Raw genomic sequence first — 62099 nt, 5'->3', positions numbered from 1 at the left:
AGCAGCGACTGACTGATGCCGCTGACGCCGATAGTGAGTCAAACCCAGCTGCGGAGTTGGTTTCAGGGACAACGCCGCCGATGCCGACACAAACAATATGATACCCTCGCTTCCGCAGCGCTAAGAACCAGGTCTAGCCGTGGGAAGGTGGTCACGTATTCGTCGACGTGCCGGGGCCTACATGAAATAACCGGCGCGTCGACAACTGAAGAGCACCCTATCCGCCACACAAGAACAGCGGGGGGGGGGGGGGGACCCTTTCCTCCTCTTTCTGCATGGCGACGACGGTGTTCTATGCAGTCACGTTATCTTGACTCTCTAGCGGCGTCAGCGGCATCCAGCGGTATCAGTCGGTCGCTGCTAGCGCTGGGGGGATGAAAGGGGGGCGGAGCTGGTTACGAGGCCGACATCAACGCCGACGACGACGCGAAACCCAGGAACGGATGACAAAGAGCTGCGCTCTAAAACGGCACAGCGCCTACAAAGGAGTACACACAAGAGGGCCATTTCTGAGCGTGATGTGGGAGGAGTGACGGCTGCCGGTGCGACAAATTCCCCGTAGACGTGCCCCGCTCTCACGGGCGAGGCTACAGGGGAGAGAGATCAGTTTTGGCAGACTACTGGGGCGGGTTCTTCTCTCGACAGCACTCTTCCTTTCTTCTATACACTTTGTTGCACGCTTCATATGTAGTGTCCCAAAGGGACGGAGAATATTATACCAGCAGCCCCCCCACAAAAAGAAAAAAATCTGAAGGGCGTCGTCACTTACCTTAACCGTCGTCCTGGCACCCGTACAACCTTTGCATTTGTGACGGGACCACCAACCTCATCAAGGAAGTGTTTCTGATACCGTTGCCACCCTATAGAGCAGCCAACTTGGTGAATGATTTCTTACAACAGCACAAAATTCGGCTTCCTCCCCCGCCAAGCGTGGATCGCTTGTTCCGTCCGGACAGAAGTTCTCCTCTCCCCAAGGGTACACGGTGGCGGCACCACATATCCTAAAGCTGTGACGTCGATGTAACGTAACGCGCACCTCCCGCGCCGAAAGCCGGAATGTCTAGCCCATGTTAGCACCCCTCAAAGGTTTCCTCAGCACGCCTCGTAGCAAATTTCAATTGTAGGCAGGAATATGTCAGATGCCCTTTAGGGAGTGTTCTACAGCAAGAATTGTCCAGATTGGTTATCTAATATTAAGATACAAATATTTAATTGCCGCGAACCCGTGATTTCGGGAGCCGAGTTTCGGCGCCAATACAGACACCCGTCACTTGCCCCTTCTAGCCTCGCAGCAAGATGGACGAGTTCCTAAAGGCTGAGTCTCACCGTTGACATCAGGAGGTCGCCCAACCATTTGCAATCATTTGCGAAAAAGAACTGAAAGGCGACCAATCATAGAGAAACGAATATGGACCAATGCTCCCACCGGCAAGCCCGGGCGAGCGCGACATCCAAGTCGCGATTCCGCAACTTATCGTTCACAGCGACAACTCTAGGGATCTACGCAGTTCGCGCGCACTTCGCTGGTTCAGGCAACAGCCACAGATTCTGATTCGAGCGAGGAATAAGACGTCGTCGCCGTGCTGATGTGCTCTGCCGTGCGTGGTTGCAGCGCGGAAACCTCCGACGCAAAAGCGACAATAGTTTGTGCGCGCCCGCGCCTCCGTTCGCTATGGGTGGCCGAATACGCATGCCGCCTCCTGCCCGAACTTCGCGAGCTTGACGTCCTGAGGAGTAATATCTAAAATAAGTAGTAATTTCTAGTTCCCGTTGCACGGGAGTCAAAGCATAATTTTTTAGCTTTCTCTTGCTGCTGCTCAGTTTCCTGCGAGGGCTACCACGTACATTTGAAACGTTGCTGGAAATGCCGCACCCCAGCATCACGAGGCAAGACACGAACTGCATTCCTGTAATCTGCCATGGTGGCGCGGAGTTTGTATTTGATGCGATGCGGTAGGACGCCGAATAAAACACTTGCTAAGGTAACTTTTGGCGCGCCGCTGATTGGTTTAGCAGTCTTTCGACCAGGGTCGAGCGACTGAAAAATTTGAAAAATTGATCAGCGAGAGACTGACCCAGAATAGTAACTTTTTGAGAAAAGCGAACGTGTGCGGCCTTTTGCGACTAATCGGAATGCGGCGTGTTGGTCACGCGACCACTGTCAGCTGCCGGTGTGAATGCGCCTTTATTGAACATGTTCCTTGGTGTGGACACAGTAAGCAGATAATTTGGACCATGTGGGGTTCTTTAACGCGCATCTAAACTTAAGTACACGGGTGTTTTCCCCCCACCGAAATTCGGCCGCCATGGCCGGGACTCGATCCGGCGACCTCGCGCTTAGCAGCCCAACCCCATTAAGCAACCACGGCGGGTGTGGGGACAAGCAGACAAAACGGAAGTGCTTCTCTCTTGCTACGGTACAAAGTAAAGCAAATACACACAGACATTCAGTTTGTATACGTTATTATTTCTCTAAACTATCATACGTCTCTTAGAGTAACAGAATTAACAAACTGATGTTGCCTTGAATAAATTTTGAAGTGACGTGCTGCTACGAGTGATGTCACACCACAGACATATACGTAGACGCACTTGCGTATATACGTCACCTCTTCGGCTATGAGCGCGGCGCCTTGTCGGGAAGTAGACGTTCAAAGAAAATAATACTCTGCCCTGGCATATAGAAAACACGTTCCCTCCAACAGTTATTTCTTCTCAGCATTGAATCGCTCTTTGACGATAAGTTATTTTTAACAATTTTACTAGACATTGTTACGTTGTATGTTATAAGCCCAAAGTATACGTAGCACATCCTTTTATTTCAGGCTGTTGTTGCAATTTCTGTAACGCACGTACCTCCCAGTCAGTGTGCTCAAGGGCCCACTCGTGAAGTACGAGTGCTGCTGTTATTCACATGTTTGATTCATCATTCCTCCGAAGTAGAACGTTTATGCTCATAGTGCGTATCATTAGTCGTCATTATTGCAACACCTGCACATTTGACTTACTTTACAGCTACTCATCTTTAAGCCTCTGTACAGCCAAGTTGCATCTCCCGTTTGCTATTCCGGTTCACTGCACCGACGTTTGCCATGTTTCATCATCGCAGATCCATTCAATGTCGTTTGCATGACGCTCTCGGCAATACCTCCCACTTGCGCCAATAAAATGCGTAAATATTCATCTAACTTCATGCCGTCGGCATTGCATCATCGTCATCACAAAGCCGTTGCGATGTGATTGTCGCCCCGACGTCGTTGTCGCGCTGTCTTTTTACTACCATTAACATGTCAGAAACGTCATACCATTGTCATCATGCCTTCTTCGTTCTAAAGCACTTGTCATTCCATCGATGACGTGGCTTCTTCGCGACTCTACGACAATTATGTTGTCGTCAGTCAATCGTCCTAATGTCCCTGTTGTCATGCCATCATTGTCATTAAGTCATTGTCACAGAGTCACTGTCTTGCATCCATCTCATACAGTCATCATGCCGTTGTGGTCAAGAAATGTCATACACTCGTCGCGTTCCCATTGTTCTCAAGCCGTCATCGTGATGATGTAGTTATTGCATCGTCATAATTTGAAAATCGCTATACCGTTGTCGTCATACTTAATTGTCACACCAGGTTTGTAGTTCTATATTGGTCACTGTGTTCTATTCATGCCCATGGGTGACCTTAGCTAAAGCCCCTGCATCCACGCACCCCCGTCGCTTTCTTAAGTAGCGACTGCATTTGTTTTGCGCCGCCTTTTCCTCTCACACCAAATCTGGTTCCGGCATTTCCGGTTTAAAAATTTCCGGTTCCGGCGTTTCCGTTTCCTAGAGTTGCGCTGCGTGAATGTCCGCTTTGACTACTGTTAGGCGATGGTGAGACACCCGCGTGTGCTTAGCAGAGCTATGGCAGTCGCCATAATAAGAATGCAAGGGCGCAAAGCTGTTGTATTCCGCTGCTGTATTCCGTAGTCCGCGGTCGCTGTTTTCCAAATGCACGAAAAACCGCAGTGGTCTCCAAGCGCCCTGGCACTACATTCCACTGTACGTTGTCGCTCGTGGCACAACCCGTCGTAGGTTGACGCGAAGCAGCGAATACGAGCAGATCGCTGATTACAATATTACGATAGGCGGTGGTTCTTGGATGGAATCGCATTCACAGTGTAAACCGCAGCTGGTACATTTAAAGCCTCTCCATCGACGCGGAAGTAAACAACACTAAAAAAACCTAGCGTCACTTCCACTCGGAACAGGAAGCTGCAGCTACGTAAGTTCCGCTTGACGCCGGAAGCTAAGGCGGTGAGGGGGAGAGGAACGTGGAGGAGGAGGGCAGGTTGGCGGTACTTAACCTGGTCGGCGGAAACATGTATGGAAGGGCTTTAACCTAAGCAAGCGACTGCGACGTCAAAGGGGGCCGATACCGCTGGCAGTGTCCCTTACATGTAGCCAGGGTAATGGAAGCCTCGGAATATCCAATGTGCGTCACATGTAGCTAAAGCAACGGGCGTCTCGCAAGTCTCTGGAATACCACTACTGATTCAAATAAGCGTGACCTAACGAAACACACTGCTACACTATAATATTCTTATGAAATTCTTACGTGTAGTTCATTCAGTTCTACGGATTGACGTTTACTTCTCTTAGTCGAACCTGATGGAACATGCGTTTAAGTCTAAATTTTCACCTTGTTACCAGAAAGTATGGCGAAGTTTTGCATTCCTTGGGTCACTGCTGCTATAGCTAAATAGATATGCATGTTTCTATTACATCTCCAAATGTGATCCTGTCTACCCAGATGTTTGTCCGGTGTCTTGACGCTTAATGAATGTCCAGAAAACTATGGTAGGATAGCTTTTCTGCACGGTTCTGTGGTGTATCAGTCTACTACAGCGAGCAATATCTACCCATGCACCTGGCCACAGGAGCTTTCCGAAGTAGCCCGGTAAAAACTCTTTATGAAGAATACATTGTGAAGTCACTGCATATGCAAAGCTCGTTGTTAAATTCCGTTTATGTCCCCAAAGCATACTTTAACAGTCAACATCCTTGGAGCAAAACCGTAAAAGATATGACCTGCGCCACACATGTCGATAATCGTCCAACAGCCACAGAACCTTTTTCACTGCCTGTGAGCAACCTCATCGAAGCAGTGACTGTTCCACTTGAAAACCCTCTAATGGCTCCCGTCATGGCAGTAGGAACGTGGATGTGGGAGCTGATAATTTGTGACTCGTCTTTCGAAAAATGTACAAAGAAGCCCTAAAGAAATACACATAAAAATGCACGTCCCAGAACTTCAGTAAATGTACTCGTGCCCAGAATTTTACACTGATGCTTCAAGAATGCATGCCGGCGTTTTTTATACTGTAGTCGGTCCATTCTTCTCGGTATCTAGCTACTCGCAACTGGAAACAAGCATGTTTATGGTGGAAGACACATGAAGGAAATAAAGCTGCAGAAGTGAATAATATCTACTGGTGCAGTAAGCATCGTCAAAAGTTGAATTCTGTTGGTAAATAACTTTATTCAGTGCTCTGCGCTTTGCACGTATCTCAACAAAATAATATAATATTGCTACGGCACAATGTGTGCGATCACGAAAGGCCAGCAGTGTGAAGACGACGACGACGATTAGATGCTAGATTAGATTAGATTAGATGTGCACCTGGGCACAAGGCATCGCGGGTAATAAGCATGCCGAATATGAAGCCAAATCAGTAAATAGAAAACAAGGTTATTCTTCTGTAAGTGTTCATGTCATGGATTTAAAACCTTTCCTTCACATAAAACTGAGGGGCCATGGAAACGTACGCGGGTCACTGTGTAATTTTTAAACTCTAGTTTAAGCCAAGCATCGTAAACTGGCTCCCAATAATGCAATTGACCAACTAAGGATATTTTCTGCCATCTTAGGATAGGCCACACCTACGACACTCACTCCTACCGTGTCACGGGTAATTATCCTCTTGTCTGAGATAAGTGTGGGGAGACGCTAATGGCCGTTCACAATTCGGGAGAGTGTCGCGTAGTCGAAGCTCAAAAAAAGTTATTTGCCTTGGCATATAGAAAACCCATTCCCCTCCACCAAGTAAGGTTTTTCCACTTGGACATTAGGTTAGTTTTAACATTTTTACGACAAGTTGGCACACTGCATGTTATCAGCCGAAGGTGTACGTTGCACATCCTCTCAATTGAGTGGCTGCTAATGCTGCATTTGTGTAAAGAACGTGCCTCTCAGCCACCATGGTGGATGACTCCCTGTTGAGGTAGGAGCGCTACCTTTACTGGCGCGTTGGATTCTTAGTCCTTTGTAGTGTGACTATTATGGTCATAGTGTACTTCACTAGTCGTCATTAGTTTCTCACGTGTATATTTGACGCACTTTACAGCGACTAAGCTTTAAGTCCCTTTGTAGCCAAGGTACATCTGCCATTCGATATTCAGATTCAGTCTTACAGTCAGAATTCCTTCATTGTCTTTTCAATGGCGCTCTTTGGCCATACCAGGCCCTTGTGCCTATAATATTCATCAATCTTCATCTAAGTTCGCGCCGTCGTCGTCACATCTTCGTGATCGTAAAACCGTTGCCATTTTATTGTCGCCGTGATGTCATCAAGCTGTTGTTTTCATCCGTCATCCTCATACCGCGTTTTTCAGTCCATCGATGACGCTGCTTCTTCTTGATACAAATCAAAATTATGTTGCCGTCATTCAATCTTGATTATGACGCTATGGTGATGCCATCGTCGCGATTGAGTCGTCGTCATACGATCACTGTCATGCATTCATCTCATAGTGTCTCGGTATACCGCCGTCGTCTTGCCATCGCAATCATTCCAGCTTCGTCATCCAGTTATCATCGTCATGAATATTCGTCATACATTTGTCGTCATCCATTTGTTCTGGAGCGGTAATCGTCATGATGTCGGCATACCATCATCATCAGCCGCTACCAGTATGGTATTACGGATCACGCACATTCCGGAGTCACTTACTAGAAGTAACTGGGCCTCTGAATTTATAATAACCTTTCTTGGAGTAAGCGTATTGATTTGGTCTCCGCCAATGCCCTTAGTAAACTGTTGTATTTAAGGCGGGCATTTCGATGTGCCCTCCCTGAAACTCGCCTACTTGCTTATAAAGCTATTGCACAACAATTGTTACAATATGCTGTTATAACTTGGGACCGGTTCGCTAAAACTAACACTCACGAATTGAGAAAGGTTACAAAAGCAATGACAGTTGTCCATAATTCATGTGGTCATACATCCATCACGGTCGTTCTAGGAAGATGCGATTTATTATCAGTTACTCATAGGAATAGTAGTTCTCGCTTCAAATTCTTTTTCCAGTTGGTTAATGGGTTCTACAATACCGACAATTCGCAAATACTCAGTTATTCCAGTGGTTCCGCTGCACGCATGCGACGTTCTCTGTCAGCAGAAGCATTACTAGCAAGGGCGATATGGTACAAATAATCGTATTTTTGTTGAACCATAACGTTCTGCAACAAGCTGACTGTTAGTGTCGTAACACTGAACTCATTGTTATTATTTGAGGTGCATATTCAATAATTGGGGATTTTATATTGTGTGTGGGTGTTCAGCCATATTTGTTGTTTGTAAATCCTGCATTGAAATTGATATTCTGTTACGGTCTTACGCGTGATAGTATTGGTGAACAATTTTCTCCTGTGTATACGCTTTTGAAGCATTTCATTCATTCAAAAATCTTTATTCAGTGCCCTGTCATTTGGTGGGGTGAGCCTGGGCCCCGCCTAGGTTTCAGCCAAAGGTTTTTGGCCATTGGCAGCTTCTTCGGCTGGCTGGAGATTTGCCTGAATGTATTTCATTTATATTGGAATATTTTACTTATTTATTTATTTATTACATACATACTGCAGACCACATTGTGGTCCTTGCAGGATGGGCAGACACTGGCTACCAGACATATACAAGATACGTGCGTATACATTCGTAAAATATATAGACTTTACTATGATATATTGCTCACAGAAACACTTTGTGAAAAATATCAAGACACAATACCTAAATCAATTAATGGTGCAAACAGAACGATGGAAAAAAAGGCAAGGCAATTGCACATCAAAGGCAACGGAGGTTGAGAGTCCAGAACCTGTCCCGTTCATTCAACAGGAAGAACACATACTATGCAGGAAAAAAGACAATAGCAACTTACATAAAACGCAGTCACAACCTGTAAGGGGTGGGCAGCGAATTCCATTCAGAAATAGTCCGGGGAAAGAAGAAGAACTTATAGGTGTCTGTCCTAGCATAGATAGGTGTCAATGTATCCGGACGATGGTGTCGTGTATATATAGTGGAGAGATGACTTACATATAGTGAATATCCAGAGCCAATTTGTGATTAAACAGATTATGTAAGGAATCTAGCCTTTGTTGCTGTCTTCTTTGTTCAAGCGAAGGAATGTCGTTAGCCAACATCAACTCTGACGGGGAATTCGAACTTTTGAACTTAGAATAAATAAAACCAACAAACTTTCTCTGTATTCTTTCATGTTTTTTTTTTAACATTGACTTTAGTATAGGCATCACATGCAACGCAAGCATATTCAAGTTTTGGCCGGATATAGGTTAGGTAAGTGAGTAGCTTAACGTTTGAGGAGGCATTCCTTAGTTTGTGTCGCAGATAGGTCAGCTTCCGACAGGCGGAAGAACATGTGTTGTAAATGTTTTCGTCTCGATTCATCAAGCCTCCCTAACGACTGGCAAATCGGGAAGGTGGTCCCACTTCACAAATCCGGTAATAAGCACTTGCCTCAAAATTATCGTCCCATTTCACTCACTAGCACATGCTGCAAATTACTAGAACATATAATTTTTAAACACATCGCCACCTTTCTTGATGATACCTGTTTTTTTTCTTCTGCGCAACATGGTTTCCGTCAAACATACTCCTGCGAAACGCCGCTACTCTCATTCACTGATAAATTGCGTAGCATTCTTGACCAGTCAACTTGCGCGGATTGCATCTTTTTAGATTTCGCGAAAGCTTTTGAGAAAGTATGCCAGCAATTGTTGCTTTATAAATTAAGTCACCTCAATCTCGATCCACATGTCTTTAGATGGATTCAATCTTTCCTTCTCAACCGCAGACAGTTTGTTTTCACTAATGGCACAACCTCACCGCCCACTAACGTACTGTCTGGTGTACCACAAGGATCCATCCTCGGACCCCTTCTATTTCTAATTTATATTAATGACCTTCCGTCCACCCTATCTTCTACCAGCCACCTTTTTGCTGACGACTGTGTAATTTTCCGCCAAATACGTAACCCCAACGACATTAATATTCTCCAGACCGACCCTAATTTGGTCTCTAACTGGTGTAAAACTTGGAAAATGTAATTAAATATTAACAAATGTAAGTTCATGCGTGTTTCTCGCTGCTCTAACACTCCCCTTTCTTCTTATTGTCTTAAAGGCATTCCTCTTGATTCCGTCACATCATATAAATATCTAGGTGTACATATATCACGAAACTTAACATGGAATGCCCATACTGAATACGTTACCAATAACGCTATAATCGCATGTTAGGGTATTTACGTCGCAACTTCTCTGCTGCTCCTTCGTCCTTAAAACTCCTACTTTATAAATCACTAATAAGACCTAAACTTGAATACGCGTCATCTATATGGGACCCTGGGAGTGAAAATCTTATATATTCTCTTGAACTTATACAAAATAACTCCGTTCGCTTCATTTTTTTCGAATTACAACCGTACTGCAAGTATCACAGCCATGAAAAGTAACCTTTCTCTCCCATCTTTAAAATCCCGTAGGAAAATCAGTCGCCTCACTCTATTCCACAAGGTATATCATCACGTCACGCTACATGACGATCTTATTACACCACCGTAATACATCTCCCATCGCACTGATCATCGGCACGAGGTTGGCCTCCAAAAATGCAAGACTAAAGCTTGTTTTCAGTCATACCTTCCCCAGACATCTGTCGAATGGAACCACCTCCCTCCCGATATTGCAGCCATTGAGGATAATCAACGATTTCGTGATGCACTAACAACCTTTGTTTGTTTTGGAGAATGTTGAAATTATGTCCTAACGAAATTCACTGTAGTGTATTTATTGTCTTTGTAACCTATATTACCCACTCCCCTCTGTAATGCCTTTGGCCCTCAGGGTATAATAAATAAATAAATAAATAAATAAATAAATAAATAAATAAATGTGAAGGCTCCAATAAAATTTATTGGTGAACGTTACGCCAAGGTACTTGTAACTCTCCACTTGTTTTACTGAAACAGATCCCATTTGATACGTGTACGCCAGGGGATTCTTTTTAGGCATAATCCGAAAAACCAGTTTTATCTGTTTGCAGCCATGCCCCATTTCTCGCACCACAGAAATATATTATTCAAGATAGAGTTCAATTCCTTCTGATCATCCACGGACCTATTAGTACGGAATACAACGCAGTCATCTGCAAACAGCCTTATTTGTGCTCCTGGTTTGACGACGGTAACAATGTCATTATTTATATAAGAGAAAGAGCCATGGACCCAGGACCCTGCCTTGGCGAACACCTGAAATGACTGGTAGATATCCCGAGTTGTGATCGTCAACTGAAACACACTGTTGGCGATTATCCAGATAGTCTGTAATCCAGGGAATTATGGTGTCTGGAAGGTTAATGTTCCTTAATATTAAATTTAGCTCTTTGTGAATTACCCTATCGATTGCTTTACTGAAGTCTAAAAACACTACATCAATTTGACCGTTGGCATCCAAAGCTTTGGCAATTGAATCAATTATTGTTACTAATTGTGTGGTAGTGGAACAACTTTTTCTGAAACCATGTAGAGCACTTGTTAGTAAGGAGTGTTCATCTAAAAAGTCATTAATCTGACTTGTGATTATGTCCCCGAAAAGTTTGCAGAAAGATGACGCTAATGATATGGGGCGGTAATTCTCGAGCGATAATCGATCGCCTTTCTTAAAGACCAGAACAACTCGAGCCATCTTCCAATCTTCAGGCACGTTCGCGCATAACAAAAATCCTCTGAATAATACAACTAAGAATTTCGCAACTGTTTCAGCGTATCACCTAAGAAACACATTCGGGAGGTTGTCTGGGCCAGGGGTTGTTTTGGTTTTTAAACTGAGTAACATAGACAAAATGCCATGGTAAGATGGAAAGTTCGCCTCATGCGCTTGAAACACTGCAGAGCTGAAAGGTGGTCCTGACCGTGCACGGGAGAATACGCTATGAAAATAGGTGTTAAAATGTTGTGCGATGACATTCAAGTCGTTAAGAATGGTTCCACTAACTGCAATTTCCGTAATAGCCTTCTTGCTATTGCCAAAGTATCCCAAAAAATTATCCGGTGTTTTTTATATAAAGTTGGGCAATGTTGTTGAAAAATTGACATGTTTTGAATCGCGCATGGCACATGACAGCTTTTTTTTTAGTTCCGTGATAACGACTATGCGTGGATGCTTCTTTTTTATTGGTTTGATTTTGGGGTATGAATGTATCTATGCAATGCCTGCACATTGTAGTAAACACGGTCCAAAGTGCAGACACATCACTACCACTATATTTCCATGTTTAGTTTATTTTATCTCCATGTTAGTTTCCATGTAGTCGACTATGCTGGCGTCATCCGTTCTGGTGTTCTCTTTAAAAGATTTGGTATTGGAAGTTTTAGGAAGAGTAGTTTTGACAATGGACAAGGAAAGTGTAATAAGGTAATGGTCAGAAAAGCCATCTTTGATTGACACGGTATGCTCGGAAAAGGTTCGGTTTAAAAAGTTACACCTAATATAGAACATGATGACCCTTGCACACGCGTGGGTTGATTAACCACTTGAATAAGAACATGTGTTAGCATAATGTCAACAATAATGTTAGCATTTGCATCAGCTTCATTGTTCGCTTGGAGGAGCTCCCAATTGACACCAGGCAAGTTAAGATCGCCGATCAGAAAACATTTCTTATTTTGGTAGAGAGACATGTGCTCTTTCAGTTTATTCAAGTAATCTGGTGTAGCATCAGGTGGTCTATAAAATGCGAACAGCACAAAGAATTGAGCCCAGCACGATAACCTGATGCATAGGTACTCTACTTCGGGAGTATCACCGATAAGCGTGGCTCCGATTTTATCTTTAACTACACTCTTAGGCAAAGTTACACCCTTTGTCTTGCCCCTTCTGCCACACAACAATAATCGTTATCTGCCTTGATGCGTTTCCTTTCTTTAACGCTGCGAGCCCGGTACTTTCCTGTAGCGAACGGCACGCGCGTTATCAGCATAGAACAGTTTACACCCTTTGGAGTGCCCCTTCTGATAACGCGCGTGCCGTTCGTTACTGGAAAGTTCCGGGCTCGCAGCGTTAAAGAAAGGAAACGCATCAAGGTAGATAACGATTATTGTTGTGTGGCAGAAGGGGCAAGCCAAAGGGTGAAACCTTGCCTAAGAGTGTAGAACCGCTATACCTCCGCCTTGCGCAGTCTATCCTTACGAAAATACTTTATAATGGGGTGGAAAAATAAGTTCATTTGTTATATCACTGCGCAACCAGGTTTCTGTTAGGACTGCGATGTGCGGATCGTGTTGTAGCAAGTGAATTTCAAGGGAATCTATCTTGTTCACCCCGCTACGAGCATTAAATTCACGATACGCAAACGTTTATCCTTGGCTGAAACTGAATTTCTGTCGATGGCAGGTTCGTAGATTTCTAAACACGAAAGTTCTCAAACATTGTCTGGATCATCGGCGACTCTCGTGCCTATTTCTGCGCTTGCGCATGACGACGGGTCATGGGGCGTTATGGTTTTTCTGCGTCGTTTTTTATACCAAGAATTCTTTCACTTGTTTCCTCGGTCCAAATGTAAGCTGCCCTATTGATGTAGAATTTGTCAAAAGCTAAGGAAACTTTATCACCCTTCTCGGGGTTTTCTTTCGCACTTGCGCCCAGCTTCCTTCTAACTTCTCTAACTTTTCGCGAATAGTCTTCACTTATTGATATAGTAGTGTTCTTCAGCTTGTGGCATTGTTTAAAAACTAACGCTTTGTCTCTTCTATCGAAAAATCTCAGGATGACAGGTCGTTTCTTATTTGTGGACGGACGACCTAATCTACATATTCGTTCAATAGCTGTTGGGTTCAGTTTGAGAAGTCCTTGGAAGATACCTTTATTTACGGCTGTTTCCAGTGATTCGCCGGTTTCACTCTCTGGTTCTCCTGGGCCAAAAATAACGAAATGAGGTCTTCCACTGTGGGTTCTCCAATTCGTCTATTTTCTTTTCAATGGTCACAACTGCGTTAATATGTGAAAGACGATTTTGGCATAAAGTGACCTTGTCTTCAAGTTTCGATTAGGCGTGTACCTCTTTTTTCAATTTCTACCAGGCGGTTTTCTTTGATATAATTAATATCAGCGGTGATTTCCTTAAATTGTTTGAAGATTTGAGAAACTTCGGGCACCGGGTTAATTTCAATGGCCCCTCCAAAAAGCAGTAACTTCCGGCGGCCCAAAACATCAAGCAAGCAACACAGCCATGGGCACGGCAGCACTAGTAGAAACGTATCTCTTGAACGGTACCACTTGCCGTAATCCTTTCTCACCTGCACAAAGAGCAGCAGAAGTTTTAACCGCATTCTTTCGGTGCCACTGTGCCAATGTGGTTGTGTATTCCAATGGGTGGCCCTTTATACTGGTTCCGCATGGTGTCGCCACTTGCATAAGCTGCGTGGCGCCCTCTGAGCTTGCTGTCGTTGTATGATGAGGTGGTCTGATGGGTGGCAACAGAAGCTGATCAGCAGGTTGATGGCAGATGATATCGCCGTGCTCGTACGTAGCCGCCGTGACCACGTTGTGCTCCAGGCAGTATGTAGTGCGCATGAGTCAGAACTGCACAAAGAACAGCAGAGGGTTTAATCGCATTCGTTCGGCGCCACCGTGCCCAGTTAGTGTACAGATATCCTAGGCCTTGCTTTCAAGACTGCAGTGTCACTAAATAAAAAAAACTTAATTTCAAAATCCTTATGTCATTGTCGTCATGCCTTCGTTGTCACACTGCGTTTGTCGTTCTACATTAGTCAATGCGTCGTAGTCACGCTAACTGGCGACCCTAGCAAGCGACTGCAACATAAAGGGGGCCGCTACCACTGGCAGTATCCCTTACATGTTGCCAGGGCAACGGAAACCTCGGTATATCTATTGTGCTTCACATGTAGCTGAAGCAAGGGAATTCTTTTGAGGACCCCTACTGATTCTAAGAAACGTGACCTAAAGAACACACTGCTACCCCAATATATTCTTACTATATTCTTATCAGTAGTTCATCCAGTTCTAGCGATTGATATCTACTCCTCTTAGTCGTGCCTGAAGGAAAATGATTTCATGTCTAGCTTCTTATTGTGTTCGCCGAAATACAGTGAAGTGATGCATGGCTCAGGTCACTGCCGCTACAGGAATAGAAGTGCAGTTTTTATCACATCGCCAAATGTAATATTGTCTACTCCGTTCCTGACACCTGTCATTTTGTCATCCGCATATTAAACCATTGGCTTTTGTATATGTCTAAAGACAGAGCCTTGTTGACCACCTCCACTGCAGGAAATGAGGTCAATCACCGTGTATATATTGAGCCGGGAGAAGCATAAAAGGGCGTAGTCAATGCTTTGCTGTCGTGAAGCTGTTGCCGTTAGGTACAATCCTCGGCGCCGGCCCAACGTCCCTTTCTTGAAACTGCGGACGAACCCAGTGGTATGTACGCATAACTAAGGGCCCGGTCAGCGTGTGCTGGATAGCGCGCCGCCATCGCGCGCTCATACTTGCACGCAGAGGCTGGATCGCTGTGCAGAAGCAAGTACACTCGCCGCGAAACGATATCAACCACACCTCGGGTCAGCTTGCCATTGACCTAATGAATTTATATGCCGCATTGTTTTTCGCGCTCTTCATCGTGGCATCCGGTACTTTAAGGTGACATCGTTATTCTTCAATGGAAGCGTTTTTTAAAATAATTTGTTGCGCTTAATGAAGCCACATAACTTTTCTGCCTTTGAATCATATACGTATTTCTCGAGAATGCGGCCAAACGAACACTGAGCACGCCGAAGGTTTTAGTATGAGCACCTTGATCTATCACGATCATGTGGTGTACTTTATTGGCTTCGTCAGGTTCTTACGGACAAATTCGATTATTTTTATAAAGCTCCGCTTGCACCTGCCAATAAGTTGTGTGCTCTTACATGGGGAGCTGTTTTATGTAGGAACATTCACAAGTTTCTACAGGAAATGACACTACGTCGTATAGCGAATGTAAAACATGATGCGCAAAAAATTTTGTTTTTTTAACATGGCCTAATTCCTCGAACTTATTTATGACTTGAATGTACTAATAAAATACATGAACAGCTTAAGGAATAGGAAAAGAAATCTTCATTACATTGCGTGTCGTGGCACAATCATCCGACGTTTCTTATACACTTAGAAATTGAAGCACCTGACTGACTCCCGTTTCCGGAATTGGTTGCGGAAGAAAGAGGTTAAAATAGCGCAGAGCTACACCTTTACGTTACCTGGTAAATAAAAACACTGACATGAAATACTTGCCCCCGGAGAAATGGGAGACAATTGCAAAACAGTTGCTGCTCTTAGACATACAAAGGCTGCTAAATATTGAAAAATTATTGCATCGCATTAAAATATTTATGCTATATTTTTTTAGATTTGTTAGTAGACACGTTTATTGTTCCTGTAATGATGTTTTTGAGTATTTGATATGATGTGCTTTGCGTTTTCCCTAGGCTACTGTTCTGTGGGCTAAAGTTCATGGTAGTCTATAGTGGCTTACTATAGCAGAACAGTAGGTTACAGGTTCTTGAGTATTTTACATGTGCCGCGCGTGCCTTTTCTCTGTGACATGACCATCTAAAATATTTAAATATTTCTTTTGCTAGTCACTGAAATTTATTTTTCTATGTCTTTGTTTCTGCATATAATGGAGCAAGAGGCCACTCAAGCACTAGCTCCGGAGCTTTTACTTCCTCCCCTTGCACTACTCCACCGACGCAGCAAATGAGCTAGGCCTCTGATGACCCAGTCGAGGCGTGAAATACGAACAAGGCACCTGCAAGGAAGGGCATCCAGCGCTCCCAGGACGCAATCAATACAACACCGGCGCCACAGGTGACGAAAGAGCAACGCGGTTTTCAGGACCCCGCCAAAATGGAGAAGCAAAGGTCATGCCCGCAGACAAGGGTACATGAATAAAATTTGCATTACCTCTTAACTCACAGAACACACATTCACTACAATGGGCATGCAGAATGGGATACGAGGACAATTATCCGTGGTCCATTGACACAACTGAATTATTATCTTGATATGCGCCAAAGACGTTCTGTTTCCAGGAGAGACATATAAATTCGAGACAAATAAATTTTCCCCGGCAGTGCGCAATATTTAACAAAGTCCACGACAACGCTGCTGCCTCGTCTGGTGGGAGGCCAATTATTGTCAACAGGTCTGTCGCTTGCAAACATATAGCTTTTCAAACGCGTCTTGAGGCTGTGTCCGAGCGAGCAGGATTATTTAGAAAGGTCCTAACAACTTGCTCCATTCCCGTGCCGCCCAATTATGAACTTGCTAAAACAAAATTTCACAGTCTCATTCACCAGCTCCCAGAACAATACGTGATCACCGGCACCGTTAATGCTCATAACACAATATGGGGATACTTTCACTACGACACCAGAGGCCGCCTTATAGAAAATATTCTCGGCTCGTCTGGTATGTGTCTCTAACAAAGAAGAGCACGCGTATTATAATACAGAAGATAATTCTTATTCCTCAATAGATTTAGCACTAAACTCTGCAACCATCTTTCTGTACTTAGAATGGAGTATAAAGAAAAATTTATCTGAAAAAAAAAATCCATTGCGGAGTGATCACTGCCTTATACCGCTGAAGCTGATACAGGAACACGAATGCTCTCCAAATCACCTTTGCTGAAACTCTTCATCGGCCGGCTCGTTTTATATTATAAAAACAGGCTATTGACCACATCATTTTTACTACACTTAATATAGACGACTCGTATAGTATTTTACATCGTTTATAATTGACGCAGCAGGAAAATACATTCCATAGAATAATGGTCACTGATGCAAAAGATTAGTTACTTGGTGGATTGATGACTGTGGACAGGCGTGTAAGAAACAGAAAGCATGGGGAATTTTCCATCGATATCCTAATGCGGAGAACCTTACTGCTTTTAAACGTAATAAATCGCAGGAAAGTGGACGCGAAGGCAAGCTAGGAGAGCAAGGCGTGAAAGGTTTATTTGCGGTAATAATTCTTACACACAGGTAGTGAAAGCCTGGGATACGCTGAGAAGGCTGAACGGGCAGCGAATACATTCGCCGTCCTTGGTAAATAAACAAAAAATAATCTGAAGGGCCAGGCCGACGATCTTCGTGACCACTTTGTATGCATTCCTAGCTATTGCGTTTTCTGAAATTCATAGAAACAAAGGAAGGGAAATCACTCGACCGTAAATGTAGCCCGAACGAACCTTTTAACTATCCTTGCTGCGTTGCCAAAAGACGTCATAGCTCTGGTCTGTGTCCCGACAAAGTTATGCACGAGATGAATAAACACCTTCACCGAGACACAGAAATTACCCTACTCGCACTTTTTAATGCTCTTCGGACAGCTGGACGTCTTCGACCCTCTTTGAAAGAAGCTATTGTGATCCCTGCGTTGAAATAGGCTTACGATCCCGGCTCAGTTACAAACGATCACCCGATAGCGCTAACAAGTTGTCCCTGCAAGTTGTTAAAAAGATGATAAAGCATCGCCTTCTACATCACCTTGAATCAAACAAAATGCTTGATATGCGCCAATTCGGACTTAGAGAAGCTCGGTCAACAACCCAGCACTTCGCGCCTTTCGAGGCTAATATTCGTGATGCATTTGTCAATAAACAGTTCATTTTATATATTCTTTATGGCATGGAAAAGACTTGAGACACCACGTCGCACTACAGAATCTTCGGAGAGCTGTCACGAACGGCCATCAGGGGGGAACATGCTAAATCTTACTGCGAGCTACCTCTCTAAACGTTCTTCTGGCGTAAAAATAGGGAACACAGTCTCGCATTCATTCAAGCCGGAAACTGGGGTATCTCAGAGAGGTGTCATGAGGTGTACGTTTTTATTTGGAAGAGGAACACGATTCTTTATTGGCGACCTCCAGCCGTTTTCTACTAAATTTACGTAGGCGACGTACATATAGGTTTTATATGCTATAGCCTTGCAATCAGCGAGAGGCATGTTTAGCTCGCGCTGAAGAAAGTACCCAAATGGGTCGACGAAAATTGGTTTACTAATTTGTTTATTTATTTATAGTACCCTCCAGGCACACGCAAAGGATTACAGAGGGGAAGGGCTAATAGATAAAGATAACTATATAAAAAACAAAGCTATAACATTATAACAGTGCCTAAACCAATGTGAAAACAACGCAAGTTAGAGCGACACATAAGCATATCATAAAAATACATAGACAATATTATACAGGCAGCTAAAACAGATGAACTATAAATGCTTGGTACACATACTGGTAGAGAATACAAAGTGTACTGTTTTTAGATTAGGTAGGTAGTACAATGGAAATAATTTATAAGCCCTACTGGTCAGAAGAAAACTGAAGCTACTCTACAGGTGTAAATATGTTAAAGTCAAGGTATACTAGATCACGTCAGTAAGTGCCTTACGGAAGTCGTCGGTGTTAGTAATACAGACAGAGTGTATCCGGTAAGTGATTACATTCCTGGCATGTTTTTCGATGAAACGGTTTACCATAGGTCGACGTTCTGTGGGATGGGATGTTCATTTAAGACGATGGTCCAAGCGTGCAGAAGGAAAAGTGATATAGCGTGATTTGAGCGTGGGAATCATATCATATATTTATGGAACGAACAAAGGCGAGCGATTTTTCCGTGTTTTATGAGGGGATATATATTGAGGGCATGTTTCCTGCTAGTTACGCTTGCTGTGCACTGGTAATTAATAAGAATAAAGCGAACAGAACGATTGTGTATAGTTTCTAAGGTGTTAGTGTTAATTGGTGAGGGCCCCATATTGAGAATGCGTATTCTAGGTTAGGTCGATTGTTGGTAACGTATAGCTGTTGTTTCAGAGAAGGAGGTACCAGCGGGAACTTGCGCTTCAGGTAGCCCAACATGCGATGAGCTTTGGTGTAATAATTTCAATATGTCGCATCCATGAAAGGTTATTTTTAATGTGCGCTTCCAGGTACTTATGCCCTAATACTGACTTCAGTAAGATGTTCTTAACGTAGTAATTAGGAGAAGTTACTTGGTTACGCGAGGTTCTCATGATTTACGTTTTGAGGCGTTAAAATTCATGTGCCAGACGGAGTACCAGCTCGCTGCGTTATCTAAATCTGATTGTACTGTAACCATGTCAGAATCATTAGTTATCTTCCGGTAAATTACGCAATCATCGGCAAATAAAAAGACAAAACTGGTGATTTGATTAGGCAGGTAATTAATATAAATGAGGAAAAGTAAGGGTGCCAACACAGTCTTGATGTACACCCGATGGCACTTGAACCTCTGTTGAGTCATTGTCATCAATAGTTACATATTTAATACGACTAGAAAGAAAGCTAGAAATCAATTTGAATATTAAAACGGCAATATTTAGAAGGCTTAGCTTATAGCTAACTAGCTTGATTGACTTTGTCGGAAGCTTTAGAAAAGTCTAAAATGATAGTACGTCGCAAAACCAGAATGCAAAAACCCATCCAAATCATTAGTAAATCTTAATAGTTGTGTTTCACAAGAACTTGATTTCCTCAAACCGCGTTCACGACAGCTGAAAAAATTAACTGGTTGAAGGAAGTTTGCATGGTGGGTGAAAATTATATGTTGAAAGATTTTTCAGCGTACCGATGTTAACGACATTTCTCTGTAATTCAGTAGATTGTTGGTTCCTCGATTTAAAAAGCGCCATGTGCTTACAGGTTTTCCAGTCAATGAGTAGGGCACAGTGGTTAACTGATATACTAAAAATAAGGGTAAGTATGATGGAGGCTTTATTTTGTAGTGCTCTGGAGTAGCTTCAAAGTCAAAGTCAAAGGGTGTATTCAGACAACGTATGGTACAGTTGCATAGGGCGCATACCAGAAGACAAGTGGAGGCCAGACAAGGAGTCTGCGCCCTTCTTGCTCCCATTCGAGAGCGCAAGCCATTCAGCGCGTAAAATAAACATTAAACGAAATGAAAATACAGAGTGGTTGGCTAACATTGAAACTGGAGTTGTTTCATATTGAACATTTATGCACAATTGGAAAAATACTTTAAGAAACAACAGAAAAAGAACAAAAGGTGTGGTCCTGCTTGCACTGACAACAGCTACATAGTGATGCTATTATTGAAAGCTTTGAATGAGTTACTTTCCTGGATAATGTTTACAGCAGGATGTAATCGTTTAAAACACTGGAAATTCTGTAGCTAAGTTTCTGGGAGCCGTAGTTCGTACGTATATTTTCCTTATTATAACATATGTGCCGGGTATTGAAGTTGTGTGTTTTCGTTAGATACTGATGAGTAAAAGCCGTAGGATCAGAATGCATTCGTACGTATCTAGCTAGCACTATCTTTTTGTTCATAACATTCTACAGTTTAAGCATTTGATGTTTTCTAAACAATGGGGCACTGTGGCTAAGGTATGGTGCATTATTTATTAGGCGCAAAAATTTCTTTTGTAATAAATACATGTTTCCTATGCTTGTTTTAGGTGCTGTGCCTCAGACAAGAAGACAATAGTGGAAACGTGAATGTATCAGTGTGTACTATAGTTGTTTCTTTAGCCAGATAAGCAAAAGGTCCTTTGTTTTATACAGGATACCAATGGGCCTAGAGATACCAGTGCGAACTTTTTTAATGTGAGGTGACCAGTCAAGATGTTCGTGAAATATGACACCAAGAAATTTATGTGTTGCTACACGTTCGATAGATTCACCGCGAAATTGGATAAGTATTTCTTGTTTTATACACTTGTTACGAATTCGAAATATAATGTACTTAGTTATTTTAGCATTTAATTCTAGTTCATTACCCTGCAGCCACGTGGACAAACTTTCCAGCCATACATTGGTTTCTATCTGCAGGACTTCCAGATCTTGTCCGCAGATGAATACTTTGCTATCGTCAGCGTACAGTATTATTTGTGGTGTAGTGGGCACACTAATTATATCATCTATACAAAGCAGAAATAACAGCGGCCCGAGGATTGATCCTTGTGGAACTCCATAACGTATCTGAACTAAGCTGGACTTTGCATTCGTAATATTGGAATTGGAATCAACTTGGAATTAGTAACTTGGAATTGATACCATCAATGCCACTTGAATTGACGCCAACTTGGTACTGTTGCCATCAATGCCTCACGACGATGACTGCTTTATCTTCAAAATTCTGGCACGGATGCCTGCTGGGTGGCGGGTAATGGGATCCATCGCCAGAAAGTTTACTGATGGCAAAGGTGGATAGTCAGTGATCTTTGCTGTGCAGAATGATTGGGAAAACGTGCTGTTAAGAAGGGAAGCGCAAAGATGATTCGGAACTTGAGCCCCTGAATTCGTTTCAAGTCAATCTACATAGAAGGTCCTGCGTCCTTTTAAGAAGAGGACTGCTCAATGATCTCACTACCGCACTGCCAGGAGGGCACATCCATCTGAACAAAGAACTCATATTCTTGGGTGTCATTGTGTAGCACACAAATTGGGGTAGTGACAGAAGATGCTTAATGAATCTCTAGAAAACTTTGATAAGATCGCCTTTAGACTCCGGTACTATGGTGTATCAGTTTACTACAATGAGTGAGCTAAAAATGATTGATCTCATTCATCATTCACCCATACGCCTGGCCAAAAGAGCTCTGCGAACTAGCCCGGTACAAAGTGCCTATGTATATTTCAATGAGTCGTCAATCCACCTGCAAAGCTCGTTGGCTAATATTATGTATTTCCTGAAGGCACACTTTAACAGTGAACATCCTTGTAACAAAACCGTAAACTATATGACTTGGGCCCCAATTTTTCACAGCCGTCCCGCAGGCAAAAAACTCACTTCACTGCGTTTGACAAACCTCAGCAAACCAATAACTGTTTCACTTATTGAAAGCCCTCTTATGGCTCCAGCCATGCCAGTACCAACGTGGATGCGGCAGCCGGCAGATTGTGACACGTCGTTTGTAAAAGTCAGATAGAACGCCCTTGAAATGCATATAAATGCACTTCCTAGACATTCAGTCAATGTACTCGTGCCCAGAATTTTACACTGATGCTTCAAGGTCGCATGTCGGTGCTGCTTATAGTGCAGTTAGCCCATCCTCACCGGAAACCGGTCGCTTGCATCCGGAAAGAAGCATATATATGACGGAAGTCTACACGCAATTGTCGGCTGTTAGACACGTCAATGAAATAAAACTAGAGAAGAGAATAACATGTACAAGTTCCTTAAGCATCCTGAAAGCTAAATTTTTATTCTCTGAAGAATAAATATTTCTTCATTACTGAACTTTATTCAATGTCCTCTGGGCTTTGTACGCATCTCAACATATCATAATATGCTGGGTACCTAGACACACGGCATCGATGGTAAAAAGCTCGCCGAATGTATAGCCACATCAGTAAATACAAAAAATTCTTAAATTCTTCTATAACTATTCCTTTCATGGATTTAAATCCCTTCCTTCGAGTGCCATCACGTGCTCATTCGACTTTTCAAAAATTACCGACGATTACGTTACTTCCTAATGCGAAATTTGAGCGCAGCAAATAAGCTGTTTCACCTTTTCGATAGATTGAGGCAAAGAAATCGAGCAACACATGTATGCGCTATCACAGAATTTTTTTTTTATTTTTCAGAAAGAACTGGCAGATAATTTCGCAGTGGCGAACGGCAGCGGCAATTTCGGCTCGGGCGGTGCACATATACAGATCCGCCGCCACCGATCTGGCTCTCTGATTGCCACCGCACAGGGGTTGCATTGGAGGAGGAGCGAGACTCGCAGGAAGAGGGGGGGGGGGTGGCGTGTAGACCCAGCGGCAAACGATGGGGGCAGAAGCGCGCAGCAAGCGTACAACACGATAACGGGAGGAGGGAAGAGATAGCAGCGACTGACTGATGCCGCTGACGCCGATAGTGAGTCAACCCCAGCTGCGGAGTTGGTTTCAGGGACAACGCCGCCGATGCGGAACAGGGGGGGGGGAAGGGCGACGGTGTTCTATGCAGTCACGTTATCTTGACTCTCTAGCGGCGTCAGCGGCATCCAGCGGTATCAGTCGGTCGCTGCTAGCACTGGGGGGATGAAAGGGGGGCGGAGCTGGTTACGAGGCCGACGACGACGCGAAACCCAGGAACGGACGCCAAAGAGCTGCGCTCTAAAAATGCTAGCAGTCATGTTTCGTTGTGTTAATACTTGCTCACCAAAATGTGTGTACCCACCCCTTATGTATTACCTCTCGTGGGTATTTAAGGTAATGAAATGAAATGAAATAAAAGGAACTGAGGGGCCATCAGCAACGTACCTGGGACACTGATAAATTATTAAACTCTGGGTTATTAAGCCAAGCGTCGTAATCTGGCCACCAATAATGTAAACACGAGAAACTATGTTCACAATGTAAGCACGACAAACTATGGTTGTTTTCTGCCGTCTTAGAATAGGCCACACCTACCGCAAGGACTCCTATTTTGTGACCGGTAATGATCCTGCTGAGCTAAATGTGGCGAGACGCTAATGGTTGTTCACGTTTCTTAGAGTGTCGGGAAGTAAAAGATCAAAAAAGCACTTTGCCCTGGCATGTAGAAAACACATTCCCCTCCACCAGTTAAGCTTTCTTCACTCTCTGGCAATAAGCTACTTTTCAGGTTTTTACGAGACATTGGTAGATTGCATGTTATCAGCCCAAGATATACGACGCGCATCCTCTCATTTGAGGCCGCTTTTGCGATCGCATTTCGCTAAATAACGTGCCTCCCAGCACCTGCGTTCAAATGCTCACTGGTAAGGCAGGAATGCTACCGTTACTCACACGTTTGATCATAATTCCTTTGTAATAGATGTTTTAGGCTCATAGTATGCATCACTAGTTGTTCTCAGTATATGAGCTCCTGTACATTTTACGGACTTTTACAGCAACTAAATTTCAAGTCTCTCTAAAGTCAAGTTACATCTGCGATTCGCTATTGAGAATCAGAACTCAGAGATTTATCACGTTTTACTATGGAGAAATAATTCATTGTCTTTTCAATGGCTCACTTTGGCTGCACCTGACGCTTGTGCCAATAAAATACATCCATTTTTGTCTAACTTCGTGCCATCGTCGTCACATCATCGTCGTCACAAAACCGTCGTGACGTGATTGTCGTCATGACGTCATCGTCACGCTGTCCTCGTACCATCATTACCATTTCAGAAATGGGCACCCCATTGTCATCATGCTTTTGTCGTCACACCGCATTTGTCGTTCCGTCGACGACGTTGCATCTTCGTGGCTCTACCGTAATTATGTCGTCATCATTCATTCGGAACAATGCAACTGTTGCAGTGGCATCTCCGATATCGAGTCGTCGTCATACAGCCGCTGTCGTGCATCCATCTCATACAGTCGTTATGCCATCGTTGTCTTGCCATGGCCATCATTCCAGCTTCGTCGTCTGGTTTTCGGCACGCCGTCGTCTTCCTGAATATTCGTCATAGACTTATTGTCATCCCGTTGTTTTGAACCCGTGATCGTCATGATGTCGCTATACCATCATCATCAGCCGTTAACAGCATGGTATTACTGATCACCCACTTTCCAGAGTCATATGCTGCGGGCATCTGGGCCTCTGAATTTCTAATTACGTTTCTTGGAGTAAACGTATTGATATCGCTTCCGCTAATTCTCCTAGTAAAGTGTTATCTTTAAGGCGGCCATTACGGCGTCCTACCCCTGAAGCTCACCTAATTGCTTACAAAGCTGTTGCGCGACCACTCTTAGAATATGCTGCGATAATCTTGGAGCCCTTCTCTAACGCTAACATTTACAAATTAAGACAGGATAAAAAAACAGTGAGATTTATCCGTCTGTCTGTCTAACAAGAAGCGGTCTACTGTTAGTTACTCAGACGAATCGTATTTGTCGCTTGAAATTGTTCTTCATTTAGGTGAACGGGCACTAAAATATTGACACTTCGCAAAGAATTAGTTATTCCAGTAGTTACGCTACACGCATGCGACATTCTTTGTCACTAAAACCATTATTAGTAAGAAATAACTGTTACAAATATTGCTATTTTCCTAGAACCATAACCGACAGGAACAACCTTGCTGATAGTGTAGTAACACAATAAGCAAGTGTTAATTAGTGCTTTTATTTTGTGTGTGCGTGTTGAGCCAGATTTGGTACTTGTAAATCCTTTTGTGAAATTGATATTCTGCTACAATCTTGCGCGCGATAATATTGCTGAACAATTTTCAGCTATGTATATGTGTTGTTGAAGCCTTTGCCTAAATGTATTTCATTTCTGTATCAATTTATTACTGTACAAATATGTACACCCACCTGCACAGACATTTACCTATTTATTTAGTTAGTTAGTTAGTTAGTCAGTTACAAACACTGCAGCCCAGTATAAGGCCATAGCAACAGTGGGAACAATGTGCACTAAATTACGGAGTACCTTACAAAGAAATAATTCGGTATACAATATGAACCGGTACACTTTTTAGTATGGGGATTCAATATTAGGTTTAATACACCATCAAAACCTATTACCATAGCGGCTAATTTATTAGTTCGCGCATCATCACTCACTTTTGGAACTACATGGTTATCGAAGGTGAAAACAGATTGGAAATACTAGTTAAGAGTATTCGAATCTACGGTGGGATCGTTAGTAATATCGTCCTTAATCTTGAAAGAGGTACTGCACATTGGGCTAGGTAAATTTGATGTCCGAAATCTGTGAGGATTAGATTGAAGTAGTATAGGTAGCTGATTTAAGTACTATAGGTAGTTGCACTGAAAAATAGAAATCTTTAGCATTTATGGTACGTGTACAAAAGTCATCCTTGGCTTTTTCAAAAGGAATGCAAAGCGTAGAATTAGAATGCTTTTATTCACGCAGGGTACCTACACGGCGTGACTTGTTCAAGATAACCTGGTTATTCCAAGGAAGTTTATCATTTATCTTTTTTGTTTTAAATAAAACGTAATTACTAGTGCAATATTTCACTAATGTCTCTAAACAATCAACAAGACTGTCAACATGACATCCGGTACTGTGTAAAAAATAATGGTCAAAGTTATCTGCCAGAGTATCAGTCATAGACATATTGTCAGCCTTCTTTAGATTATGAAATGTGCAATGGCTAAAAAGTTTACGTGGAATAGGACAGTTGATGTGTATGAGAACTGCGTTATGATCTGAGAATAATTCCAGGATATCATATTTAAAGCCTAAGGGAACAACACTGTCACTGATAAACACTAAGTGAAGTACGGAGTTCTGCCGCGTATTCTTATCAACTAATTGTATCAGTTTAAGGGACTAAGAAAACGTTATTAAATATCTACAAATAGAGGCACTAGTGACGCAATATGTAAAGGAAGGCCAGTGAATGCCGGGAACGATAACGTCACCATGAGCGATTAACTCAGAACAGTCAAGGCTATGGTCATGTATAAAATGCGAAATGTTATCGAACAAATCACTAGGGCTATCAGGGGAGGGGGGAGCTATAAAGATAACCAATTGTTATATTCTGCTTATACATTAGTAACTTGCACCAAACGTATTATGCATTGGGAGGACTTGGTAGATATTTAGAGGTAGAATTTGAGCGTAAGAGCAGCAGTGTAACCAGGAGGTGAGAATAATGAGCCGTGAATATCTTCATGGCGCCACATTTCTGTGATGCATATAACATGAGAAGACCCGCCGTGGTTGCTCAGTGGCTATGGTGTTGGGCTGCTGAGCACGAGGTCGCGGGATCGAATCCCCGCCACGGCGGCCGCATTTCGATGGGGGCGAAATGCGAAAACGCCCGTGTGCTTAGATTTAGGTGCACGTTAAAGAACCCCAGGTGGTCAAAATTTCCGGAGTCCTCCACTACGGCGTGCCTCATAATCAGAAAGTGGTTTTGGCACGTAAAACCCCAAATATTATTATTAACATGAGAAGAACATGATGAAACCAGCGAAAGAATCTATTTAACTTTTTTAGTTATGCTTCTTGTAGAAGCGGTAATCTGTGGCAGAGTGATCAGATTGTCAACATAGTGAAGATGATACGTTTGAAAATATTGCGCTAGAATCAAAACCAGGAGTTGTTACTAAACTGTTTGAGGCACTGTCCCAGTTGTAACGAACGTTACCTATAAATAAATGATCGAACCTCATTTTATTATCTGAACTGTCGTTCCGCTGTACAACCAAAGCGTGCCTAAGCTTTTTACGTAGTGGATGAAAGATATTATGAAAGATATTAGGATCTGGATGAAAGAAATAGGAAAGTTTAATGCTGCAATTTTGAATCTTAGAAGCGTTTTTCAGCAGCACTAGCTTATCGCTGAAGTAAAACATTTCCAAAATGATAGGCGAGAACTTCCAGGGCGCACTCTGCATAAGCTATCGAAGCGTTCAATAGGTGGACTGTCAAGGAAAAGCTTACTGAAAACGTTCGCAACCTTGGAGAGCAGTGTCTTACGATTCTCGTTGGTATCCTCTGTATGCCTTAAGGATTACGGGATTTCTTCGTGAGCGGTTTTCAAGATCCTCATATTTAGCAGTTAGTTCAGCAACGGTGCGCTTTCGGCAAACTGCCTCATAACTGAAGCTCAGCAGGGTCTTGATCAGACAGTGCCTTCGAACATGAGGTATTGAGAGCAGCCACAAGGAATTCGAAGGCATCGAAACGTGTATTCACAGCATTTTTTTGTTTGAGATAAGTCTTGTGACATATTTTTCTGGCAAGCAACTCAATCGGAAAGAACCTTCAAAGAGAAGGGTTATGGGTTAAGAATACATTGGCAGCTCAGCCGAGTCTCAAGGCCGTTAAAGAGGCTTCCTTGGGATTCGTCAGGTTTGCCAGTTTTAGACGCCGGTCTCCTGGGATCAGCGTTAAGCTCCATGTCACCGCTGAAGATAAGACGAATAAGGTAACCGACGAAGTAGCACAACTTGCTCACGAGTCTGCTACCCAAATAACTGTGTGGTCAACACAGCGTTCAAGACCGCAGTATTCATAAATAAAAAATGCAGAATTTAAAAATTGTCATGTCATTGTCGTCATGCCTTCGCTGTCGCACCGCGTCTCTCGTTCTGTATTAGTTACTGCGTTGTAGTTACCCTCATAGGCGACCTTAGCAAGCGACTGCTTCATCAAAAGGCATGGATACCGCTGATGGCCTACGTTACACGTAGCCAGGGCAACGAATCCTCGGAATATCCACTGTACGTCACATGTAGGTGAAGCTACGGAATTCTCGTTAGGAACACTGGTCAATCTAAGAATCGTGACTTAAAGAACACATTGCTACCCACTATATTCTTAGTATGTTCTTATCAAAACTTTATCCAGTTTTACAGATTGCTATCTACTCTTCTTACTCGAGCGTGATGGCAAAGGATTTTACGTCAAAGTTTTTTTATCGTTTTCACCGAAGTATCGTGAAATAATGCATGCCTCATGTCACAGGCGCTACAGGTGAATAGACGTGCCGTTTTTATTACATCGCCAAATGTAATCCTGTCTACTCCGTTCCTGACACCTGTCATGTCGTTATCCGCATACTAGGCCGTTGACTTTTGTATATGTCTAAAAACAGCGCCTTGTTGACCCCTCCACTCTAGGAAGTGACGTCAATCGTCATTTATACATTGGGCCGCGAGAAGCATAAAAGCGCGTAGTCAACACCTTGCTGTCGTGGAGCTGTTGCCGTTAGGTGCAATCTTCCGTGCCGCCCTGCCGTCCACTTTTTCCAAGCAGCGAACGAAGCCAGTGCTATCTCCGCTGACCTAAGCGCCCGGTCAGCGTCTGCCCAATAGGGCGCCACCTTAGCGCGCTCATACTTGCACACAGAGGCTCAGCAACTTCGCACAAGCAGGTATAGTCTCCGTGAAACGAAATCTACCAGATCTTGGAGCAGCTTTTGATTGACGGAATGAATTTCTATGCCGTAACGTTCCTCGCGCTCTTCAGCGCGGCATCTGGTGATACGAGGTAAGTTGCCTAACTTTCAATTGAAGCTGTCTTCCATATTTTACTGGGTTTCGTGAAACCACAGACCTGTTCTGCTTTTAATCACGTACGCATTTCTCGTGACTGCGGCCAAACAAACGTCAAGCATGCTGAAGGTTCTTGCATGAGCTTCTTGGTCTATCACGTACATGTGGTGTGCTTTATTGGCTTCGTCGTGTTCTGACAGGCAAGATTAAATTAATTCTTCACAAAGCTCTGCTTGCACGTCCCATTAAATAATAGCTATAAATTATAACTGTTTCATGTAGGAACATTTTAAAAAATGCAGCAACATTCAGAAGTTTCTACACAATATGACAGTACGTCATACAACGATTGTTTGGGGGCGAAATGCGAAAATATCCGTGGTATTTAGAATTAGGTGCGCGTTAAAGAACCCCAGGTGGCCGAAATTTCCGAGTCCTCCACCACGGCGTACCTCACGATCAGAAAGTGGTTTCGGCACGTAACGCTTCATAATTTAAGTTTAATATAGCGAATGTGACCTACCTGCCAATATACGGCGATAAGCGCAAACGTCTTATTTCCGAAGCGTTCCACATTCATGTTAGCGGAGAAGCGGGTGTAAGCCTTCCCTCTATCGCTCTTTCCGAAAGAGATTGCCTTCCTTTCGCATTAATTGTATTTTTCTCCACTCTGCATGCTGAATTCTGTTGATTCTGTGCTTCGAGATAGCGATGAAGTATTTATATGCTGACCTAAAGAATAAAGGCACTTGGTTGTTAGTCATCGCTGGTGTCCCTCTCCCCGTCCTGTTGTTTAGCGCTGTTTTACTGGTCGTAATGCGAGACGTCTCATCCATGCTTTTATTGCTTTGTCTTGTGTGACGACATTGTCGCTCTCAGTTATATGAAAGGTCGGGCCGGCACAACACAAGAAGTCTCGAAGAAACTTCTTTAGCAGCTTGTAATGCTGACGGCTGCAGATTTCGAGTATGCCTCTAATCAGACTTAAAATTTCGCTCCCTTCACACTACGTACCATTCGTTATTCCACCTCAGCCACCATTTGGTAACGATGAAATGTTTGCGGAACCAATTATGCCGTTTTGATTCACGACACGGTTGCCGATCGTTCCCAGCAACCGACTGACCTCTTCTTCGTTCTTATCTATTCGCCCAGCCATATGTCCCGTTACACACACACACACACACAGACACAAACACACACACGCAAGCGCGCGCGCGTACGCACGCACACACGCACACATGCGCACGCACACACGTACGCGCACACACACGCACACACGCATACAACACACATACTTTTATATCTAGAAGTTTCTCGTGAGTTAGAGTACCATCCGATCCCAACCCCGTGATACGTACATGCGATTATGTGAGGTGCTCCAAGATGTTCTTCTGGGTGGTTTATCTCTCCTTTGTGGTCATTGGGCCAATTGTCTGCTTTCCTTATGTTTAACCACAAGCTGTCATTCCTCATAAGTTACAATCGAAAACAAACGAAAGAAGTATCTAAATAATGAAACAAATAATAAATAATGACCCCTTGTTATTCCACAGTTCTGCTTGACATCGCCTCCGATAAACTTTGTATTTGACATAACAGCATTTGTATAGTACAGTGAAAGCTCGTTAATTCGAACTTCAATAATTCGAATTTATGGATAATTCGAACTGTACGATTTGGTCCGGCAAAGCTCCACAGAAGTCTATGTATAAAGAAGTCCGTTAATTCGAACACGAGAAGGTTCCCTCACGGATAATTCGAACTACGTTCGCCTGGCACACGGCCAGAGAAACGCGCCTACTGCTTACACACAAGGCTGTATTGCCTCCGAAACGGAGAGAACGGCGAGAGAAGGCAAAATCGGAAAAACATCTGTCGGGGCAGCGCCGTACATGGAGAGGAGGGGGTCTTCTGTGTTTGCCGCAAGATGGCTCTCCGTGTGCGGAAAGCGCAGAAGAAATGCAGCGAAACGCACTTCGCTACTCGTGTAATTGCGACTTCTGTAAGTTATGTTCATAATTACCGATATACACCACAGTATAACTTTCCACGGCTCGTTTCGAAGGCAAGACCGCATTCACTAGAGGCGCGTTTGTACCTTTTGGAAGCATCGAAATCGTGGCTGAGTGGTAGCGTCTCCGCCTCACACTCCGGAGACCCTGGTTCGATTCCCGCCCAGCCCATCTTGGAAGTTGCTTTTTATTTATGGAGAGCCTGCCGTGATTTATCGCTCACGGTCAACGCCGCAAAACGCTGACGCCGACACCGACGCCGACACCCGACGCCGACACCGACACCGACGCCGACGACACCGGCTTTTCTGCGACACGAGCTCCTTAACGTTATCGCGTTAAAATCTAACCGACGCGGGGTCAGCTAGAAGGCAGCAGCGGCTGCCGCCTCTCCGTTCTACGTAACCTCCGAGACTTCTTGCCCGCTGCGAATCTCGGAGGCTTCGCAAATCTTGTACAGCTGCTAATGCTGTGCGGAGATGGCACGGCAAGCGCCAAAACACAGCGAATCAAGTACGTCGCAGCTGCGCTTGCAATCAAGAACCAACGAATCAGGGCCTTCGCCACCTTCACATGTTCAGCGTCTTTGTCTCGGCAGCCTTCATCGGTTGTGCACCTCTGTTTTCAGCTTGGGAGGCATCGGCCGTCGCGATTCATTGTGATGGTGTTACCCTCGGCTAGCATTCGCTTCATTGGACATCGGTGGTGTGGCACAGTCGGACCCAGAGCTTCGACTCGAAGATGGCGTGTGCCCGCGGCACACGCCAGCACTTTCTGACTCGCCAAATTTCTGACATGCCCTACTGCTTCCAAATCGCAGTAAACTGTTGCTCTCCTTCACTTTCGTTAGTTCGAACTTTCGTTAATTAGAACTGAAGCGGCTTCCCCTATCGGTTCGAATTAACGAGCTTTTACTGTATTTGCCTTCGTCCCTAGGCCTCGACAGAGCAACCAAGTAATAATCAGTGGACATAACTACAGCGCGAACCAATGGGACCGTGGTGCCGTCGTGACTATACCTCTGAAAAGGAGCAATGTGAGTATACATAAAGTGCTCTTCACAAACGCGCTACTCAGATTTACTTTGTTTCTTGTGTTGCACGGTTTACATGCACAAAGGCAAATTGATGAAAGGGCCTCACAAGCCAGTCTGAACCCAAGCGAGCACGAGCTTCATCCTTGCGCGCAGCGCCCACAAACTGGGTTCCGCCGCTTTCTTCTCTACACTGGCACACGGGGAAAAGAAGAACCATCCTGTTGGATCAACGCGTAGTTAGTGTAGCTGGGTCGTAGTCTGGTTTAATGCAACTGACGTATCTATTTCCTCGAATAAATAGATCAGGGCTTGGTGTCATAGGCTGGACATTCCATTTCACGGACGAGGAGAGGGTGACTATGCGGTAAGGCTTCAACATCGGCCAAGCAATTTACTAGAAAGCGCACCACTGTTCGGTTAAACCTGAAGCTAACCGAGGGCACAGGTAGAGAAAGCAGGATGAAGCCGGTCACCGTCGTGTCACAGTTCTTGTCGACCATTGTTGTGTGTCGTTAATCAACGGGTGAGATGTACACAGAACTCCGCTTACTTGGAGACACAGCAACAGGTGTGCATATGATGTGGAGCCAGGCCTGTACGAAAGCAAAGTGTTCAGCAGGCACGATTGCTCGCCTTCATACAATGCGAAAAAAGCAAGGAGCGGCTGGTCGCTTGCGTAAGGGGGTTCTACACGTATGCAAGGAAAGGGAGGACGGTTTGTCAGTTCGTCTGGTCATATGCAGTGCACATTGTCAAGTGTGAGGATTGAAGCGTTCCGGTAAACAACTAGCTTGTTGACGGGTGTATGGTCGACGTGCCATGAAATATGTGGTAGACGTACAGTGCTTGCATACGGTATACGTTCAATGCTTGAATACCATAGTACAAGAACGCAGATTCTGTGTAGCTCAAAAGTTTAGGGGGAACATCCTGCCGAAAAACTAAGTTGCATAGCATGAAGAAAGCAACTTCTCTTGCGGTTGATGCGATTAGAGCTGCACTCTCGGCGTGGCGCGTGAGCTGGCTGAGGCTAACGGAGAATCTCCTGCTCTGAGGAGCGGTGGAAGGAAGCCGTCCATAGGGGTCAATAGCGACCTGGTCTGAAGTACGGCAAGTGCAACGTCCACGCAGACATCCGGCGGTAGCGCGTCGCGTGGAGCCTTCCATTATTGGCAAGTGAAACAAAAAAGAACTTGCACACGAAGTCATAGTTATTTTTTTAAAAAGTTATTTTGCAATATCGTCGATGTTTTCCCAGTAGTTTTAGGCACAGAATCATCAAAAACGTCGAATTTTATCAATATCTTCAAACAAGTAATATATGTCGAAGGGGACTAATGCGAAGGCAATGTATAACCATTTAGACTTTAATATTGGGTCACCTATATAATTGAAAAGTTGCTTTGCCACACTTTACAGAATCAATACTACGGGGTCATCAGTATCGGAACACCACCGCAAACTTTCAATGTTGTCTTCGACACAAATTCTAATGTTACATGGCTGCCTTCAGTTGGTTGCAGCAAGGCACCATGTGGTAAGTATATTTTCCTGCAGCGTTAAAACAATACGCTTAAACAAATATTTTGACAGAGCTTTTTTTATAATGGCCTCTTTCTTTCACATAAGACCGGTTGTAGCTGAACTGTACAAGAACGCTTAGGGTGCTATATGAATTCGCGGCGCTCGTACTGCTTAAATCTTCTTCAACAAAATAGCTTGTCGAAAGAAAGAGCTACCTTCTTTCCGGAGCTCGAGATCATACAATGAGCAATGCTGCTTCTCTAACAGTTATCCTGGCGCAGTTGTCGTTGCCACGGATATTTATTTTTTAATAAAGCAACTCTCGGTGGCCAGCAGATGCGAATAAATTGTTTGTGCACAATATTGTGCGCTCTCGCAAATTGTTGCACCTTGATAAGCAAAAAAACTGGCGGAACCCATCTCCCGATGAATGTCGACGTCACTGCAGTTGGCGTTGAGACAATGTAACGATACGCTCTTGCAACCGCCATAACGCACCGAGCATAATGCGTGTATTGACCGGGATGCACTCCGAAGCTTCCTTCTATAATGTCTGGGCAGAAATGTGCGCGCCTGTTTAGAACAGAGAACGATGCGACAGGTGCGTTTCGTCTGTCATGTGCTGTTGGTCGGAACCACGGCGAGCGCTGAAGTTACCTTCCAATCACGCAGCTCGGCCGTGAGATCAAAGCCTGCCACTACTCGTCGACTATCCGGGTGTTCATGCCAAACTGCGTTGTGACGCTATCTGACGCCGCAGGCGATTATTGTCGAGATATTGCATTCCGCATACGTGTCCATTAGGGACCCTGTGCCTGTCAATACACCCCTGACTTGAGGACAACAGGTGCGGCGCTAAGCAGACGAAGATGCAATGCGAGAAACACAAGGTATACGGGTACCAACTTCCAAATGTTTATTCGTCATAAACCACGCCATTTCATACATGACACAAGGTGCAAATTAATCATAGTAAAAATCAGCTAATAAGGGTGGTAGGAGCTAAAATCCACTCTTTAGCCTGTGATCACCAGTGTGGATAACAACGTAACTGCAGTGACCTGAACTTAACTACCAAGGCAGGCGCATGCGCATTACAGGCGTAAACCGAGTAGAAAACCAAATGGAGCAGCTGTACGTTCTAATCTTTGCGGTGATTACAGGCTACCTTTCATAAATGACATGCCATTGTTCGATACTGCTTGTGATGGCGTGCTAACAAACGTATTGCCTTCACTTTTTGTTAAGAACGCATCGAGAACCTCGATTTTAGTGTGGTTTCTTGCTTTCCCTAGAAAGATTGTTTGGTCCAGAACTGGCACACAACCATAGTGCTTCCAGTAGTATGCCAAGTGCCCACCCATGTTGCTGTTAACCGCAAACCGGTGTTCTCTCCTACGATCGTAGAAGCATCGTTTGGCTTACCCACTATACACCCTGCCCCTGCGTACGGAAATATTGTAAACCACATCGCTAACACAATCCGTGTGGTGGGCTTCTTCAAGCCTATAACCGGCAACTTATTCGCCATCAAAGGGCAAACCTTGGCCACTTTCCACGGAGTGAAAAACACAGTGCGCACATTGTATCTGACTGCGACCTTCTTCACATTGTGTGACAGTAGATGTACCTACGGTATTACGAGCGTATTCATCTGTTTCCTTGGCTCCTGCACTTTTCTGTGCGTGTGTTATCTTCTGCAGGAGGCTTTCGTGCAACCCGCAATATCATCTGTTTCCGAAATCTAGTTTTCCTCAAGACGCTAATTTGATTTCTAAAACCTGTAACGAGATTGTGCTCGCATGACTTCATTAATGCGGAATTGAGGCATATCTTAGATACTCCCCTCTTGACCAGTTAACTTTGTGCGTTCTAAACTGGTAGAAGGCTTTTCGTTGTCCTTGAGTTATACATCCAGCACACGTGTACCTTTGTGAGGCTTGAAGTGAATTGAAGATATTGAATTGAGTTATCCTGCTGCAATTGCTAGCTGAAACTAAGTCTGCCGGATTCTGCCAAGAAGGTGTTTGTTGATTTTTCCCAGGCAACGTCGAAGCTAGTGTCAGTTAGATTTATTAGCCCAAGATATTCAACCACACACTTATAAATCCTAACCGCATTACAATCGGTGATTTTTCGTAAATGCATTTGTGAACGAATGAATAATAAATAGCGCGCCAAACCAGAGCTACGAAGAGGCGATGCATATACCGTCTTTTCCGAAAGCATTCTCGAAATACTTCAAGCAAAATAGGAAAGACGATATGAGCGTTCCTGCTTTGAGTATGCAGGATAAAATTATAAGCGCTGATCAAGAAAAAGCGGATGTTTAGAACGAATAGTTAAAATCAGTTTTTGCTGAAAATGCACCTGACGAGATGACAGCAGTCCCATTTGCCCAGCCTTCAATGACAAACTTTCAGATTGATGGTAATGATGTTGACTGCTTGCTACGACAGGTAGATACATCGAAGGCAGCTGGTCCTGACGGATTATCGCTGGTTCTTTTCCAGAAATATCATAGTATTTTTGAAGATTATTCGAGCATTATGTGTGAAATAAAGCCTAATACTGGAATTGCTCCACAGGATTGGAAAGTTGAAAACGTGATGCCGGTATACAAATGAGGTGACAAAAAAAACGTCGAAAATGACAGGCCCATATCGTTAAAAGCAATTTGCTCTAAGCTATTTTAGCACATCATTTACAGTGAAATGATCTAATACCTTGATTCTATTAGCTTCTTCGCAGTATCTCAGCTTGGTTTTAGGTATGGACGCCCCTGCACTACGTAGCTAGTCGAACTTGAACCTTACATTTTACACTCTTAAGACATTAATCCCCATGTGGATGCAATGTTTCATGGTTTCCGCAGAGCTTTCGACACCGTATCACATAGCCTATTAGAATTTGCGATGCTTTCTGCAAAAGCAAGCCTTAAAGTTATTATTTCGGTAAAAAAAAATTACTTACACGGTTTCCAACAAAGTGTAGTTATTAACGCCTCAAAATCATCTGCGGTAACATTGACGTCTGGTGTGCCACAAGAGAGCCAATTGAGACCGCTGCTGTTCTTAAATTTTATTAATAGCATCGTTGAAGATGTCACCTCTGCCATTAAATCACGGAGAGATGCTGAAACGTTGCAGAGAGACTTGCGCCCAACATCGTAATGGAAAATGAGCCAGAACGTCCTCAAATGTTGCCGCATAGCGTTCACCAACCGTATCCATTAATTAGAAACAAACTATACCATTAACAGTTCAATGATTCTGACAGCCATAAGTGGAATAACCACAAAGAAGTTTTAGTGACAAGGGCAAGTAAGATGGTGTATTCTGTACGAAGGAACTTTAAGGAGGCTTCATCAACCGTAAAACAAGCCCTTACTGTTTGTATGTACGATTCATTGTAGAATATGATCGTGTTTTTTGGGACTCCCATAAGGAGTACCTAATTGAAAGAACAGAAAAAATTGCAAAATCAAGCACTATTTTTAAGTAATAAGTATAAATAATTTCCAAGTATTTCCGAAATAAAAAGTGAATTGGGATGGGTGCCACAACCAATAAGACGAAAGCAACTGCAGTTTAAATTTCTTCATAGTGACTATTATAATAATAAATACATTATTCTCCACCAATACCTCCCAGAACAGACGTACGTCCCGCTTCGTCGAGATAATTTCCGAAAATATTAGACTACCCGTTCAAAATACACAATTCTGGTAGTGCATTCTTTGTGGAAAGAATGCAAGTATGGAACCGCCTCCGAGACGATATCGTTAGCAAAACCAATAATGAACTCTTTTTCCGTTCCATATGATAACATCGGCATCGATAATGTCTACACGAACAGAAGTATTCTCCCGAAGTGTTTCTATTGTTTAGTATGTATGTTTGTGGTAATGTTTATATATTCTGTATGATTTCGCATAATTTGCGTGCTATATTCTGGTTTTATCACAAACCTTGAACAACAATCTATGGCTATTTGTGTTATGTTGTGATCCATGCACCCCCCCCCCGCCCCCCAACGCTATGCGTTATGGTTATGGTTATGGCGTTATGGTTATGGTGAAAAGTGTAAAAAATAAATAATTAATTAAATACATAATAGCAGCGGGTAAAACACGTAATGGCGGGCAGTGCGTAGGCTAGTAAAATCTCTAAAAACTGATTAGAATTGATTGCCGCATTGTTCTGGAAGCAAACTGCAACCGTCGCTTCTATAGTTTCACAACTGCGTTAAACAATCCAAGCTGAGGTACGTAATAAAAGAAATTGGTGCACGTCAATCGAAAAACCACTTGTGCTTGCTAGCTTGCCTTCTTCTAGATCTTGAAGTAGATCTGTCGGGCTACGTACCAACAAAGTTTCCTGTACGACCACAACGGTAAGGATGCGTTGCAGGAAACTTCGAACGTCTTCTTGCCAAGTAAAGCACCTTTCTCGGATACAATCACTCTAAGCGGGCCGTCTGGCTAATGTGTCTTACTCGTGAAGAAAGCTTCAAGCCTGTTATTACCACACTTATTACGCAGTATGGGTGGTCACTTGAGAGACCATATCAAGCGCTGGTGTTTTGCGCCATTCCAGCCCGAAACTATCTTTCTAATGAAAGCAAGAGGCAGCAGTGCCAGGGATATGATCGAGGTGCTGCTTATCAAAAGAGCAGACACTAAGTGCGTTAGCACGCCATCACGAGCAATAAGGGACAAAGCAATATCATTCATAAAAGATAACCGGTAATTGTCGCGAATTTTAGAACATGCTGCTGCCCTATTTGGTCTGCACGGGAAATTCATGCGTATTCCTACGTGCTTGCCTTGATAGTTCAATTCACGTCCCCGCAGTACCATCGTTATCCACTCTGATTATCACTGTCTCGAGACCGGGTGTTAGGTGCCACCACAATTGTTCTTTTTATTTTTAGTGTAATTTGTTTGCCCCTATATTTCATGTATAAAATGGCGCAGTTTCTCGTGAAAAACCAGTTCGAAGTTGGCGCCCGCATATGTCGTTTGTGTCTCATTTCGTCGTCGTCTGCTTATCACTTTACCTTTTGTGCTTCATTCATTAACCAACCACCGTAGCGAGAAGTTTCGTTCAATAAACCCAGTTCTTGCCATCCTGCTGCAGGAATCACGATGATGGCTTACGATTATGCAAGGAGCGTGCCGTCTGCTTCGGCCAGCGGGGCGTGCAGTGTATTGTCACACGTCACTAATGGCCTAAAGTAACACCGCTCTCCCAGCGTTATCTTCTACAGTCATCCCATAGTAAAAGCTTGAAAAGAAAATCTATATGGCCAGGACTCGATGGGTGTGATGGCCTGACGACGACTGCGTGATGACAATGAGGTTACAATGCTGGAAGAACGACGGTGGCATGGAGATGATGCAGTGACAATGTCGGCGTGACGGCAGTGAGATGGCATCACTGGTATGATGCCCACGTCATGAGGACATTGACATAAAGAAGCTGGGTTGCTGACGACAAAATGAGGATGGAATTAACGCGACAGTATGACAATGAACACATGGTGAAGATTATATGGCCATGACAGGAGGAGCACGACGGCATGACTACGAGGCCATGATAATGACAAGGATCGCGTGTTTTCGACGGCGGAGACAATGACATAATACGCTGGCAGAAAGGCGATTATATCGCGATGAAATGACGATGAAATAACGAAGATAGGCTGGTTTGTGCTGGAGCGCACCTCCACAGTTATGTGCATCATTCAGTGGCCCGAGCCGACTCAGTTTTCACTATATACGGTTCTCGCTTGCACCCCATCGTGTACGGGCCATTCGTGCAAAACCCCAGCCAGGAGCCAGTACCTGTAAAGTAGGGGTAAAAAGCAAGGAAAGCATCGCTTTTTTACAGGTCTGTAGAAATCACGGATATACATGGCATGAAAATGCTTGGGCGAATTGCACCAGATGTACTTAACGGGGATTGCCAAAGTCGGGCAGACTTCGATTAGTTAAAGAACAGACCTCGACGAATTCCCAGAAGTGTGACCACCCCCGTGTGTGCTCTCTGCATATATCTGTCAGAGGTCGTTATGTCTGTTACATCTTACTTACCCTATACTTGCACCGCTAGACATGTGCCAATTTGACACAATGGGTATAAAAGCGTTAATTCATGTATATTTCGTTTCGAACTTCTCTAATCCATATAGATGTCTTCACAATTTGTGTTTCTACATCACACTAAACATCGCCTTCACCCTCATAGCATAGCTCCATCGACGTGCCATTTGGCCTTGACATGTCCTGCCCATGCCCATTCCTTTTTCTTGATTTCAACTAAGATGTCATCAACTCGCGTTTGTTCCCTCACCCAATCTGCTCTTTTCTTATCCCTTAACGTTACACCCATCATTCTTCTTGCCATAGCTCGGTGCGTCGTCCTCAATTTATGTAGAACCCTTTTCGTAAGCCTCCAAGTTTCTGCCCCGTACGTGAGTACTGGTAAGATACAGCCGTTACACACTTTTCTCTTGAGGGATAATGGCAACCTGCTGTTCATGATCTGAGAATGCCTGCCAAACGCACCGCAGGCCATTCTTATTCTTCTGATTATTTCCGTCTCATGATACGGATCAGCGGTCACAACCTGCCCTAATTAGACGTATTCCCTTACCACTTCCAGTGACTCACTACCTATCGTAAACTGCTGTTCTCTTCTGAGACTGTTAAACATTACTTTAGTTTCCTGCAGATTTATTTTTAGACCCACCCGTGTCTGCTTTGCCTCTCCAGGCCGGTGTGCATGCATTGTAATCGGTCCCCTGAGTTACTAAGCAAGGCAATATCATCAGCGAATCGCGAGTTACTATTATATTCTCCATTAACTCTTATCCCCAATTCTTCCCACTCTAGGTCTCTGAATACCTCCTGTAAACACGCTGTCAATAGCATTGGAGAGATCGTATCTCCCTGCCTGACGCTTTTCGTTATTGGAATTTTGTTGCTTTCTTTATGGAGGATAACGGTGGCTGTCGAGCCGCTATAGATATCTTTCAGTATATTTACATATGGCTCGTCTACACCCTAATTACGTAATGCCTCCATATCTGATGAGGATTCGACTGAATGAAACGTTTTTTTTTTCGTGATAAATGAAAGCTATATAAAGGGTTGGTTATATTCCGCACATTTCTCTATCACCTGACTGATAGTGTGAATATGGTCTATTGTTGAGTAGCCTTTATGGAATCCTGCCTGGTCCTTTGGTTGCCGGAAGTCTAAGGTGTTCCTGATTCGATTTGCAATTACCTTAGTAAATACTTTGTAGGCAACGCACAGTGAGCTGATCGGTCTATAATTTTTCAAGTCTTTGGCGTCCCCTTTCTAATGGATCAGGATTACGTCAGCGTTCTTCCAAGATTCCGGTACGCTAGAGGTAATGAGGCACTGTGTATACAGGGTGGCCAGTTTTTCCAGAACAATGTGCCCACCATCCTTCAAAACATCTGCTGTTACCTGATCCTCCCAAGCTGCCTTCCCCCTTGGCATACCTCCCAAGGCGTTCTTTACTTCTTCCGGCGTTACTTCTGGGATTTCAAGTTCCTCTATATGATTTTCTCTCACAATATCTTCGTGCGTGCCACTGGTACTGTATAAATCTCTATAGAACTCCTCAGCCACTTGAACTATCTCATCTATATTAGTAATCATATCGCCAGCTTTTTCTCTTAACGTATACATCCGATTCTTGCCTATTCCTAGTTTCTTCTACCTTGATATAAAGGGTTTTGTATTCCGTGTTTTGTTTTATAACATTTAGTGCACTTTTTACATAAGCTTTGGCTCAGGTAGCTTCCAGCACGTGCATTTGATAGGAATATGTTTTCTTTAGATGCTTTCCTAAACGCGCATACTTAAAGCGCATAGGTATCATTGAAATATGTTTATATTTTAATTGCCTTACAAGGGACTTCAGTTTATTAGCGACGACTTCTTTATGAATTAGTATTTCGTGCCCTTAGACATTTTACCACATGACGAAAACATGTGGACATGCCAGGCCATGATGTAGAGGTATATGGGCTCGACAAGCTGCCTACGCAACATTTTCCGTGCTCCTCTCTATGAAGCCGTAGACGCAAATGAAATTCAAAGTATGCATCGTAAATAAATATGCGTATTGTCGCGTGGTTCTTTGTCTTGCGTGTCAGTTTGGCCTTGGCGTCGGGCAGGCACGTACCCAGGGTGGGGGCGGGGGGGTCCGCCCCCCCCCCCCGATATCAAGTGGCACCCCCCCCCCCCGCCCCACCCGCGCCACCACTCCTCACACATTCCTAAAGCGCCACCAGATCAATAATGAGACTTGACAGCAGTTCATCGGTCAGCATTATGCTGCCTTTTTCACTCCTTCTATATGGCGGTAGTTATCGGCACCTCTTGTAATGTGAAGGACAGGTTTCTCATAGATTCCGCACCCGCGCGATTCACTCGCGAACTCGTTCAGTTGTCACCATCTATTCAACCATCACGCGCATAGCTGTTGCTTTTGTTAGTTCAACCTTCTTTTTTTAGGCTGATCCAGTGACCAGGAGAGGGATGCGGCTGTTACTCAGCTGGTCGGTACTCTCATGGAACGGTTGCGGCCGGAGAAAACGCCAATTGCGTTTAACTTATCCCTTTGCTTCATTAATTCCTTGAGTTACGGCTCGCCGCGACGCTGGCAGATGCCCGGAACCATATACACGTGGTATGGGTTAGATAAGGTGGGAAATAAAATAATGTGAAAGAGCGTCCATCATGCAACCCTGCAATAACCCTCAAACCCATAAGCAAGATGACTGTCGCCCGTTACCTCGTCTGTTTTTCCCTAACTGTATAGCACTTTTCGGGCAAAATTGGCAACTGGAAACAAAAATCGCAAGGAGTAAAGTAGTTAAGCGATATACTAAGGGACACAGCCAAGGCAAGAACCAACTGCGAGCAGAAGCGAATAATAAAAGAGTTAAGCTTTGTTTATGAGACTATTTATGGATCAACATTTTTTGTTGAAAAAGGAAGTAGAGAAAACGCCGCCGGAAGTGGAGAACAATTACTTGTTTTGAATGACGCTTCTACAGTTATCGGTCGAACCGCCTCACATAGCCACTTCTCTGCTGTACTTATGTGGGTGTTTTTCTAACCTTTCGCGGTGAGCGCAGTACGTCTAGAATCGCAGAGTCCTGTGCTCTACCCAGTTGTATGGGACTGGCGGCCGCACAGCATTAAGCAATTCGCGGAACTGTCGAAACTGATCAACAAGGCGAAAATAACTGATATTCAAAACTATAACATGAGAAACACTGAAGAAGCCATAAAAAATGAACGCGGCCTGAAATCAGTAAAAAAGGAGCCTGGCATAGGACAAACCATGATGTATGCACTAAAAGATATAAAGGGGAATATCATCAGCAATCTCGAAGATACAGTAAAAGCAGCGGAAAAATTCTAATCTGACCTGTATACAGAACCAAGAGGATTCACGATACCTCACTTAGAAACAGTAATGAACAGGATACAGAAACTGCTATTTGACAAAAACCCCATTTGAAACCCACAGAAACCCAGAAACCCACATTTGACAGCTTCTCCAGAGTATAAACACCTGGCATTTCCCTGGCATAGCGAATCTTGTTACATAAAGATGCTTGAGGTCTGCCTCGCGAAATTACGCTGCCGTATTCCCTCCCTAAATTTCAATTTATACAGGTCGGGCTTGGTTCCCTCTCCCCTTAGTTCTTTTTGTGGGAAAGAGGAGGCGATACAGCACCTTCTTCTATCTTGCCGCCGCTTTGCTGCGTTAAGAAAAAGATTGTTGGAGATACCTTTTCGATGAATTGGCACGTACTTGATAGAACCTGCAATTTTTTTGTTCGGGGTGTCCACTTTGGAATTCAGCCACAGGGATGCATGCTTCGCTGTCCAAACATTCCTTACAGAATCTAAACGAATGCCCTGGTAAATTCTATTCTTTTATTACTTTTAAATTAATTATTCCTCATTCAACAGCACCTTCCTGATTTTATTTTAGCCGGCAATTCAACCCTATTCAGTGCTATTCGCATAGATATTAGGAAATTTATGCTCTATATTATTTTGGAATAATCCACCCATTTCTTGGCCAATCCCCCATCGTGGGTAGGAGCCACACGTGCCACAGGCTACAACAACAACAACAACAAAGGAAGAAGAGATCAGGATCGCCAGTCGGCCACTAGAGACTTTGAAGGAGCACGTTTACCTAGGCCAATTAATCACAGGCAACCCTGATCATGAGAAGGAAATTCACATAAGAATAAAAATAGGTTGGATCGCATACGGCAGATATTGCCAGCTCCTGACTAGAAGCTTACCATTATTATTGAAAAGTAAGGTGTGCAATCAGTGCATTTTGCCAGTGCTGACATATGGGGCAGAGGCGTGAGAGCAAGTTAAGGACCGCGCAAAGAGCGATCGAACGAAGATTGCTAGGCACATCGTTAGGAGAGAGAAAGAGCGGTTTGGATCAGAGAGCGAAGGGGTATAGACGATATTCTAATTGACATCAAGAGGAAAAAATGTAGCTGGGCGGGTCATGTAATGCGCCGGTTACATACCCGTTGGACCATTAGGGTTACAGAATGGTTACCAAGAGAAGGAAAAGGCAATCGAGGACGATGAAAGACTAGACGGAGCAATGAAATTAGGAAATTCGCGCGCGCTAGTTGGAATCCGTTGGCGCAGGACAGGGGTAATTGGAGATCGCATTGCAGGGAGAGGCCTTCGTCCTGCAGTGGACATAAAACAGGCTGATAATGATGATGATGGTGATGATGATGGAGATGGTGCCACCCCCCCCCCCCCGAGAAAATATCCTGGCTACGTGCCTGGCGTCGGGTCATGGCTGTGTCGCGCTGACCTGTGGGTAGAAAGTCGCCTCGTTAGGTCTTCCTTTGTCGCTGTATCATTTGTTTATTGCTCTGCTTTACATCCTCCGTCGCCGACGAAGGCGCCGCCATCCCGACGAAGCCAACCGTACCTCCACCGGTTGCTGGTTTTAGTTTTCCGGATATTGGCTTGCAGACGGGCCCTAGGCTGATACATGTATGCTCAGCGTTGCCGCGACAGGTGGCGGCCAGGTGACGGCGAATGGACGGTCGTCGAGGTCTCCACTTTGTGGCGGCGCGGTAGTCGGCGATGTCACGGTCTTTGGTCGTGGCGCGTTTATAGGGAACCCTCGTAGACCCATCTAGCTGTATGGGCATCAGTGGCAGACATCGCCCGCTTCTCCGCAGTGATAAGAAAGCGGATGATGGTCGGGGGCGTGCTAAACGCCAGTCTTCCTTTGAATGCTGAGGAGGACAACGGGTTAGAGTGCTGGCGGCGGTGGCGGTTCAAGACGAAACTGAGGCCTTAGCCGGACCTGCTCCGGGCGTGAAGTACGAACGCGACGGCGGGCTACGGCGGCGTACGTCAGCCATTCCAGGTGACGCTGCGGGGATTGAGGGATCCCTATTGACTGCTCAGTTTCCTCGCCGGAGGTTTCGGCAGTCAAATCCAAGGGAACAACGTGCGAAGCTTTTTCCTCACGACAGCTCTCATGACCTCAAGCAAGTCGTTGGCGCTGCGATACAATTTTGGTGAGATCATGCGGCCCTTGAATTCTTGTTTCCAGATTTCAAAAGCTTCCTTGATACTTGTGCGCTCGCGAAGAAACTCTTTGACGGTCTTCATTGCCTTTCATTACATTCTCGCAGAAAGTTCTTGCCTGACCCCACGCCTGACAAGGCGAGCTTTCTTTTCCTTGGACATTTCCGGGCCGGCGGGGCGCAATAGACGGTTCAAATCTTCCTTAAAAATGGCAACGTTCTTGTTAGGGAGCTGCAGTCGGGCTTCCCATAGAACTTCGGCCCTTTGCTTTCGGAGAACGCTCTTGAAGGTCCTGAGGAAGTTACTGCGGAACAGGTCCCACGTTGTAAGGGTGGACTCCTGGTTCTCGAATAATGTCATCGTGGCATCTTCCAAGGAAATGTACACATCACCTAGCTTATCCGCAGGGGTCCGCTTGTTGAATGCTGAGTTGCTTTTGAAAGTCTCCAGCAAGATTTACAGATCCTCCAACAAAGTTACACGGAAGGCCGGTGACTGCCATTGCAGTTGTTGACTTGGGCACGACGTTGGTGGTCGTCTCAGGCAAAAGTCCTTGTTTCGCGGGCACTCCTTCTATTCTGCGGCTAGCTCGCTGGTCCTTGGACACGTTGGTGCTGTCTTCGCGGTTCACGTTTCCATCACGGCTTTGGTGGGCCTTTTGGTACATCAACGCACCAGCACCTCCACCAATGTCACGTGGTAATGACCGTCGAAAACACAGTAGCAAAACTGTGAATGACGGTCACTGCCATGTGACATCTGGTGGAGGTACTAAGGCGTTGATGTTGGCCGTCGTCGAAGCCAACAGGCGGGTTGCCACGCTGCCCTACATAGCCTTCGCTTACAACACGGCAGTGAAATAAACGCAGGTCACTCCGTTCAAGCTTGTTTAGGGCCGGAACACGGCGACGACTACCTAAGTTATGCTGCCGCACGTCACCGCAAAGAGAATCTCGATGTTACCGCCTATCAAAAGCGCGCCAAAGGAGCCTGACAGGTTGCCCGCCTGGGCATAAAAAACCAGCACAGGACCAACATCCGACACTACAATCTTCGACGCTACTGCATCGAGTATCTGTCCAGCGACCGTGCTTGGGTCTGGAAACCTAAACGCCGAGGAGGACTTAGCGAAGAAACTGTTACGCCTCTATTTCAGACCCTACAAGTTCATCCGACGCATTGGCACAGTAGACTGTAAGGTCGTGCGAGACGGCATTTCGAAAACACAGTGGTGCTGCGCATGACCTGAAGTCATGCACGTAATGATTTTAAGCCTTTATACGCTCGCTCAAGAGCTTAGGGACTTAATTTGTTTGGTATTTTGTCATTATCCGTCCTTTTTATTATGGGTGGTTTTGTTTTCACATTTGTGTTTCTTTGTAGCAACGGTACGATGTTTCATCAGAAGGGGGTACTGACACGTGTACTTCTTTATAGGGTGACCACGGTTCACCGTCTAACAAATTTTATCGCTCAACACAGTACGCGCGCACATGGATACCAGTTTCGCGAATGTTATCAGTGGTTCTACGGCTTTCTGTTGTTGCCGAACCATGTGTAATCTGATTGCATGTATGTGTGACGCGAATTGTGTAGACGTTCTGGAAGACATGCGCGCAGCAGTGATTACTCCCGAACATTCGATGAGTGATGTTTAAAAGCCGTCGGGTTTGACCCGTTGATCTGATTCTGACGGTCGCCGCTGTCGTGGTGCTTTGAGTGTAACCTGCTTTTGTGAGCACAAGTTTCCCTAATAAAAGTTTGTTTCGTCATTACCAGTTTTGCTTCTGTATTTTGATGTTCACATGACAATATTCTGTGATGCAGCATTATTAAATTGTGTTCTTAACATTTTTATAAGCACTCCCTCCATACAAAGTTTCAACTGAGCTTACCTTATCCCCAAATTTAGGAGATCGCAAGCTGTACGACAACCGCAAGTCCTCTTCGTACTCTCACTACGGTATATGGGTCGACGTCCCGTCTTTTGCTGGGAACGGCATCAAAGGAACTGCCGCACGTGAGACCATTGACATAGGTGGTATCAAGCTCACGGACCAGCTTTTTGTTGAAGCAACCGTCATCGATCCTAAGGTTTGCTATTCTTTTGGAATGAAATATTTCTTTCTGGGTCAGCCACTTCGGCAGTTTGGGTAGAAATAGATATTAATCACCTCTCACGGCAGAAAACGATTCAAAAATATTTGAGGCAATGTGTAGAAATAATGAATTACTTCATTTTTTAAAAGTTTACGTGCCAAACAGATGATATGACTATCAGGCACCCCATAGTGGGGAACACCAGATGGATTTTTTAGCATCTGGAGTTTTTACATGTATTTGCTGCCAAGTATTTGGGGCTAACATTACAGCATTCCATTCCACGGAGGGTCATCTTACTTTAGCACTGACCTAGCGAAATTGTGTCCTGAGCTCAAGACTTACTTTAAAGTAACCGTTTTTCCAAGTGAAGGTGCCTAAAACTGCCTATTTAGTGGGTACAGAAACTAAGTGGCTAGAGTCAAGAAGAACTAAGATAGTTGCTCAGAGTAGCTCATATGTTGTAGTAGTCTCAAACAGTGCAAAGGGAAAAACGAGAAGCAAAAACTTTACAGTGATCACTTCCGCCAATATTTATAGCGTCATTCGCGCTAATACGTTGTCCGGAGTCTATAAGCGCGACTGAACGAGGACGTAGCAAGAAAGAGATACACAGAGGCAGCGCTTCACTTTCAACTATAGATTTTATTTTCGCATGCATCGATGTATATATACTGTACGAGAGGAAAAAAGCGTGACAGGAAAAAAAAAGCAACATTCAGTGGTGCGTATCAATAAACTGTACCCGTGTGCAAGGCATGGAGAAAACATATACCCCAATGCTTACAAAAATAAACCGAGGAACCGTATCTCAATTTCAGGTAGCGACACTGAAGCCTTGTTCATGCGCCTTTCCTGTAATTTTGCTATTTCGTAGGCTTCCATTATCTCCCTTGTCATCCTTCTTTGAGCCCTATACAGAATGGAAGTACTTTCAAACATGGGTTTGCAGGAACAATCTCAGCAATCAATACCCAAACGTACCAAGATTACCCTAGTGACGTTATATCGATGCTCTTTTAATCTCTCATTGATGCATATGCCGGTTTGGCCAACATACGTTCTTCGGCACGAAAGTGGAATGCCATAGACAACGTTATGAGTGCAGGTTACAAAATGTTTTCTATGCTGAGTAGAACATGCGTGCCTTTTGTTAATTTCTGTATTAACCTGTTTGCACAGCTTCTGTAGACGTTCAGGGGCAGAGAAAACCACGTCCACCTCAGATGTTGCCGCTATTCTTCAGAGAATATAGGAAATGCAATGAATGTATGCTTCCACAGCAGCTTTCTTTGCTCTAGCGGTGGCACGCCTTCCACTCGATGCGTTTTTACATTTCCTGCTGAAGACTTCCGTGACAGAGGTGAGCATACGCATCGGGTAACCGGAACCTGCCAGGAGCTTGGCCTGATCTCTAAAACTGGCTTCCACTTTGTGGTCAGATGACATTGTCATATAATTATTGCATCACGATGTTACTACTGCGCGTTCTACGAGTTCTGAATGAACAGAATGAAATGGTTGGACTGGCTTATTGCCTCTCGGCTGATAACTCCAGCAGGTCGTTTTGGGGAAAAAGTGCAATCCCAAGTCGAACCTTACGAAATTGCCTATGGGGACTTCATGTTTCAAAGAAGCGCTGTCTCTGTGTATCTGTTTCTTGCTACGTCCTCGTTCAGTCGCGCTTATACACTCTATCATCGATTCTAACCAACTAGCCCCCCGCGTGTTTTGAAAAGTTATGCCCTAGCAGGAGGAGAGTGTTACGACGCATTGCAAGATACATCCTACGGTTTGCCTGGGTTCGCCTTCACAAGTAGGCAGCCATCAATGAGTTCAATCTCTTTATCTAACAAACTAATTGAGTTGGTGCTTACACAGTCTGCGCCTTTCGCTGCGATCCTGCAGGCTTCACAGATTTACTTTGTCCGTTTAAATGTGTACTTTTGCAGTGTTGCAATGCGTACTCAAACCAGGAAGGCATCCACATTTTTTACCAATGATTGGAGTGGTTGCTACTGGTCCACGATATTAAAGAATTTTTATGCTGCCGCAGCCTCTCGGTGCATCACCCGATGTTGTGCTATGTGTAACTGGCCACACGATAAAGCGATGTCGTAGACGACTCCTGTACAGCAGGCGGCGCACACGTTACGGCATATCTCGATGCATAATGGGGCTTTTGAGGCATCCGAATTTACTTTTCTGTGCACTTTTTTTTTGTGTGGTGTGGAATAGACCGCACGCATCCCTGCGTGGCACGCCGTCCTTTTAAGCTTGAAGGACACGTTGTGCGCACACGGAATCCAAACAGCGGGCTTCTTTTCGTCTGTCAAGGTGCGCCTCTGCACATTTTTCTCTCTTTAGCACTTCTGCTAGGTTGCCAAGGAAAGCCTCTGCAAATCGCGCTTGAATCAAACTGGCGTTGTATATGATGCAGGCATGGAGGCACTAAGGCATTATTAAGGGCTGCAATTTGTATGCCTCACTTAACGACCTTCGAGAGAGCCGACGAGAATCGCAGAAGTCTTTTCTTTGACCTGGTGTTATATCGACTGCAGGTGTGATGCTTTTTAAGCATTATCACAAGGTCCTAGAAGCGGAACCCTCCTTTTAGTAAAATTTTGGCATGCATGGTATATGTGGTAGCGGGGAACAGACGTAGAACACCGTGCCTCTAATCTAAAGGTCATAAGTTTTAATTATGCTCATGTCCCCCATATTTTCAAGCTTGGAGAAGTGCCTGACACCGGCAAGAAACTTATCGAGAGCCAGTGGAGCTATACTAGTCCAGGCGCAAGCAAATTAGATTCAATAATTGTTCAACAAAGGAACTCCCTTACCCGAACAATAATTGGCCGCCCTGGTGCAGTATTTTGCCACTGCCTCTCTCATGACTCCACCAATTAACCCATGGCCGTCAGTCCCTAGCAGCGGCTGAGCACCTGACCAAGGAGGTGGTCAGACCTGCGGTGCGGTAGAGGGTGTTAAGAATCTCTGTATCTAGACAGAATACCACTGGAAATCATGGCAACGTTTAACAGATAAACCCTCTCAAGTGAGGCTGACTTAGCAGGGCTCGTTGAGGAATTATCAGGCAATGCGCGGGATATTATCGGCCTTATTGAAGTTAGAACTGGTGAGGCTTATACAGTAGTGACTAACGGCCACGTCCTCTGCAAGAGAGATTTTCCAGTTAAGAGAGATTATTTGTTAGGGATTATAATCCATAATAACACACCGGGCAATATTGAATAACTATACAGCAATAAATAGAGGGGAGCAGCCATCGTTATATAGCTGAGTAGCAGGGATAGAGTAAAGGTATTGCAAGGAGCCTACGCTGTAACCTCTAGTCATGACGATGAAGAAATGGAAGTTTTATAAAGGCGTTGGATGAGCATTGAAAAAACGCATAAGATTAGTATACTGTAGTTATGGGGTGACTTCAGTGCAAAAGTGATGAAAAACCAAGCTGGGGAACAAGCACTGGCAAATACGTCATATATTTTAGGTACACTAGTGCGAGAGGTTGGTAGAATTCCGAGAAAGGAATAGGCTATGAATAATGAATGCCTTCTTCAGGAAGAGCATAAAACTAATTGGATCTGGCTAGCCCTAATGGGCAAACAAGTAGTTACCATAGGTTAGTGAGGACTTGGATGTCTCTCAGTATGAAGAGGTAAACAGCAAAATTAGTCGAGAAGACCTACCTAAACGCAGTAAGGGCAAAAGGAGATGACTTCAGGCTGGTGTTCGTAACAAATGTGCAGCTTAGAATAGGATGATGAAGACAATATAGAGGTAATGAATGAAACCGTATAGTGACTGATTTCATAAAGAGCAATTGAGGTGGAAGGAAAGACACCAAGGCGACCAGTAGGTATACTCTCCCAAGTAACGAAGGACGTAAGGATGCAATGACAAAGCATAACATTGACCACCTCATGGGATTCGTTAGAGTTCGATAAACTGTCAAAACTGGTCAACGAGAAGAAAGTATGGAATATTCAAACTTATAACGTGGGAACAATTGAGCAAGCAGTCAAAAGTGGCAGCAGCGTGAAATCAGTGAGAAGAAAACTTGGCATAGGAGAAAGCAAGATGTAAGCCCTGAACGATAAGGAGGAGGATGTCATCAGCAATTTCAATGATATAATAAACGCAACAGAAGAATGCTATACTGACCTGTCCCTGTACATCTATAGAGTAGCCGTGCTACCTTAATTCCAAGGAGTGATGAACAGGATATTGAGAGTATTTCTATAACTAGGGATGAAGGTATGAGAGGCTTGCAAGACATTACAAGAGGGAAAGTGGCAGCAGAAGGTTTAATAACGGCCTGTTTAATCGAAGGTGGATGAGATCTATTGCTTGAAAAGCTTGCGACTCTTATACGCAATGCCTCTCGACTTCAACTGTACTAGCGAGCTGGAAGAATGCCAACATGAAACAAAACCATAAGAAGGGAGAGGTCAGACAGTTGTAGAATTATATGCCCACTATATTATTCTCAGTAGTGCGTAGCATATTCACCGATGTAATCCCCAATATCATAACGGCAACACTTCAATTCAGTCCACCAAGAGAACGGACTGGCCGCAGATTACGGAAGGGATGCTCTACAATGAATCACCACCATGCCACATATCAGGTAAACGAGGAGCCTGCGCAGTACAATAAACTTTTCTATATTACTCTCATAGATTACGGAAAGTGATATAATTTAGTAGATATATCAGCAGTCATAGAGGCATTGCGTAATGAAGGAGTACAAAAGACATACATCAATGTATTCGGAAATATGTACAAAAATTCAGTGCGTAGTGAAAGTAATGGATACCTGAATAAACAATTCACAGCGACATCGGCCTTTTTAAATTGATATTTCTGAGTTCGTGGGTTTGTCTTAGATGTTTGGCATATGCGGCCGTTGTTTGTTTTCCCAAGTTCTCGTCAGATAACAAACGACAATAATAGAATAAGCAGTCAAGACCTCGCGACAGGGTTTGCTTCGGTATATGGGCGTTTTGCTGTGATTTCCTACGTTGCGTTGTTGCTGTATTGCAGCTGTCATCAGCCGTGTGCTCATGTGGGTACTGCCCGTCGTCATCTAGGGCCCCTTGTTTGCTTCGTGTGATAATAATTGAGGAGTTTCTGTAGTATTAAATGCGTTATTTCTGAACACACTCGTGAGCACTGGCGGGAGTCTGGGAAGTATCCGGCATCGCACTACTTGAGTTCGCAGACGCACAATAGGCGGAAGGCTGCAACTTTTCTTATTGCACTTCTAAATCCATATTACAGATTTACAACGGTCTACCCTTCGATGGTGTCGTAGGGCTTGGAACCGAGCCTGAACTTCCTGAGCACTGGTCCGTCTTCGATACGATGAACCAGCGACGCCTACTGTGTATGCCTTTATTCGGCTTTTACCTTCATAAAACACCTGACGGCGCAGATGGAGAGATTAAGTTCGGGGACTATGACCCGGATCATTATCAAGGAGATCTACGTTTACTGCCTCTTCGTGAACAAGACTGGTCCATTCGCATGTACTAGTAAGTACTCGCTTGGTATCGTACTCTATGTAAGGTATGTCATTTCAATAATTGCCCTACCAGAGACATGTATTGCTATACCAATTACTAGCAATTTCCTTTGTGCTTGAGTGATAGAATGCCTGCGCGAAATATATTAAGTGATTGCTCTTCAGGTTCTGCATGAGATCGTAGTAGATGAACAGCATCCCACCTTAAGCAAATAAACTGTGTATAAATAAAGGGAGGTAAAGGTATTAGGCGTCTAGGATGCGCAATAGATACCACTGATCCTAATCAGTATCATTAAAGGTGAAATCCAGCGCTTTAATTATAGATATCTCCGCAGGTATCGCATTCTATGGAATCACTTTCTGATTCATTTCTGTCTTGCATCTCATACTCAGCGTAAAAATCACAAATTTGGCTTTATGGGGGACATTCGCTGCCAAGCCTGCTTCCGCACTGCCATACATCTATGGGCCAGAGAAGTTCATTAAGTATATCCACTGGGCCCTTGGAGCAACACGAAGCGCTCAAGGTGAGGTGCGTATCTCATGCAATCGGTTTATTAGCTTCACCGTAATACTGGCAGTAAATAAGCAAGTGGTATTAGGTGTCGTGTCACTGCCAGCGAATTAAATATACATAAAGCCATTTGCTTGACTTGACTATGAAGAAGCAGCGTAGTAAATCGTAAATAATCACTGGATCGAATTTCAACCAGCTGAAAACTTGAAGTAAATTGAAATGAAACATGCAGAATATCCTATTTGAATATCCGTATATCCTATATACGTAATTGCATCTATTATAATGGAGAGAAAAACAGATCCTTCCGAAGTCCTTCTTATTTTATTTCAAGTACCCTCAAGGCTTACATGAAGCATTACAGAAGGGAGGTGCTAATAGATAGAGATAACTATACAAAGAAGAAAACACCATAATCAGATAATAGTGCATAGTCCAACCTTAAGATAACGCGAGCTGCCAGCGGATCGGGAAAGAAAGATATCATCCAAGTATAAAGTCGTAATACAGATATTTCAACCTGAGTGACTCGACACAACAATCAGGTAATATATACATACTAAACACTCCACTAAAAACAAATATCCACGCGGACACGTCGATTGAGCGCATGATACCTGATCCTTTCTGCGAATGTGCTTTACTTAATTGTCTTACGCGCTACAGCAAGGTGTGTTTATTCAGTTTGGTTAATGACACAAGGTTGTTTTTCTGGAGCATAAATCTCTGAAACGATCTGTTGCGAAAGCATATTTGCAAGCTTGACGAAGGTAAGCGAATCCGTAGTGCACCATAGTACCACGCTCTGTCATGGCCGCATTGGGAAGCCGGGAAAAGTAACGGAAGCTAGGAAAAGGAACTAAATTACGCAATGTACATTTTGTAGTTCCTCAGAGTTTAGCAGTGAGGGCTTAAATTTCTCTCTCTAGATTCTCTTAGCTAAATAACCATTGCTTCTCACCTTACGGGGCAACAGAGATAGGGCAGGTCAAACACATAAGATTGCGTTCTTTGCCGCGACAAAAAATCAGAAGGAAACACAACTATCAGGAAAATAATCTGGAAGCCAGGTATAAAAAGAACTCTAAAGAAAAGTGCATTTCTCGTTGAGTCGTTAACGATGGCTAGATCATTGTCGATTTAAGCCTTCAGTGGTTCTTATTGACCAAATCAGGTAATTAGCATGCACGGCTTCCCGTCTATGAAACCACATGAAGGAGGTCATAATCTCCGCCTAAAATTAGAATCCCTAGATATTTTTGCTTTCTTACTGTAGCGACAAGCTCTGAAGCGCCGCCAGCAAATCTTATTGGGCGAGTTTCATTTCCGACAGCCATGTTCTTCCTGACGCTGTTCCCCTCCCGCAGTCACTTGCTAAAGCTGCTGAGAGCGAACTTCAGGGCTGGCTGGAGAGCAATTATAGTGAGCAGTCTTTCTGTGCGCGTTTATCTTGCAGTGTTTTTACGTTTCCGAAAGATATTCTGCGGTTGGCACGACCATTCTCGGAAACGCCGCGTTGCATGTGGAACCTGGCCAGACGTGTGACAGCGTTTGGCGTTTCATGGCGTATGCAATTCCTATGAAGCGCCTCGGTTCTTACACATTTAGGATTCCTGGGCCCTTATAACAAAAAACTATTCCAATATGTTTTTATTCCAATCTCCTGACGTCAAATTTGCATAACCGCCGACGCAACCATTGGACGGTGACACGCAGGGTTGTTTAAGGAGACCAATCAAATGATTTCCTCGCTTATACGAGGTCACTTGGAGGTCACCTGGAGAAACCTGGAGGCTTACGAAAAGGGTTCTACTCATATTGGGGAGGATGCAACGAGCTATGGAAAGAAGAATGATAGCAGTAACGTTAAGGGATAAGAAAAGAGCAGATTGGCTGAGGGAACAAACGCGAGTTAATGACATCTCAGTTGAAATCAAGAAAAAGAAATGGGCATGGACAGGACATGTAATGAGGACGGAAGATAACCGATGGTCATAAAGGGTTACGGTTTGGATTCCAAGGGAAGGGAACGTAGCAATGGGCGGCAGAAAGTTAGGTGGGCGGATGAGAATAAGAAGTTTGCAGGGACGACATGGCCACAATTAGTACATGACCGGGGTTGTTGGAGAAGTATGGGAGAGGCATTTGCCCTGCAGTGGGCGTAACCAGGCTGATGATGATGCTGATTAATGGCAAAAAGGCGTCGAATCAGAAATAACTATTTTTCTTTTGTTCTCTGCAGTCATGCATAATCAGTGTGATCACATCATATCAGATGAAAAGAAACCGCGGTAACACCACGGTTTTCGTGACGTCGCGTTACAGACAGACGAAGAGGGAGTTGGTAAAAAATGTTGTTCGCCAATGGTGGAGCGATGATTGCAGAAATGGAACAGAAAAGTTTGGAATAGCTTTACCTCATAGCGCCCCTGACTGCGTACATCTTCCGCGGCCGCCTTTTAGCACGTTTTATTGACGTGAAGCGTAGTTTCCCCATTCAGCACATAGCTTCTTAAGAGAAAGCTTTAGCTCGGGTGCGTCTATCTAAATACACGTAAAAAGAGAATTCGTTTTTGTCGGCAACCACTGCACCAAATTTGACGAATTGTGTTGCATATAAACAAAAAAGCTTGAAATCTAGTGACTGCTTGTTTTGAATTTGTTATTTATGTCGTCAATCTTTAATAAAATTTGGCGGAAATCAGAAATTTTAAGAAAACGAAACTATCAAGTTTACAACTCTATTTCTCAGCAACATCATTACAATCGGTCCAGCGCTTATCTCAGAAAAACGTCTTTGCGTTTTTCATCTTTTTGAATAGGCAGCGTCGGAGTTGGACCCGAGCTAGAGCTTCCTCTCATGTTCCTATAATGCGCGAGTGCCACTCGGGCCGCGACTGCAGCGTGTCCCTAGAAGCGGCGTAGACTCCGCTTCAGGAGGTCGGGAAGGACATGGCGCACTACGCCGGCTGCGAGTGAGAGGGGGTCGGGAGAGGATGTAGATGTCGCTGCTGTGAAGAATGCAGATATTCTAGGGAGTTTATTTATATTGGGATCTAATCGCCTTCACGAACCGCGGTATGGCTTAAGATGAACAACAAACGATGTTAGCTTGCGGTTTGTAGCGCTGCGACAATGTTGTTCGACTTCTTTTTAATTTTTCTTGTTTTTCATTACAGTACACAGTAGACTGCGAAAGAGTTCCAGAGCTGCCTGTTATCGGACTTGATGCCAGTGGTTCGATGGACCTGCGTCCCGAGGACTACGTCGTTAAGGTAATAGCTAGGTAATTGGTTGGTTTAGGGTGTGTAGTTGTAACTGTAACTTTTGTTGTCTGTTTATTTCTTGAAACACTCAGAAACTAAAACTGGTGAATATGCGCCCCCCACCCCGTTGCCAGTCAAGCTGTTTCAACCTATTTTCCACCCATAAAGAAAGAAACGAGCGTATTTAATACGCTCTGTGCAACTCCCAATTTAGAGATCTTTACACACAATTTTCATTTGGCAATCTAAACGCATGATAAAAAAAAGAAATTATTTTAAGGAAAAGTGCACACTTATTATGTGGACACAAACTGTCCCTCTAAAAATACCAGCTCCACAAGTGTCGCGCACGGATATATAGACGTGTTCTTAAGGAAGAGAATTCACACAAGACAATGCGCCGTTGCCTTTCACTAAATGTCTATGGCGTCCACTTTATTTTGTCACGGCGCACCTGATTTGGAACGTGCGACGCATCCGGGTAAGGGGGTGAACTACACCACGAGATCTCAGCATCTGCAATGAATCGTAACATGGCCAAATGCACCGTCGCGCAAGTTTCTTTTATCGGATCCAGTAATGCATTGAGTGACATTCTATTGTTTTGCGAGTGCATCGTATTGGGAAAACGGCTCCGCAGTTGCTCCGTTTGTAAGAGCATCGCGCGCGTATAACAAGGACGTGGGTTCATGCCCCATCAGCGGCCAGTTGCTTTTTCATATCCATTCATGAATAATTTCTTTAATTCAAATACTAAGTACATGTGATTTCCCAGATGCTGTCCCTGGTGTCTTCAGTTGTTGGCTTCTTGTGATATGAGTAATACGAAAATTGAGCCCTCGGTTTCATTTCTTCTCGTTCATCGTGCTGATAATTCAAAGGAGAGGTGCGGTTGTTCAATGACGAGAACGTTGCCGACAACTTTTATAAATGTTATATATGATTTTTTCTGTAGACAACATTGGCGTGCTGTAGATAAGGGCGGCACACTTCCGCGAAGCTTGTCCATTTATTTGTATCCAACCAGATTAAACAACAGGATGCCTTTTTCCCCTCTGACTTGACCAATTATTGTTGTCATCCGCACCTTTTTGAAACGCTGAACGGCACTGAAAATAAATAAATCAACTGAAGTTGATGCAGATCAACACGTTAGACTTGGCTAAAAGACAAAGACGGAAGGGACAAACAGACCTAAAAGCACAGTGGAATAGATTCTATTCCTCTTGCTTTGGTAGTCACACTACTTTTACTGACAAATTAGCGTGAGAAAAATAAAAAGAAGGAAAGCTCCGTGCTCGTTCAAAAAGACTTCCCATCATGTTTTCTATATTACAGCGTCGCATAATTCTGTTGCCATTTGCAACCAATCAGAATTTGCTATAGAATATACTGAAGAGCAGAGGTGTAGAAAGTTCCAAGAAGCAGCTATAGTACATGTAACACATAACACGAGAGCCCTAATGGTGTGTCTGACTTCTTTACATGGTTATCGCAGGTTGGCACTGTGTGCTACAGTGGGTTCGGTGTATTACAACAAAAAGGAGTCTGGCTCTTGGGGCAGAACTACCTTCGCCATGTCTATATGTTCTTCCAGCAAGGCGGATCGAACCAAAAGGAAATTGCCATCGGATACGTCCAGAAACCAAGCAACTAAGCGGCGCTACGTCTACGTCGTCAAATGATAATTTGATATCAGTACTTCGCAAGTACCCGTTTGTATTCAAGGAGAAGGCAAGCTGGGGAATTTGGCGGCCTCGCATAAAAACATTTATTTTGCCGTAGTCCGTGTGATAACATATGTCTTAAAACAGAGTACAGCTGTTGGCATGACTTGTTCTTAACTTTTTCTTCTAGCATCATGAAGCAGAGGTCAATGAAAACATACCAGTGGCAGAGCCGTAGTCATCGTAACCAATGAAACTTTCCACGCACACTTAATGACCATGTTATGTTTGTCCTGATGGCTAGGCACTACAAAATCGCAACGGCCGTTACATATTAGATTTCGTTTGCGTGTGGACTTATCCGCGGTCAACACAGCCTATAGGCCGAACACCCAAAAAGGCGTAGTGTTTGTAGGCCAGTGTATCAAGTTCACACATATTTCACCTGTCCTAAAAATCTATTTTATCTTGCGTGTTCCAGTGGAATACGCACGATCAAATAGTGCAATGTAACTTTTGTTTCAGATGCTCAGTATCCGAGCACGACGGATTACACGATACAGCTTGTGTAGGTTTGTCTCCCACTCATGCAAGCGCTTCCGACAAAGTCTTCAATCTATGCTGACAGACGCCTGCGTCGAGCCACAGAGGTCATCGTGGGCCGCAAACGCTCTCTTAGCAGGCGCTTAAAGGTTTAGCCGGGAAGTATTATATTCTACAAACTGGATTACGAAATTTCAAACTATTACGCTTGCAGATCGCTAATCTGGCGCCAATATATTTGCCTTCAGTCTAAAAGTGGTGATAGAACGCCGCCCGAAAAAAACATGGACCGTCACCGAAGGTAAACCAGTAAAGGTGGCCTGATAGAATACGTATCAGAAAAAGAAATCAACGAAAAGTACGAAACGCTTACCTGTTGGGGAAATAAATAGCGGAACAATAGAAATTGTTCAGCTTGCCATTTTATAACAATCTGCGGGTCACACACCCATACTTTCCGGAAAACTACGGTTATCAGTGACCCCCGGTGCAAAAAAAAAATATAATGTTCATCTGGCAGGGACAGCAGCAATTACATACCTTATGCCAGCAATGCGCACATGCTGTCTCGAACAGCAGCGCCAATGAGTTCATCTTGCATGCGTTGAATGTACGCCTTCAATGGCCAGGTGGCACAGGTAGGTGACATTTCTACGCATACCCTAGTCGGTCTGACGTGATATTCATGCTGTCAGGTTTCTGTTCGAGACCATAGACTCATAAGAAAGCCGAGTGCTGGGCCCGATCCGGATGCATCATGCCAATCTGCAAAAGTAACAGCGCCTACGTGAGGGAGGAATTCCCTTCATCACACACAAAAAAAAATTACCGACGATTACGTTACTTCCTAATGCGAAATTTGAGCGCAGCATGTCGCCGGAAAGCATTTGTTGCACCCTGACTGTTTGCGAGCCTTTGTTTGCGTTTGGCCTCGGCCTCGGCCGCGCGAACGGTAGAGTCTTCTCTGCGACGGCGATGAGCTTCTGCTTCAGCCTCGCTTACTGCTGGTTGCTCTCGACGGCGGCGATGAGCCTCCGCTTCGGCGGCGCGAACTGCAGGGTCTTCTCGGCGGCGGCGATGAGCTTCTGCTTCAGCCTAGCTTACTGCTGGTTGCTCTCGACGGCGGCGATGAGCCTCCGCTTCGGCGGCGCGAACGGCAGGGTCTTCTCGGCGGCGGCGCTTAGCCTCTGCTTCGGCGACGCGTACTCCTGGATCATCTCGACGGCGGCGACGGTAAGCTTCTGCTTCGGCGGCACGCACCTCTGGATTCTGACGGCGACGGCGCTGGGCCTCTGCTCTGGCAGCTCGTTTAGCAGCAGCAGCAGCAGCAGCAGACGGAGGACTTCCATCGGTCGTCTCGCTCATGGCTCAGAAAGAACTGGCAGATAATTTCGCAGTGGCGAACGGCAGCGGCAATTTCGGCTCGGGCGGTGCACATATACAGATCCGCCGCCACCGATCTGGCTCTCTGATTGCCACCGCACAGGGCGAACGGCAGCGGCAATTTCGGCTCGGGCGGTGCACATATACAGATCCGCCGCCACCGATCTGGCTCTCCGATTGCCACCGCACAGGGGTTGCATCGGAGGAGGAGCGAAGAAAGGAATTAAGTTCGAGCCGGTGCTTTGACAACCGGAGACTCGCAGGAAGAGGGGGGAGGGGGGCGGCGTGTACACCCAGCGGCAAACGATGGGGGCAGAAGCGCGCGCAGCAAGCGGACAACACGATAAAGGGAGGAGGGAAGAGATAGCAGCGACTGACTGATGCCGCTGACGCCGATAGTGAGTCAACCCCAGCTGCGGAGTTGGTTTCAGGGACAACGCCGCCGATGCCGACACAAACAATATGATACCCTCGCTTCCGCAGCGCTAAGAACCAGGTCTAGCCGTGGGAAGGTGGTCACGTATTCGTCGACGTGCCGGGGCCTACGTGAAATAACCGGCGCGTCGACAACTGAAGAGCACCCTATCCGCCACACAAGAACAGCGGGGGGGGGGGGGACCCTTTCCTCCTCTTTCTGCATGGCGGCGACGGTGTTCTATGCAGTCACGTTATCTTGACTCTCTAGCGGCGTCAGCGGCATCCAGCGGTATCAGTCGGTCGCTGCTAGCGCTGGGGGGATGAAAGGGGGGCGGAGCTGGTTACGAGGCCGACGACAACGCCGACGACGACGCGAAACCCAGGAACGGACGCCAAAGAGCTGCGCTCTAAAACGGCACAGCGCCTACAAAGGAGTACACACAAGAGGGCCATTTCTGAGCGTGATGTGGGAGGAGTGACGGCTGCCGGTGCGACAAATTCCCCGTAGACGTGCCCCGCTCTCACGGGCGAGGCTACAGGGGAGAGAGATCAGTTTTGGCAGACTACTGGGGCGGGTTCTTCTCTCGACAGCACTCTTCCTTTCTTCTATACACTTTGTTGCACGCTTCATATGTAGTGTCCCAAAGGGACGGAGAATATTATACCAGCAGCCCCCCCACAAAAAGAAAAAAAATCTGAAGGGCGTCGTCACTTACCTTAACCGTCGTCCTGGCAAACGTAGAACCTTTGCATTTGTGACGGGACCACCAACCTCATCAAGGAAGTATGTCTGATACCGTTGCCACCCTATAGAGCAGCCAACTTGGTGAATGATTTCTTACAACAGCACAAAATTCGGCTTCCTCCCCCGCCAAGCGTGGATCGCTTGTTCCGTCCGGACAGAAGTTCTCCTCTCCCCAAGGGTACACGGTGGCGGCACCACATATCCTAAAACTGTGACGTCGATGTAACGTAACGCGCACCTCCCGCGCCGAAAGCCGGAATGTCTAGCCCATGTTAGCACCCCTCAAAGGTTTCCTCAGCACGCCTCGTAGCAAATTTCAATTATAGGCAGGAATATGTCAGATGCCCTTTAGGGA

At 44.6% G+C, this 62099-nt stretch overlaps 1 protein-coding gene across 2 annotated transcripts; it reads left to right on the top strand.

The window, feature by feature from the left end:
• The first annotated feature begins 29050 nt into the window (after positions 1–29050).
• LOC139050615 (lysosomal aspartic protease-like) lies at positions 29051–58773 on the top strand. 2 transcript variants are annotated; one of them, XM_070527197.1, is made up of 8 exons: positions 29051–29322; positions 32279–32378; positions 33798–33915; positions 47465–47646; positions 52960–53213; positions 53600–53738; positions 56903–56998; positions 58488–58773. In XM_070527197.1, the coding sequence occupies exons 1-8, from the start codon at positions 29264–29266 to the stop codon at positions 58644–58646; spliced, it is 1107 nt and encodes a 368-aa protein (XP_070383298.1). In that variant the 5' UTR covers positions 29051–29263; the 3' UTR covers positions 58647–58773. The 2 variants fall into 2 exon arrangements, with proteins under 2 accessions (XP_070383298.1, XP_070383299.1); XM_070527198.1 differs by having other exon boundaries at positions 53600–53733; positions 58488–58623.
• The last annotated feature ends 3326 nt before the right edge of the window (positions 58774–62099 follow it).

This window comes from Dermacentor albipictus, chromosome 10 (assembly GCF_038994185.2).
Source record: "Dermacentor albipictus isolate Rhodes 1998 colony chromosome 10, USDA_Dalb.pri_finalv2, whole genome shotgun sequence".
In the NCBI taxonomy this organism is placed as follows: domain Eukaryota; kingdom Metazoa; phylum Arthropoda; class Arachnida; order Ixodida; family Ixodidae; genus Dermacentor; species Dermacentor albipictus.
Note: the sequence above shows the minus strand (reverse complement) of the source record. Positions and strands in the feature narration are given on the sequence as shown.

What these genes read in the sequence shown, in the direction of transcription:
- LOC139050615 (XM_070527197.1), top strand. Translation starts at nt 29,264, where the DNA reads ATGAATTTCTATGCCGTAACGTTCCTCGCGCTCTTCAGCGCGGCATCT. An exon ending in CAACCGTCATCGATCCTAAG is followed by an intron (nt 47,647 to 52,959) that starts GTTTGCTATTCT and finishes TCCATATTACAG; the next exon opens with ATTTACAACGGTCTACCCTT. An exon ending in CCGAGGACTACGTCGTTAAG is followed by an intron (nt 56,999 to 58,487) that starts GTAATAGCTAGG and finishes TGGTTATCGCAG; the next exon opens with GTTGGCACTGTGTGCTACAG.